Source organism: Phycodurus eques, chromosome 21, assembly GCF_024500275.1.
Source record: "Phycodurus eques isolate BA_2022a chromosome 21, UOR_Pequ_1.1, whole genome shotgun sequence".
Lineage (NCBI taxonomy): Eukaryota > Metazoa > Chordata > Actinopteri > Syngnathiformes > Syngnathidae > Phycodurus > Phycodurus eques.
The window spans coordinates 3,241,553-3,299,173 of record NC_084545.1 but is presented as its reverse complement, the minus strand read 5'-3'; the positions used below and the strand labels follow the sequence as shown (position 1 = coordinate 3,299,173).

At 43.0% G+C, this 57,621-nt stretch overlaps 5 protein-coding genes across 11 annotated transcripts; 3 read left to right on the top strand and 2 right to left on the bottom strand.

The window, feature by feature from the left end:
* The first annotated feature begins 10,688 nt into the window (after positions 1–10,688).
* Positions 10,689–15,569, top strand: LOC133396406 (kappa-type opioid receptor-like). 2 transcript variants are annotated; one of them, XM_061666245.1, is made up of 3 exons: positions 10,689–10,767; positions 13,437–13,789; positions 13,974–15,569. In XM_061666245.1, exons 1-3 carry the CDS (start codon positions 10,751–10,753, stop codon positions 14,504–14,506), a joined length of 903 nt encoding a protein of 300 aa, XP_061522229.1. In that variant the 5' UTR covers positions 10,689–10,750; the 3' UTR covers positions 14,507–15,569. The 2 variants fall into 2 exon arrangements, with proteins under 2 accessions (XP_061522229.1, XP_061522230.1); XM_061666246.1 differs by having other exon boundaries at positions 10,733–10,752.
* A 1,426-nt stretch (positions 15,570–16,995) lies between these two features.
* Positions 16,996–20,636, top strand: chmp5b (charged multivesicular body protein 5b). The gene is made up of 8 exons (XM_061666501.1): positions 16,996–17,154; positions 18,234–18,338; positions 18,423–18,469; positions 18,549–18,642; positions 19,019–19,090; positions 19,171–19,279; positions 20,209–20,321; positions 20,414–20,636. Exons 1-8 carry the CDS (start codon positions 17,086–17,088, stop codon positions 20,462–20,464), a joined length of 660 nt encoding a protein of 219 aa, XP_061522485.1. The 5' UTR covers positions 16,996–17,085; the 3' UTR covers positions 20,465–20,636.
* Positions 18,336–27,399, bottom strand: fastkd3 (FAST kinase domains 3). 6 transcript variants are annotated; one of them, XM_061666496.1, is made up of 11 exons: positions 27,317–27,387; positions 27,120–27,239; positions 25,883–26,223; positions 24,767–25,018; positions 23,300–24,146; positions 22,339–22,424; positions 21,664–21,838; positions 21,482–21,548; positions 21,380–21,415; positions 20,950–21,064; positions 18,336–20,885 (listed from the first exon to the last, which is right to left on the bottom strand). In XM_061666496.1, exons 3-11 carry the CDS (start codon positions 26,192–26,194, stop codon positions 20,787–20,789), a joined length of 1,989 nt encoding a protein of 662 aa, XP_061522480.1. In that variant the 5' UTR covers positions 26,195–26,223; positions 27,120–27,239; positions 27,317–27,387; the 3' UTR covers positions 18,336–20,786. The 6 variants fall into 6 exon arrangements, with proteins under 6 accessions (XP_061522480.1, XP_061522478.1, XP_061522481.1 ...); XM_061666494.1 differs by having other exon boundaries at positions 27,120–27,399; XM_061666497.1 differs by lacking the exon at positions 27,120–27,239 and having other exon boundaries at positions 27,317–27,394.
* A 1,211-nt stretch (positions 27,400–28,610) lies between these two features.
* myl12.1 (myosin, light chain 12, genome duplicate 1) lies at positions 28,611–31,791 on the bottom strand. The gene is made up of 4 exons (XM_061666492.1): positions 31,699–31,791; positions 30,004–30,204; positions 29,095–29,256; positions 28,611–29,012 (listed from the first exon to the last, which is right to left on the bottom strand). The coding sequence occupies exons 2-4, from the start codon at positions 30,185–30,187 to the stop codon at positions 28,840–28,842; spliced, it is 519 nt and encodes a 172-aa protein (XP_061522476.1). The 5' UTR covers positions 30,188–30,204; positions 31,699–31,791; the 3' UTR covers positions 28,611–28,839.
* A 2,304-nt stretch (positions 31,792–34,095) lies between these two features.
* myom1b (myomesin 1b) lies at positions 34,096–55,941 on the top strand. Its single transcript, XM_061666110.1, has 38 exons — positions 34,096–34,191; positions 34,318–34,474; positions 36,763–36,882; positions 36,959–37,127; positions 38,321–38,478; positions 38,580–38,672; positions 39,046–39,134; positions 39,304–39,345; positions 39,697–39,711; positions 40,051–40,212; positions 40,277–40,438; positions 41,475–41,616; positions 41,809–42,008; positions 42,076–42,129; positions 42,222–42,346; positions 42,895–43,078; positions 43,160–43,334; positions 43,662–43,783; positions 48,124–48,320; positions 48,589–48,715; positions 48,982–49,166; positions 49,275–49,389; positions 49,455–49,611; positions 49,685–49,791; positions 50,221–50,265; positions 50,357–50,493; positions 50,571–50,715; positions 51,134–51,193; positions 51,281–51,348; positions 51,452–51,565; positions 52,396–52,483; positions 52,843–52,881; positions 52,969–53,074; positions 53,187–53,356; positions 53,441–53,477; positions 53,561–53,583; positions 54,501–54,556; positions 54,648–55,941. The coding sequence occupies exons 2-38, from the start codon at positions 34,350–34,352 to the stop codon at positions 54,906–54,908; spliced, it is 4,374 nt and encodes a 1,457-aa protein (XP_061522094.1). The 5' UTR covers positions 34,096–34,191; positions 34,318–34,349; the 3' UTR covers positions 54,909–55,941.
* Positions 55,942–57,621: the final 1,680 nt, after the last annotated feature.

Below are 57,621 nucleotides of genomic sequence, written 5' to 3'. Positions count from 1 at the left end.
TGTGCCGTATACATGCAATGCAGCGGGCGTCCACCAGAGGGTAGTAAAGCTTCGCGCCATTTCCTTTTTGACGCAACCAAGTCACGACGGGACAGATAGAAAGTGTTCAGTCATCGTCTACAGGTAGCATAAAGAGATTATTGTTGTAGCTTTGTTTTTATGTAGGAAATGTAATAAATTTCACAAGTGTCAATGTTGCAATAGAAAATACACCACCAAGCTCTCCCACTGGTCACTAATCTATCTATCTATCTATCTATCTATCTATCTATCTATCTATCTATCTATCTATCTATCTATCTATCTATCTATCTATCTATCTATCTATCTATCTATCTATCTATCTATCTATCTATCTATCTATCTATCTATCTATCTATCTATCTATCTATCTATCTATCTAGCTGGTTAGCTAGCCAGGCTAGCTAGTCTATAATAGCTAGTTTATCTATACAGGGAACCCTCATTTGTTAGCAGTTAGGATTCGTAGATTGCATTTTGGAACCTTTACTGCGTTATTCGCCGAAAGACCTATTTTCTATTTTTGTGCCCAGGCCAAAGCAGTTAAAGTGCCATCTTGTGGCATCTAGGTGCAAAGGAACTATGTCGTTGCAAGTAGAGGAGGTTCATTTCGACAAAAGTAGTGCTTTTCCAACTCCTGTGGCATCTTGGTGCCAAGAAACTATGTTGAAATGAGTTGAGGAGCTTCGTTTAGACAAAGGTCGAGCTTTGCCGCCGTCTTGTGACATCTTGGTGCCAGGGAACTATGTCAGAGTGAGTTGATGGGGTTTCATTTAGTCAAAGTTAATGCTTTGCCGTCACCTTGCTGCCAAGGAACTATGTCAAAGTGGTTGAGGAGTTTCATTTAACAAAGGTTAGCTGCCAGCTTGTGGCCTCTTTATGCAATTAGTTGTGGATTTACGCTATTCACAGCAGGGCTCAGTAGCTCGAGAAAACGCAATAAAATGACTAGTAGGAAAGTAGTAATTGGTATTTTTATGGGTTTCCAAGCACCCTCGCACCTCAGGCGCATTTGTTTCATTAAGCCATTTGTTTTTATGGGTATTGTTGCGAGTGTTTTGGGATTATGTTTGGGGTTTCTGTGTTATTCTCATTATTTGCAGTCCTTGCTATTCGCCTCGGGACTTGATCCCGAACCTAAATAACGGCTGTCCGCTGTAATCATTCTGTAATATTTGCTACCTGCGACACAAAGCATCAATCCGGCGCCAGATTTATTTTCAAGCAACACACGGCCTCCGGCTCTTAAATTGCCGCCCCCCCAAAAAAAACTAATAATAAAAAAACAATGTCAAGACAGGTGGATCGGTGCAGCGTCTGCAGTGATGCGGACTTTGTATCGGTTCGTTGTGGTGAAGAAGGACCTAAGCCGAAAGGCGAAGCTCTCGAGATGCCGGATACGAGCGGCCGAAAGGAGTTTCCTCCGCAGGGTGTCCGGGCTCTCCCTTAGAGAGAGGGTGAGAAGCTCGGTCATCCGGGAGGATCTCAGAGTAGAGCCGCTGCTCCTCCGCGTCGAGAGGAGCCAGATGAGGTGGCTGGGGCATCTGATTCGGATGCCTCCCGGACGTCTCCCCGGCGAGACCCCGGGGACGACCCGGGACGCGCTGGAGAGAGTATGTCTCGGCCGGCGACGGGAACGCCTCGGGATCCCCCCCGGAAGAGCTGGATGAAGTGGCTGGGGAGAGGGAAGTCTGGGAATCCCTGCTAAAGCTACTGGCCCCGCGACCCGACCTCGGATAAGCGCTAGAAAACGGATGGATGGAATGTCAAGACTGCGGCTGCCGTCTTCATTACTTTTTTCGTTCGTAAGCCACAACAACTTGTTAGCGTTGAAAATACAAAAATAAATAAATAACGGCCGCCGCCGCCACAGCCTCCCTTACACTGTAAAACATCGTCAATAGGTAGCGGTCATCAAATCCTCCAAATAAATCACAACTCTCTCTCCCCCGCGTGTGTTGGAATAGCCCCTCCGGTGCCGTAACAGCGACGGAAGGCCTCCAAACACGTGCCGCCATCTTGAGTGTGGGCGATAGCGCGGCTTCAAGCCCACATCCCATGGAGGTGTGACTGCACGCGCGCGCTCGCTGAGTACATCAGCCACCCACGCGCGTGCTGACTGCACAACATGCAGCAGCGGGGGAGAGCTTGCCGGTTATCGACTGGCTCATCCCTATTTGAAACCCGCATACTGTTTTAAAACCCTGGTTTGAAACCTGACCCTGGGTTAAAGAATGAATCGTAACGTTTTTCTATGTGCTCCTCCCTTTCGGTAGCGCCGCATTGTGGGTTACAATATCTCCCTCAGTGACCTCCGTCTTGTCTCTAGGTGATTCCACTGCCATAATCCCACCAGGATTCCATGACAGACGGGGGCGGGAACCCTCGCTTGCGCACCACCAATCGGCCCATCAGGTCGGACACGAAATGGTAGACGAACACGGCAGCTAATTAGACATCTCGGTGGGATGACGGGAAGGTTGGGCGACGTGAGATGTGTTCCTCCAAGATAATTGGAGGAGGAGAAGAAGAAGTGGGGTGACATGGAGCTCATTACTGGAGATGAATGCAAAGCAGCTTGCCCGCCACAAATGAAAGTACGGAGAAAAGCGGCTCGCCCGTATCGCCCGGTGTTGCTTTCAGGAACAGTCTGAAATCAAAGTTGTTCTCTCGCTAAAACACCCATGTGGTTCTCCCCTTCCAAACGGCCAGAAATGTTCACAATTTCTAAAAATCCACTCAACTCCAATGTTGCCTTCGGGGACGGTCCGAAATCAAAATGCTTTTCCCCCACCACACAACTTGGTGATTATCACAAATGTACATTAATATTTACAATTTCTAAAAATCCCTCCATCCATCAAGCCATCCAATCTCATCTGGCGTTGCCTTCGATGACTGTCCGAAATCACAGATTTCTTCCCACACAACTACTCGTAGATTGCTCCAAAATGCCTGAAAATGTTTACAGTTTCCAAATATCTATCCAATCTCTCTGGTGTTGCCTTCAGGGACAGTCTGAAAACACACACACACACAACAACAACAACTTGGTGATTGTTCCAAATGTCCATTAATGTTTACAATTTCTAAAAATCTCATGTGGTGTTGTTGCTTTACAGGAGCCGGAAATGACAAAAAAAAATAAAAAAGAATAATCTTTGGTGTCTTGTTGAAGCTTTGAAACATTTTAGTACGTCCACATAATTCCCCGGAAATCTAATCTGACAATTAATTAACTTTCTTAACGCGCTTTGCTTGAGTAGTTTGTCCATTTATTATTATTTTTTTTTTTTTTTTTTGTGAACGCAGCTCCTTTGTTATCTTTTTAAGTCGCTTTTATCAGAATCGCAAGCACGCGCGACGCGCGAAATCCACAGAACAGAACAGCTTTATTGTTCACATGAGTAAAACATAAAAAAATAAAAAGACATTAAAACATTAAAAAAACATTTTTGTATCAATTAAAAATAAAAAATGTACAAGGTTAAAAATATATTATTGTTTATTTATGTTTTTATTACGTATATATAATATTTTTTTAAAATCATGATACATAAGTATAAAACATATTAGAATGTATATACAGACTATTTATGAAATAAATGTGTATCTATTTATCTGTATTATTTTTTAAATATTTAAAAATAAATTTTGTTGCGGGAAAATAGAGGAAACGTAAATAAAGATCTAAAATATTTTTTAAACAGCAACTTATCTGTATAGTATTTATTTATATATTTAATTGAATTTGCTGTTTATTGATATTTATATAAATACAAAATATATGATAACATTAGATTTTGGCAACACTTAGTATTAAAAACAATATAATATGTATTCCCTCGTTTGTTTAGTTATTTACCTTTCACATAAAAATATTTCAAAACAGGATCTTTTGGTGTGGAAAAAATACAAATGCATGTGTTACAAAAAAATAAAATATGTACATATTTTAAAGTGTTTTTCATTAAATGAACTAATTACCTCTTGGATGAATAAAAAGCTTGTATGTAAAAATATGTAAAATGTGTAGCAAACATTTCTGTTCTAAAAATATCTTGCATTTCTTTAGGCATTCAAATATTATTTATTGATTTCGTTATCTGTCATGTAAACAAAATATACTGTGTATATAAATACACTAAACAAGATAATGCATGTGGATTTTTTGCAGTCATTCACTGGAATTGGGAGAAAATGTACATTTTGTGAATTAAAATACTTCCTGTACTACTGTCTGGCATCGCCTTCAGGGTCAGTCTGAAATCACAGATTTCGATCACCCACTTCATTTACAAACATAACAAAACTATCGGATCTCGTCTGGTGTTGCTTTCGGGGACAGTCTGAAATCCCATTTTGCAATTTGTCGCAAGGTTGAGCCGATATTGCCGTGGGCGTGCATACTCTATGTATCACACACGCGCTTGAATGCAAAAATATTTAGCTGCATCATTTTTGTAAAAGTGCTCTGATGAAAAAAAATGTACCGTATGTTTATAGTCATATATATTTAGTAATATATTCAATATATTTTACAATGAAATGTAAATTGAATGGACTATTTGAAGGGAAATGATTTTTGTCGTGTTATTTCGGTTCCCATTTGTTCATATAGTTACTATTTAGTACTATAGTACTATTTCTAACCATTTTTATGCCACTTTAATACTGTACAAACTATTCAAGCAAGATCACCTTTTGGTTTTTATTTTCATATTTAGATATATATATTTTAAAAACGATATTATTCTTATATTGTCGAATATATTGGCATATACTATTTCATTATTTGCCCACTGAAGGTATTGGATGTGATTGTCTGAAAAAAATATATGATTTTTCAGGGTTATAGTATATTTCTTCCACATTTTATACATCATATAGTATTGAAATTATATCACTATTATTTCAGAATTTTGAGGGACAATTCCTGTTCAATACATTTGTATATGTTTGTATTTTTATTATATTGTAATTTTTGTTTGTATATGTATTACAATATATGTATACTGTTTGTGCTACACCACTTTAAATATTTTATACGAATGTATTCCAGTTGGTAGCATGTCTTTAGCATATTTCTATTATTTTGTAATCACATTTATCATTTTATTGATATAGTTAATGTGTATATATTTTTCTTTTATTGTCTTGTTTATACTGTGTTTCCATTTTATATTTTTTCTTCTAGTTCTATCTCTTGTTGTTGAATTATTTCCAATGTGTGCGCACAATCACAGACACGGAGGAAAAATGAGAAAAGCTCAAGCTTTTAATACTTTTAATATCCCCCCCCCGGAAAGGTTCATAGTCAACCTTGGTCGTTATGATCAGTGCATGTTTTGCTGCGGCATAATAATAAGGTGCGAGTAAAAGCGGCGCATAGATGTCAGAAGGGAACAAAAGAGATTCCCGTATGGATTACTCTTTGAAGTTACAACAAAAAGAGACTTGTGGGATTCGCTTTCAACGCTTTCATTCTTTTACGTCAGCCCGATTCATTTTTAAAATGGACTTTTGCGCAGAGGTCCAGCAAATTAGCCGAGTCGGAGCCAAAACTCACCAAGCAGCCACATTTTCCTTTTTTCACACACAACCCAGCCAAGGTTGAATATTGCTAGACATCCCACAAAATAGCCGCATCTGAGCCAAAGCGGCCAGGAAGCCACGTCTGCCTTTCATACAAAACCCAGCAAAGGAGATCCAAAATGTATACCTCTGTGCCTCCCACACAGAACCCAGTGAAGGCAAGATGTCGCTTCCTTTTTTACACGGCGATCCAGTAAAATAAAACTGCCAAAAAGCCCACTTTATCTTTCACATGGAACACAGCGAAAGCAGGATAAGATTGCAACTATAGCCTCTTTTGCACAGAGATGCAGCAAAATAGACAACTTTGCCTTTCACACAGAACCCAGCGAAGGAGATCCAACAGTTATAATTCTGTCTTTCATACAGAACTCAGTAAAGGCAAGACGTTGCCGCATTTAAAAAAAAAAATAATAATAATTTATACAAAGAGATCCAGCAAAATAGCTGCATCTGAGCCAAAACTGCCAAAAAGCAACAGTTGCCTTCCACACGGAACCCAGCAAAGGTAGGATATTGCTATGTCGCCTCAAAAACTTTCCAATCAAACTCCCCCCACGATTGCCGTCCGTGACGGAGTGGAGCACGGTGGGCGCATCGCGGTCCCGCCCTCGGAATCTCGTCGCCGCCCGTCTCAAAGTGCTGCGTCTGCACTTTAGCTCGCGCCGATTTCCCGCTTGGTCGTAGATCATCAACACGCGCACGCACACTGGACTGAGATGTCGTAAGAATTGTAATTGCGTTTTTTCCCCATACAGCTAATGTACTTGATGAAGTAGATGTCTCCCACTGATACTTTGATTGCTTTTCAATTAAAATAAAAGAATAGAGGCGACGTCGGAGCTTCAAGTAATTTCACAGCGTTGACTTCCACATGTCCCCCCACGTCAAGGACTTCCTCGCTCCTTTCTTTGTTTCTTTTTCCGGCACCGCACAGAACATCAGCAATGTTTTTCTCTCGAGCAAACAACAAGGATCGATGCGGGGCCTCGGTGGACGCGTCAAGCACGATTCGTCAATAATTGTGATGTTCAAATGACGGATTTGGGAATGGGAAATGATCGACAATGAGTTTTTGACTTGATTTTAAAAAGACTTTCTTTGCTAGAAGACGCCAAGCAAACTTGAAAACACCCAGGCGCCATCAGCTCACATTGGTTTCCTTGCAGTGGAAGGACAACAGCAGTTGGTGGCGCTAATGCACAATTTTGCTGGTTTACCAAGAGACAATAGACCCCACAGAAGAGAAAATCCTTGTGTTTTTGGCACACTTGGCAAATAAAGAGGATTCTGATTGTCAAATGTTATTTCTGTGTGTAACCTACCAAAACCTTAAACCCAATCCTACCCTCAACACTAACCCTACCCAAAGCCCCAAACGTACCCTAACCCTAACCCTTCTGAACCCCAACACTAATGCTTAGCCTGACTCTATCCTAACCATTGCTCCATTGGTCCTGATGTCCCAATATTTATGGACCTGACTGTCGCTCGTCGCATGGCCTGCTGGTAACCACGGAGACAGGCTGTGGCCATAATCTGTGTAATTTGAATTGTTGATCTCATATTGTTTTAAGGCTACCACAGCGAGGGTAGCATTATTTTGACATTTGTTTGGTGTCTCCGGCGTTTGTTTATCTCGCTCGCTTCGGTCCAGCCGCTTTCCCGAATATCTACATCACAACATTTGCGCCTTAAATCAGAGTTTGTGTCGCTTTGGGCCGTTCACGTTCGACTCTCCAGAAGTTATAACCTCGCATACATTATGTAAACATTAACGATCCCTCGGCGAAAAATCCATTACGGCGCTCAGGGATGAAAAATCACCGCGGGCGACAGACGACTTGGCCAAGTCGTAATGTGCGACAAATTCTCAGCCCAACATCATTTTCATCTGCATTCATTTTCCGCAACTTGTAAACACATATCACTATTCAAATACAGTTGACTTTAAAAACACCCGTCGGACGTCTTAGCCCTCTCGTTTCACTCAGCCCGCCCTAACCCCGAAACCTATCAAGTGTGAAGCCCCGCCCTACGATTTAACATCAACCCGAATCGCAAATCTGACCCTCCCTATCCTAACCCCAACATGACGCTACTCTACCCTAACCTTATCCCAACCCTAACCCAAACTTCAATCAGAATTAACCAATCACATTTCGACTCTGAAACAAATTCTGCTGTTGTCGGTACGATGTTCGTTCGTTGGTGTTTGCGCCTCACCCACCTTTCGGAATTATGGCCAAAAAGTCCAACCTCAGTTTCATCAGATCATAACACATTTTCCCACGTGCGTTTGAGAGATTTCAAGTGTTGCTTTGTTTGGTTTTTTTTTTTTGCTTCCGTCTTGCCACCCTACCCCGCAGCATGAAGAAGACGGGGATTGTTGTCAAATGCACCAGAAATTCCTGCAGCTCCTTCAGTGTGGCTGTCGGCCTCTCGGCTGCCTCCACGACCGGTTTTCCTCTCGTCTTTCCATCTATTTTGGAGGGACATCCGGTTCTCGGTCCTGTCACTGTCGAGCCATAATTTCTCGGCACTTGATGATGACTGTCTTTACTGGGTTCCATTGTTGATTTATTCCCTCTGAAATTCTTTTGTACCCTTCTCCTGACTGATGTACCTTTGAACAATGGGATCCCTCTGATGCTGTTGAAGCTCTCTGAGGACCAAGGCTTGTTCCTGCAAGATGCGAATGCAAAAAATGTCAGAAAAAAGCTCACCAGAACAGCTGAACTTTATTTTCGGAAAGTCAAAGGCGAAGGCGAATTGTGGCAGGTATGTGCTGACTACAATTTATATGGAGTTTGAGTGTGATTGGTTTATTCACAGTTATATGAGGGTGTGCACTCTTGTGCAACCACATTCTCTCAGTTGTTTATTTTTAAATGCGCGTTGTACAACTTAAAGGTTAATGGTGGGAAAAGTTTTGGAATGATTTATCTAGGTCTCATTTCTTACACAAAAACCTGGCATTTAAATAGGGGTGTGTAGACTTCTTACATCCACCACAGATACCGCAATTTAAAAAAAAAACTGCTAAGGGCCTCAAGGAACAACAAATTGCTGTTTTTTAAACTTGTGTCATATGCTGTGATAAATGCCCGAGGTGGCCAAGTCAGAAGTTACCGTAGCAAAAGTCAAGAACGTCAAGTCTCCAATAAATCGAGTCTCACGAATTCAAGCGGAGTTGTTCATAAGTTTTAGCCACGTGAAAGCCCAAGTCCTAAAACTGGCGAGGGTCAAGTCACGTGATTCCAGTCCCCCGCCTCTGATAAATGTGGTCAAATAAGTATCTAAAAAGAAAAGAAAAAATCTGCCATCGTTCTTTGGACAAATTGAGCAATTCAAAAATCCATTTCCCAGTTTTTTTGGTTTTGTTTTTCACGGCAGACAAGATGGAGACATTACAGTGCATTAGCGCGCTGATTTCAAATAGCGAGCCACTTACAGGCGTTTGCCTCCCGACAGCCTGCGGTGACAAGCGCGGCCTCTCTATACTTCTGTGGCTTTTGGGCTTTTAAAGGAGACGCCGGGAAGCTACGCGAACGGTACTTTAATGGCCGCGTGTGAAATGTAGAGTCACTTCGCCATTTAACGCATCCCCTGAGCTGGAAACTACAGTAAATTGCACTTCTTGGGACAAAATTGCTCTTCTCTCTCTGAAATAGAATCTTCTTGTAAGGAAATTAATAATAAAACACATACATCGTGGACTGAGAACCTTTTGATAATAATGTGGAATACGTCGAATTAATATGAAGAGTTCAAACGCAAAAGCAGATCTCTTTATTATTTGTCAATTGAGTATTAGGTTTGTTTTTTCTGGTTCCAGGTTAAAAGTCATAATCTTTATTTAGGTAAGAAATTAAAAGGCTAATTCTGAAAAAAAAAAAAATATATATATATATATATATATATTGAAAAAGGTATTGAAGTCATTTATTCGCAAAAAGGGACAACTCCAAGACAGATATTTAGTTAAAACAGAGAAAGGTCCAAAATGTTCACTTAACAGTAAAATGTCACTGAAATGGAAAGTATTATGCTTTGTGAATAAAAAAAAATAACAAGGAACTATTGTCTTTTGACATAACCCCTCACTTAAATGAACCCTTAATCCTAACTAGGGCTCCAACTAACCATTCCTTGAATCGTCGATTCATCTGTCATATATGTTTCGATTCGTCGATGAATCGGATTTGAAATGTTGTTGTTTTTTGGCAAAATGTCGTATTTTGATTCAACGCAATTATATTCAGTCGGCTTTCATGGAGGACTGCGGAGGTGGTAATTCTGAGGATTTGGACGATTATCTTCATTGCTGTCGACTTGACCGTGCTCAACATCGGCGGAGGCTTCCTCGAATCTGCGGACCGGATCACGAACGCCAATCTCGCCGATGACTTTCATGACTTTGATGGCGTCTCTCTCATCTCTCTTGGACTGAAAGTTAGCGTCATGTTTTTCGCTTACTTTCAAGCGAAATCGGAAGTATATTAACGAGAAATTGTTGGCGCAAGAAAGAAAAAAAGCCAAAGAAAAAGCAAAAACGCATCATTTAAAGCGCCCCCAACTGAAGTCTCGCGAGATCCGCTGCCGTGTGGCACGATATTTTTCTCTTGCACTGGGTGCCGTTAACAGGTGTACCTAATGAAGTGACCAAGCAACGCGCGTCGCTGTCTGTCGCCACTCGGTCACGCGCCATATTGGTCGGTGCGAGGCGTGCGCGCGCATGTGACCGTCGTGTGCGCGAGTCCTCCTCTCCTCTCCTGACTTCAAACTTTGCTGCAAAGAGCAAGCAGCCGCGTGGGCGTTTTTTGTTTTATTTTTTGTTTTTTTTCCCCCTGCATCGCTTACGAAAAGTTGCGTTTTTATTTTGGTTCCCCCACCCCTTCCCCTAGTATTGTCAACCCCCAATATGGAAAGCGCCGGTCCGGCTGAGATGTTCCAAGAGAGGCTGGACGACGCGCGTCCGGCCGCCGGCAACGCTTCGTCGCGGAGCCGCAACGTGACCCTCGGGGACGGGGATGAAGGCTGGGAGCAGGAGGGCTTGTCGCCCGTCATCCCCATCATCACCGCCGTCTACTCGCTCGTCTTCGTGGTGGGATTGCTGGGCAACTGCCTGGTCATGTATGTCATCGTCAGGTAAGGGCGACAAGATGATGATGGGAGTCAGGGCTTGATTTGTGCCCCACTATAATGTAGAATAGAATGAACATAATAACAGACAATGGAATAATACAACTGAATTCCCCGTGGAGGGATTACAGTAAGTAAGAAAAAAAAAAACTATATGTATATATAATAGTACACAAAATAAAGTTATTTCCCCATGGGTGATTGGAATAGTAGAAGTAGAATGGATGTTAAAAAAAAAAAACACAATTGAAATATTTGAAATGATAAACATTTACATATTGTATATTTTTATGAGCTGCCTTTGAGGGACTATCATGTCAAATACAATTGTAAAAAACTAAATATTTGTGGGAAAATGTAATTAAAACTACAATTAGTGTTTATATTGATTTCCACGTGAGGGATTATATTATTTATTATTATTATTATATTATTGTATTATATTATATTTATTTACTACTATAAATTATTATTATTAATAATACTTTTTTTTTTTATCATTTCCCTTGAGGGATTGTGAGTAAACGTCATTTCAAATATAAATGAAAACAAACTACAATATAAATATGTGGACTAAAAATAAAATTATAACTTACACAATTTATTTTATTTCAATTCGAGAACATTTCAATAAGTAGAATACGTGAAGTTAGCCGTAGTGTAGAATTCCAGTGCATCACACCTCGCAGGTGTTCCTAATATTTTGCCCCGCTCGTTTTTTTCCCCATGACTAGGCTTATCTAATAAAGTGACCAGTTTCCTAAGAGCTGAGAGTGTGGAGTTTCACTTTCACATTGTCATTAATTCAGCATTCAACGCGTGACATGCTGCAATCGATTCCTGTAGTTGATATGTGAAGCAGCCCATTTTTATGAATCCCATGAACCCCCACCGCCCTCCAATAAGGCAATAACAAACCTTCGGTAAATCACAACCTCCTAGCAGTCAACGTGATATTAATTATAGCTCCTGGGGGGGGGGGGGGGGGGGGGGGCACATTGGCTCTTTATTTACGATACGTGAAGGCGACAAATCTGCTTTGATGTTCGGGAAAAAAATGGAGCCGATAGCGTGCGGCATCAAATCGAAAGTGATGCGTCGCCACAGCAGCGGCTTAATAAGCGCTTCAAGGGGAGCCTTTCATTCAAACGGCGAGAGGATCGCGAGTGACCTGGCCGCCTTCCAATCAATGCCTTTGTATTAAACATTGATTACCCGACGGTTTGTATTAGAAATGTGTCACGCAGGCCCTGATTGCACCTGCGGTCTTCAGTTCACTACATTCGACTGAACCAATTAAGCCGGACTATTAACGCGCAATCCAGGGTTTAAATCAATACTGACAACAGGAATACAAGTGGGACGAGACAAGAACAATTGTATATCCATTAAAGTGGATCATGTGAGACCTCTGGCTGGCCCCTGCTAAGTACGCAAGGCCAGTTAGCGCAACTCATGGAAAATACCACAGACTCAATTTGCCGACTAACCGGAAACACTGCAGACTCCGATAATTTGGTGGACAGACTCGAGTTTGCATACTCACCGCAAAAACAACAGATGCAGTTGATTTGGTCACCTCTGGGACTCAGACGATTTGGATCACTGGCTCAAGTGAGCGGACTCACTGGAAACACCTGGGATTCAGATGATTTTGTTCACTTATTGAAGTGAAGAGACTCAGGGAAACACAGCCGAGTCAGATGATTTGGTCCACTGACTCAAGTTAGCAGAATCACTTCAACACTGTAGACACAGTAGAGTTGGCTTGATGTGACTCGAGGTACCAGGAACCTGGATGATTTGCGTCATTGATTCGAGTCAGTGGACTCAAATGAGTTGAATTGGCTGACTTGGAAACACTGCAGACTCAGACGATTTGGTAGACCGACTCACTTTAGTAGACTCACCAGAAACACAATGAACTCAGATGATTTGGTTCACTGACTTGAGTCAGTGGGGACTCAAATGAGTTGAATTCACTGACTGCAGATTCAGATGATTTGGTGGACTGACTTCACTCCTATCAGTCCAACAACACTGAGTCAAGTGAATCAGATCACTTTAGTAAATGGCTCAAACGAACCCGAGTCCTTGTGAATTAAAATGAATTTGGCATCACAAAAACAAAGAGAATATGCTTCTAGTTCTAACTGTATGAATACAGAAAAGCGGTAAGATAGAACAAATGCGATTGGGCGAATTGTTTTATTGATGACTTGGCGGCTTTATTTGGTCACACTAATTAAGCACACGCTGCCTGGAGAAGGCATGCCATTGTGGATCAATAATTTAACTGTAGCGCTATACTGTTAAGGTAAATGATATAGCTTGGCCTCAGGTAGTCATGAAAAAGTAAAGGTAATTTTGATGACTTTTGTTCTCTGTGCTTTTTGTATACCCCGAAGGCGTGCCCCTCGCTGGTAATATATAGATATATATACATATAAATATAAACTGGCAAAATGAGGAAAAGTAATTACTTAGTCCGATTACGCTTCCCTCAATTAATTAAGGGGAGAAACTTGTCTAAAAGGCGTACAATGCATAACAATGAACTGCCAGTCCGGACAAATTGCATTAAGTGAGCCGTTGTTTAATTCATGGCGCAGAAGAATCAGCCAGGAGGTCGTGGAGATGTTATCAGCTCTCTGGAACTCTCCATGTCGTCACAGGTACACCAAGATGAAGACGGCCACCAACATCTACATCTTTAATCTGGCCCTGGCCGACGCTCTGGTCACCACCGCCATGCCCTTCCAGAGCACCGACTACCTACTCAACACGTGGCCGTTCGGCCAGGTGGTGTGCAAGGTCTTCATCGCCATCGACTACTACAACATGTTCACCAGTATCTTCACGCTCACTATGATGAGCGTGGACCGCTACGTGGCCGTGTGCCACCCGGTCAAGGCCCTCGACTTCCGGACGCCCGTCAAGGCCAAGGTGATCAACGTGTGCATCTGGATCCTGTCCTCGGCCGCCGGCATTCCCGCTTTTGTCCTGGGCGGAACGCAGACAAACCTCGGTGAGCAGCAACACGGTTCCAAGTTCGAGCTAATACTACTGCAAAAGCGCAGGTGGATGGATGGGGTAGTGGTAGATCCAGGATTGACTGATCCAGTTCATGCCCCGGGGTTATAGTGTATTCTGTCCTAGTTCAGTTGGATGCACGGGTAATTCTGGCTCATGTCTGACATTGTCCCTTGCAGGCATCACGGAGTGCGCCTTACAGTTCCCCGAGCCATACGTGTACTGGGACACCCTGATGAAGATGTGCGTGTTCGTGGTCGCCTTTGTGGTTCCGGTTCTGATCATCACTGTGTGCTACTCCCTGATGCTCCTCCGTCTCAAGAGCGTCCGCATGCTGTCTGGCTCGCGGGTGAAGGACCGAAACTTGCGCCGCATCACCCGCCTGGTGGTGGTGGTGGTGGCCGTCTTCGTGGTGTGCTGGACCCCCATCCACATCTTCATCCTGGTCAAGGCGCTGGCCATCGTGCCCGAGACCACTGCCATCATGGCCGCCTACTTCTTCTGTGTGGCTCTAGGCTACACCAACAGCAGCCTCAACCCCATCCTCTACGCCTTCCTGGACGAAAACTTCAAGCGCTGTTTCAAGGATTTCTGCGTCTCAGCCAGGCTGAGACGGGAGAAGGCGTCCGGGAGCAGGAAGGCAGCCTTGGAGGCCGTGCGGGAGGCTGCCGTGCCGCTGCGGAACCCGGATGAAAACAGTAAGCCCACATGACTAGCGGTGGAACTGTCTTCTGTTTCCCACGGTGGAAAAGAAGACTCGCGGAACTTAGGGCTCACCCACGTCACTACCGCAATGTAGACTGTCATGGTGACCTGGTGGACATTGGTTTAAGGTGTGGAGTTAGCAGGGACTCGGATGATTTGGTTCACTGACACGAGTTGGCGGACTCACCGCCAACTCGTGTCAGTGTGTCCGCTAGCTCCACTCAGTGAACCTAATCATCGGATTCACCGGAAAGAGCGTGGATTCAGATTTGAGTGAGCTGGGACTCATATGATTTGCTTCACTGATTGAAACCAAGAGACTCACAGGGAAAAAAGGTAACTCAGATGTTTTGGTTAGTGATATTGAATTAGCAGAATCACAAGAAATGCGCACACTCTCGGCCGCCGACTTCTTCTACATGGCTCTGGGCTACTACACCAACAGTAGCCTCGACCCTGTCCTGTGCGAGAATTTCAAGAACCGTTTCAAGGACTTCAGCCTCTCGGCGAGGCTGAGGCTGAAAGAGGAGAAGGTGTCCGGGAGCAGGAAGGCGGTGCTGCAGGCCGTGCCTCTGCGGAAAGCTCACGACTAGCGGTGGAGAATTCCTCGTTTCCTACAGCGGAAAAGAAGAATCCAGAGACTTGGGCTGCACTTACATCCAATATCATCATCGCTGGTGAAGAGGCGGACATTGGTTGGCGATGCGCCAACATTTAACGGTTTTCGCGGATTAGGTCTTTTCAAGACTGAAAGCTTCGGCCGATCCCATTTGTCAAGGGCTACAAGAAATTGAAATTCCGGTGGGGTCCGCAGTTTTACGAATTGCACAAATGCCACTTCATTCTTGTCATATTACGCCTTTATTCTCTCCCAAAATATGATGATATTCTTGACAAAATATCCCTTATGCTCTCGAAAACCCCAACTTAATTCGTGAAGGGATGTCAAGTCATTTGTGTGATATGTCACAGTCATTCCAGCTTTTAACTGGTAAACGTTTTTTGGCGCATCGATCTCCATATGTAGGTACAGTATGTACTTTTTATTGCTAATTATTTTGTGGACCCCTTAAGCTACGGCTCACGGACATCCCGGCGGCCGGGGCCCCTAGTGTGAGAGCGACTGGTTTAGTGCATGTATTTTGACCAGATGTGCCTTTAACCTCACAGTCCAGGAGTCGAACACAACGACGTATGAAAAGTTTGCATGATTTGCATGAAAACAGGTAAGAATATTTTTGGGACAAGAGAAATGTTGACATACAAAAACAGGACTCCCGGGAGCGGGTTAGACATTTGACGGAGGGCTTATCGTCATCCACATTGATGACTTCACAGTGAATAATCCTGTCACGTGTGCCGTGCATGGCGATATTATAATCCCATTGAGACGCTCAGACATTACAAGGCGTTCACATTATGAAACATTATGTACTGTGTCACCGTAACATGATTGTATTTTGTGTCGACATACACTGTTGTTGTAGCATGCCAACCAGCGGCCTATATGCTCGGTAGACGGTGCTCTTTTAAATGATATTGAATGTACTGCAAGTTAATGGTATTCCATGAGCAAATGTCCCCGTTTTGCAACTATTTTTATCCTTCCTGGCAACAAAAATAACTTGAAAGTAATATAATTCCAAGAAAGTAAGGTTATTTGGGGATATGGTCTCCTCTGCTATCTTGCCATTGTCCTTCTTGGTTGTTCATCGGCAGCTGTATATTGGCTTTGTCTATAAAACACACATTAAAAACATTTTAAATGGGACATCTTTTTTTTTTTTTTTTATGTTTGTATATAAATAGTGTTGTCTCTGGAATGCTTGCCCACCCATCAAGTGTAAAACTAAATGACCAAATCCCTCTTTAATTGTCTGGCCATTTCTGAAAATTTCGTGTCAAAGAACCACTGGAGGCTGCTGCTGCTGAAACACTATCATGTCAGAGACACAAGGTAAGCAGAGCTGCAGTCACAGAGTTAGCATTAGCAACATTAGCTTCTGGTAATTGCTATAAAAATGTTGAGCTAGGTTTTAGTAAATTCGGGGTGGGTGGTATTTGTGTTTGTCATCGCCACACCTGTACATTAATTGGCAAGTGTATTTTGTGGGCGCTCTTACTTGATTGGCGATATGTTCGTGCCCCCCCCCCCACCCCCTCCCACCCACACACACACACACACACACACACACGCACACAAAAAGTCACTTTGAACAAAGATCGCCAACACTTCCAATGATGTACAAGTATGGTGAGCCAGTAGCGCCCCTCAGAGGCAGAAAGCGTGTATTACAAATGAGTTCCTTTTCATAGCAATACACAATTTACAAATTTAGAAGTAGTATAAGCGTTAAACGACACAATACGTTAGTAGGTCTAAACGTTTAAAAATGTATTTGATTACATTGGTGTTTCATTCTTCCTTTCATAATAATTCCCTCCTCAAAATCTTCCAGGGGCGTGGTTTGGTGACACTGACAGCTGACGTCACCGGCAAGACACTTCCGGGCGTTTTCCAGCTGGCAGACAAGACGGCGGCGAGAAAACTTCAGCTCGGAGTTTTAAGTTTGTTTTTTTAACAAAATGAATCGTATTTTTGGCAAGGGGAAACCCAAGGCTCCGCCGCCGAACCTCACGGACTGCATCAATACCGTAACTATAACATTTCGTCTTTCCTCTCACAACGTAAACAAAGGCGGAGCTCTGTCAAGTTTTCGCAGCAAGGAAACGACGACTTAATTTTGTATTGAACTCGGATTTTTCCACTCTGAACGTACTGCGTCGACTTTGAATGAATATTTAACGACGCTATCAGTATTGCCGAGTGGAGAAAGCCGACGCAGCGTTGATGTCATGGGTTAAAATCAAGTATTTAAGATGTGAATCAGCGTTGACTCTCGTAAAATGAGATAACAGAAACTATGTTGTTCTCCATGAGCTTGAATGGACTGAAATTGAACCGGTTTTTCAGGTTTATAGGTTGGTTGAGAGTAGGAAGCTATTTTTAGCTTGAAGTTGTACATTTAGACGTGAAAGTGTCATATATAGTGACGAAAAGTAGCACGGCTATCAGTATTGTCGCAATATTGCTGCGTTAGTACTATCTGAAGGTGAAAAAAAAGAAAATATCGCCATCACCTGGTCTGGTTTCATTGTTTCGTAGCCTCTTCTTCGCGGTCGTTTTCTTCTTCTATGGTTGTTCGCACCTTCCTCTTCTCCGGGTGATAAGCATCATCTTCGTTTCATACTCACAAATGCCAAATAAGGCATTACCCATATTTACGATTTGAAACAGGATTAAGGGAAAGAACCGTCTAATTAATGTACCTTGTTGGGATGATTTTTTTTTCATATCAATTCCTAATGTGATCCATTTTCTTTTCTTCAAGGTGGTGATAGGGAAAAAAATATTTTTACTATCTTGTATAGAAATAGTCGGGCCAATTAAATGTACACTTAGACAACAAGTATAATATTTTTGGAGCTGCCCATTTCAGAAAAGGTGTCTGTGCCATTCCGTTTTGAATTTCACAGTATTGTGATGTCACAATCTGGGTAATTTACCCCCCCCCCCAATAGTTTCTCCGCCCTTTAACATGGCAGCACAGATTTACTTGGTTGTTTAATTTAACACTCAACGCGTGGGCAGGAACTCCAATGACTCACCTATTTGTATACAACACATTCAAAATATGGATTTGCAAAATGCTTATTACATCCCCTTTTAAAAGGTGGATTCCCGGGGTGAGTCAGTGGACAAGAAAATTGCCAAACTGGACGCCGAGCTGGTCAAGTACAAGGACCAGATGAAGAAGATGAGAGACGGACCGTCAAAGGTGAAACAACAGACACAATATGTCAGTTTTACGCCACTCACTCACATATTTATTGAGCGTCTTCCTCCGTGCACCCACCTCTAGAACATGGTCAAACAGAAGGCCATGAGGATCCTGAAGCAGAAGAGAATGTAAGCGACCTTTTCGCTTGAATTCATTTCCTAACTTTTTATTTTCGGTTTATTGAAACGTCCAACGTTGCCGTTGCAGGTACGAGGGCCAGCGCGACAACCTCATGCAGCAGTCGTTTAACATGGAACAAACCAACTACACCATTCAAACCCTTAAAGACACTCGAACCACAGTAAGACCATACATTCATTGCCGACACGCGCTACAGTTCGTCCAAAAAACGCTTAACGTTTTACACATTTTGTATAGCCTTATTCCAGAATGGATTGTCATTTTTACTAACAAACAAAAATAAATCTTAATACATCTTAAAGCAAGGACATTTAGCATTTTAGCAAAAGACGAGGCTGCAATTACTGCCAAATGTCCACCAACCAAGTTTTGAGCAAAGGATGTGAATACTTATGTTAATGTGATTTAAAAAAATTTTAATGTTGTGTGTACAATTTTGAGGGGAAAAAGATTTATTCAATTTTGGACTAAGGCTGTAACAACAAAATATGGATAAAATGAAGTACTTTGATTGCAATAACATAATTTTCCTATAGGTGGACGCCATGAAGGTCGGCCTAAAAGACATGAAGAAAGTGTACAAGCACATCAAAATCGATCAAATCGAGGTACTTTTACACCCGTTTTTCCCCCTATATTAATAATGAGTACAAGGTAAGACGATTAACCTTTTTACTTCGTCTATAAGAACATTCAAGATCAGCTCGAGGACATGATGGAGGACGCCAACGACATCCAGGACGCGCTGGGCCGGAGCTACGGCACGCCAGAGATAGACGAGGACGACCTGGAAGCGGGTCAGTCGAAAAAAATAAAATGCTGTTAACGATTATTAACATTATCGGTAGTAGCGTAGTTCCTCATTTTGCGGCTGGGGAGATTTATTCACTCAACTGTGGATGCGGGAGGAAGAAGACATAATATGGACTTCAAACGTTTTATTTATTATTCTATATTTATTTAGCGTAATGAATTTAAATTTTAAAGTTTAACAAACTAAAACCTATTTTTTTAAACATATTTCTTTAAAACAAAAAAAAAACTGGTTTTTCATAACTGTTTGTATTTTTTTTAAATAATTTTATTTTGTAGTTTATGAAACTACTACAAAATCATTTAAAATAATTGCCCTAATTAAATGTAATACTTTGAATAATCATATTACATTTTAAACAATTGATTTATTTTTCAAATTTAATTTTACTAGTTCATAAATTTGTAAATACATCCATTTTCTGTACCACTTTATCCTCACTAGGGTTGCGGGCGTGCTGGAGCCTATCCCAGCTATCTTCGGGCGAGAGGCGGGGTACGCCCTGAACTGGTCGCCAGCTAATTGCAGGCCACATATACAGTATAATAGAAATACACTAATTTCTATTACAAAAAAACTTAACCAAACTACGATAACTACAGTACTAACCCATTTAAATTTATTAATCCCATTAAATTAAATTAATTGGATTATAAAATGCACTTAGTTTTTGTAGTAATTAAAAATGACAGTAGACTAAAGTAAAAGTACTCACCATTTTGAGAACACAAAGCAGAGCCAATGATGTCACCTAAAGATGTTTTATAGCTAAGCTGGAATGAATAAGTGTTGCTGTATGTAGTGGGTGTGTAAAAGTATTTATTTTGTGAAATCGTTGAGTCTAATCGATCGTGAGGATGTCTTCAGTGATCTCAACTAATGTTGTAAAGTGTGCGTTTGTCTGGTTGGCAGAACTGAGCGCCCTCGGAGACGAGTTCCTGATGGACGACGACAGCTCCTACTTGGACGAAGCCTCTACGGTGCCGTCCATCCCCGAAGGTCTACCCGGCTCAAAGACTATCAGGGTAACCCGCTTTTCTCCCCCTCGCGATGAATAGTCCAACATTTTTGCTAATATTCACATTCAAATGTTTCTTTTTACATTCTTTCTTTCAAGGATGGCGTCTTGGTGGACGAGTTTGGACTTCCACAGATTCCCGCTACATAAGCAGAGTAGACATTTATCATACTTTCCCGTTGTCTCTATTTATCCAGCTGACACTCCGTGCTGTGCACCTAACCAAAAACTGAAAACTGCTTTATTATTCTTTTTATATTAATCAAAAGTGGAACTCTTCTCTTTTCTTGCACAACACAAATAAATTGTATTTTTCAAACAATCCAATGTGTAGACACATTTGTCACTATTTGCATTTTGATTTAATTAGTGTTTTTTTTTTTTTTTTTCCCCCCATCCTTCCATGTTACAATGCTTTCAGTATACAAGAAAAATATCAATATTTGTCATCGCAGGGAGTGTTTTTACATCGTCACCAGCTCAGTCTGTAACTGTGAGGGAAGATTTTCTGGTGCAGGTAATTCATGACGCTGGTCTTGCTGTGCAGTTTGTCAAATTCGTAGAAGGGGATCTGAAGCACGGGAGCATATCATATCACAAATAAATGATTAAAACAGTCCGAATGATGAGCGTACCTGAACAACTTCGTATCCCAGCAGCCTCAGGTGTCGCTGTTTGATGCTCTCGCTGCCCAGAAGCCGTCTGGTGTTGGTGGTGAACCTTTTCTGGCCGTCGATGCACAGCGCTATCCTGTCAACACAAATACTGGACTGTTTCAAATATGTGCTATAACACACTGACTACCCTTTTTTAACAAATTTAATTTTACAATTACTTTGAAAATCATCATTAGCATTTTAAATCTAACAGTTCACACCATTTATTTCTTTTCATTAAATTAAATTCAACAATTGGTTTCACTCAATAATTCCATAATTTATTTTGGAACAAATAGAAGAAACTATTCATAAAATTCTAAATTAATAATTACATTTTAAGAGAGACTTTTTAACCCTCAATTACATTTTAAATTTAAGTATTTAGCAAATAAAACAGTACACTTACAATTTGTTTTTCCCTGATGTTGAAAAGGGGATGCATCTATTTGAGGGAGGCATTGATTTATTTGTCTCCAGAATGTCGATGAAATGAGGGTATGGCGTTTACCTCTTGAAGACGTCATCCTGGCTGGCGGGCAGCACGTACCCTTCTTCATCCAGCTTGATCTCCACATCTACAAAAGTGCAATGGTACATCAAAGGACGTGGCAGGTTTTTTATTTTTTATTTTTTTTATTTTTTTATTTTATTTTTTTTATTACATAGACGATCTGCAAAACTGTACCTTACCAAGTGTGTAGCAGTACGGTGTCAAGACTTTGGACGCGAAGTAAGAGCGCACGCCGAGCAGGTCCACCAGGCCCGTCTTGACCAAGGTGTAGAGGTGCGGGTCCACCGGCGTCTCCAGTGAGCGTGCCGACACCAGGAAGGACTTGACACGATACTTGGGGAGCAGCTGGGGGCCCTGAGGTCAAGGTAGAAAGTGAGGATTTCAACGGCAGCCCTACTAGTCGGGCCTGGATGAATTAAGAGCCAGCCAAGATGGCATTTATTTATCTTTTTTCCAGGGGGCTTGTGTTTACTTTCCTCGTTTACTTCTGGTTTCAATTTCCAAGGCAGCCCAACCCTCAACGGGCTGTGGGCATGGATTAACGTCGCTTCACCTTTTTTTCCCGCAAAAAGGGAAATCAACACAGTAGCCCTTTTTATGCTGCTTATAAAAACTTGCATTTTTCCAGGGGAGATTTTATTTGCTCTCCTGTTTATTTCCAGTTTCAATTTCCAAGGCACCCTATTTAGGCAGTAAACTAGTTGGGCATGGATTCATGACCCTTTTGTTTTGCTTCCAAAAAAAGACGGTAATCAACACAGTAGCCTCTTCTACGCATCCTGTGACAGCAGGCATTTTTTGTGAAATCCCTAATTAAGAGAAACGATCAATCGTACCCATCTATGCAGACCTACCTCATAGAAGGGACACTCCAACTTGACAGTCATATAGAGCTGAGTCAGCTGAGCCAGGACAAACCGGTCCATCCCGTTCCCGTCCTCTGAAACCCAACAAACGTCGTCAACATATTGTCGCGACATCTTTATTTCGCTCACACATTTTCACACCAGTTGTCACCTTTAATTTACTGGATATTTTCAGTTACTTCCCATGACTTTGGATTTTTTGGGGGGATGACAGTACAGTGGCACCTCAATTTACAAATGATTAGAAATTACAAATTAGTTTTACAAGAAACAAGCTGTTTACTTTACAAGTTTACTGTACAACTAACATTGAAACACGTAAGAAATTACACAAGCATTTAATCGAACAACAATAACTTTATCTTATGAATGTGTGCTAGCTTAATGTTAACACACAATGCAAAATGCCATAGACGGGCTTGCGAAACTAGCATCGCTGTTGTGGTAATAATAAACCTTTAAACGACATTACATATGAAACAAGTGGTAGCAACGCATGCACCGATAGCATTCAACAACACTAGCTGGTATCTATTCTTTATCCTCTGCGAAGAACGACTAACAATAGGTGCGACAGTCTTTTGTGATTCACCATCCAATCTACGTTGTAGTATGTCTGTATGTATGTATTACACCGGCCCCTGGTGGCTAAGGTGCACACATCAGAAGGAGCAGCACAATCCCCATTGAATTATCACGATGGACAAAAAGTTTTAACTCTTGTTTTACTATATGTTATAAATGCCATTTTTCTTTTTTTTTGTTTTGTTTTTTGGATATCTGGCATTTTAATTAGGAAAGATGATTTGAGAGTGTTTTTTTGAGACGCGCATGGTCATGTAACAAATTAAACCTTTAACTGTAGACACCACTGCATTTCAAAAACGTATTCGATTTCCAACATTTGCCAGTTTAACATCCCGTGGAAACGTTTTTCAATTCTAGTCACCTTGCAGCTGCTGGAGGAAGAAGTTGCTGAACACCTTGGAGACGAAGTTGACGGGGAACCTCTCCACCAGGATGCAGGAGTGCAGCAAACCCAGCAACGTGCGGGGCTGAAACTGCGAGAAGCGCGTACGCAGCACACCCTCCACCTTCCGGAAGAGCTCGCCGGCGTTGGGCGGGAGGTAGCACAGCTTTCCAAATGGTGCGATCTGCCGCGCCACCTGTCCCGTGCTGTAGCCGTCCGCTCGGTACACGAAACTCTCGGCGACGGCGTCCAACACGGGCGGCGACAGGATGTTCCTGCGGCCCAAGAACTGCGTGGCCTTGGTGAGCGTCTCCGAGTGGCACGTGAAGGCGGTGGCGTGCACGCGGCGCTCCACCGCCTCCACCAGGTAGTGGTCGCTGTGACCGAAGTGCATGAGGGCGGCGAGGACGGCGGCCAGCTGCTCGTCGGAGAGGCGGGGAACGTGTCGCACGGCCCGTTTACAAAGCTGGATCACTAGCGGCGTGGCCTGAGTTTGATTGAGGTCCATCAGGGCTCCCAGGAGCCCGCTGACCGCCACTTCGTCCATGGAGGAAGTCACCGTCACGGCGTGGGTGTGCATGGCGTTCAGGAGGTCGCGGTATTTTCCATCGTGAGCCGCGCCGCCTCGCAGGAGCTGGTAAACGGCCACTAGTTCGTCTAAGCTCCACTGCGAGGGGCCGAGTTTTCTGACTTGCGCCATCACCTCCTCCAGCATCGCACCCCCTGGACCCTCCACAGCCAGCATGGCCCGGCCCAGGGTGCACAGCTGGCCCACGCTCAGCTCACCGCGGTCCAGCCGCTCCTGGCTCTCAGAGATCAGACGCACCTACAGTTGCAAAGGGGACGAAAACTGAGGTTTTTAGGTCAATTTACATGGGGAATTTTTGGAAATATTCCAAATTGGAAAACTTTCCGTGGGACTTAAGTGAGAATTGAGTCATTTAATAGGAAGGCATCACATTCAGCGTGAATATTAACATTTGTTTTGTCATAAGCAGACATTCATGCAAAATAAATGGCTCTCCGTTTCCACATATGAGGGCATTAAAATAAATGCTTAAGTCAGTGATATTATTGATAGTAGTGTCATCATCAGGTGTGCTGAAATTTTGAAAAAATGTGACTACAAATTCTGAATCTTTTTCCAATCTTTTTTACAACTGCGACGCCATTCATCTGTGAATCGCAGCAAAACTAGTAGCCGAATGGCGGCCACTCGTGGAAAAAAAATAGTAGCTGAACCCCCCAGAAGTCAAGTTGCCATTGTACTTGCATTAAATGTGTTTTTTTTTTTTTAAGTCAGGATTATATGAAAATATGTTTCCCTCAACAATTTACTATTAAGTTCCCCATTAAGAACCTATCTTCAATTTCGTAAATTCCTAGTTTATTCCCATGAATTCCTGTTAATTCCCATGGAAAGTTTCCAACTTTAAAAATTGCCACCATCAGGGTGCTCCAGGGGTCCAGGTAGAGGCGCGTGCAGGCCAGAAGCGCCGACACCAGAGCGGAATCCGACAAAAGGCGCGAGTCCCGCTCCAGCTGCAGGCACAGGGCTCGGATGGCCTGGTCCTCAAGCACCGAGGGGTCCCGCAGGGAGGGGCCCTCCTCCTCCCGCTCCAGGTCGGCCACGCGGTGGAGGGCGGCCGCCGCCGCGCCGTCGGACGGCGCTGCCACCGAACGCAGAAGCTTGAAGACCTCCACCAAAAATGTCATTTTGTTGAAATGTGACTTTAATTCCGTCATTTAGATATTATTGAAATGTGAAATCCATCCATCCATCCATTTTCTGAACCGCTTCTCCTCACTAGGGTCGCGGGCGTGCTGGAGCCTATCCCAGCTATCATCAGGCAGGAGGCGGGGTACGCCCTGAACTGGTTGCCAGCCAATCGCAGGGCACATACAAACAAACAACCATTCACACCTACGGGCAATTTAGAGTTGTCAATTAACCTACCACGCATGTTTTTGGGATGTGGGAGGAAACCGGAGTGCCCGAAGAAAACCCACGCCGGCATGGGGAGAACATGCAAACTCCACACAGGCGGGGCCGGGGATTGAACCCCGGTCCTCAGAACTGTGACACAGACGCTCTAATGTTTCATCTTTTTATTAACTGAAATTCTATTGGCAATTCATTGCAATGTGAATTTAATGTAATTCAAATGAAGATTTAATTTAAATGTGAATTTAAAAGACAACATGATTCATTTTATGTCTTTTTCATGTGAATTAAGCCCAATTTATACATTTAAATAAAATGTAATTTAATTTGGAATTAAATGTGAATTAGATTTAAATGATCATTTAAATGCTAATTTAATACAATTACATTCATATGTGCATTTAACAAATGTAATGCAATTTAATGGAATTCAGTTAAAATGTGAACTTAGTGTAATGAATTTAATTTAATGTAAAATAAAGGTACTTAATATCTGAATTTAATTAAAAGGGTAATGTGGGGTACTTCAATTTTAAGTAATTGGAAATACGAGTTTTATGTCTTTTTTGTTTGTTTGTTTGTTTTAATTCATTTATCACAACTGCCGACATGGATACCTTGGCCGAAGACGAGCAGGAGCTCAAACGCCTCCGGAACTCCCGCTCCTCTTCCTGGGCCACGGGACCGTGCTGCTGGGTCAGACGGAACCGAGGGATGGAATCCCTGTGCGGCCCCACGAAGGACGGCCCCCGTACGACGGCGGTCAGGCTCCTGGCACCCCAGGACAGCTGGAGCCGGCGGCAGCCCCCGGTGAGGATGCAACGCCCTGTGGAGGTGCACAGGCAGGCCGCGCACACGGGCCGAGCAACCGAGAAGACGGTACCCGGGCCAATCCCCGATGGAAGTCTCTGGACCAGCTTCAATGCCATGACTTCAGCCTCGATGTCTTCACGCAAAGCTAAAACACACAAAAAACATTGAAACATATTTTACATGTATTTGAACACGCACACAAAAATGCAAGCATAAACTATATGGAAGATACTGTTCGCGTAATAATGTCTGTGTGTTAGATATGTGCATTTAATAGGCGGAGCCTGGTGGGGTGGCGTGTGATGTCAGAGTCTGCATGTGAGTGTCTGGGTGTGAGCTGTGGTCAGCAGAAGCTCCTACATGAGTGTGCTCATGTTCAGGCTTTTTTACTATTCAACTGGTGTGCAATAAAAAGCTGAAAAGCGCATTGGCTAATAGCGAAAATCCTGGATGAGTCGAACCCCCCCCTAAAAGGATTTGTAATTTCATATACAGCGACAAGATGGAGGCAAAGTACGACTTTTGTCTAAATTCAGCTCTTCAACACATTTCAAATGCTTTCCTTGACATCAACCTACCACCAGATGGCCATAGTGCTTTGGCCTGAGAGGGGGAAAAAAACAAAAAACAAACAAACAGCTAATAGGTGAGTTTTGCCAGCATGTAACGGATTAGAGGTGCCCCAAAAATATATACCTGGCCCGTGAATATGCAAGGTTTCACTATACTACGATGCAAACACAAATTAAATCCGTTTATATATTTATTAAGTTGTACTACTTTTATTGATTAAAAACTTCTTGATTCAAATGGGGGAATGGAACGGATTATGGCATTTGAACTCGTTTCAATGGGGAACATTTTGGACGCATAAAACTCGTCAAGAACCAGGCTACACGCTAAGTAAATTGTCAACATTGGCTGCGCTATACTAAATGAGCTCACCTCTGCTCGCAGCTAAGTCGTAACTTAAGTGGACGTCAGCTAGCAACGATAAATGTTGAATTTTTTTTTTAAAAAAAGAAAAAAGAAAATCCTCACCTGGAGCCAAAAAGTTTGCGAATTTCTGTACCTAAGCAACCTTGAAGCTAGCCATTAGCAATTTAGCTGCTACCTTCGGGGCCAGACGGGAAAAGTAGCACTCTTGAAGCGGATGTTAATCTGTTTCAATCATGACTGACATTTAATTCCAACGTGGCTATGAAACAACAAATGGTTAAAACTAGTCTACTACATACTTTAGCCCTCCAGTCACCGGGAAAAAGGAGAACTACATAATGCCGGGGAACATTCGTCTCGAAACGTGGTTCCGTAACAGAGTGAGGGGCGTTCGGGGGATGCTCGTTTTTCTGAGGAAAAGGGTTGTTAGGAAAATTATTCAGATATTTAAAATATTTATAAAGGCTTAACATCAACCCAAGAGGCGCGCTGACTGAATTCAGAGAAACCTTAAATTATATTTTAAAAAATGCCTAGTTCTTGTTTAATACAGTGAGATAGTAGTATTTGTTTCCCCACAACACCCGAATGCACCTACTTGTATATAAACGTTTCAACCATAGAGGGCGACATTTGTCATTGAACCTTCCATACAGTTTACGACGATCCTGACATACGATATTTTGTGACGAAGAGCAGAATATGTCGTTACGCTATAACCCAACTACCGTAATTAGTTTGCCATTTGTTTTATATCTATGACCCATAAAGGTTTTTCTCTGATATTTACTGCGTTAGCTTAAGTTAGTGATAGACTAAGGCGCGTTCCGACTTACGTACATATCCGTCGCCGTCGTAAATAGAGGACCTCTTGCTTTGTTTTTTTCCAATTGGTATTCAAGTAGGACTTTTTTGGGTGGGGGGGGTTTACAGCCGTGGAAACATTAATTAAACCCCCCTTGTTTCTTCAATACCTTGTTCATTTTACTGCCTGGTAACACTAAAGGTACCAGGCAGGAAAATGAATTACCTTTACAATTCAATGAACATGACAAAAATACAGCTCTATCCTTCCATTGTCTTCCGCTTATCCGAGGTCGGGTCGCGACTTCCCTCTCCCCAGCCAATTCCTCGAGCTCTTCCGAGGGGATTCCAAGGCGTTCCCAGGCAAGCCGAGAGACGTAGTCTTTCCAGCGGATCCTGGGTCCAAAATACAGCCGATTCCATAATACTATGTTACGATCAAGAAAACCATATAAGCTCTTAATCTCTTATAAATTACTTTTTATTATCTTGGCCCCAACAACTGTACCTTTAGTTGTACCAAATCTGAAGAAACAAGGGGTGTCTTTAATTTTTTCCAAGATTTGTAGATACAAAATATGTAACTACATAAAGCATCAAAACATTTAGTTACTAAATGTCTAGTCACCATTACAGCTTGAAACACTTTCACAAAAAGCACTTTTTTTTTTTTTTAACTCTCCACTTTCTGTGGACTTGTCCAGACTTGACAAGTACTAAAAGTGGTAGGTGTACTTACTGAACCGCATCATTTATTGGGAGCTGTCACACAAGGAAAAAACAATCCAACATGATAAAGGGCTTTATTCAAAAACTTTATATTATAAAATGAAAAAAAAAAAGAAAAAAAAAAAAGTCCACTTAAACCCGATCACGCAACCAACACAGCAGAAATGTATTGCTTTGGTGTACTTTACAAAAAGATTTCTTACAGGACAGTCGACATTGGCAGTACAGCGGCCTAAACTGACAAACAAGGTGGAGGAAAAAACAATCTGCTGGCTTTGGTAGTTTCCTTTTAATCATCCTTATCCTTGGCGCCGTGTTTTAGGATGCGCGTGAACTCCACGTAGTTGAAGTTGTTCTTCTTGTCGATGGGCGCCTCGCGGAAGAGCTCGTCCACCTCGTCTTCCGTGAAGCGGTCGCCCATCGTCGTGAGCAGCTCCCTGAGATAATCTTCCGGGATGAAACCTGAAGGATGCATGGCGATAAATGTTTTTTTTTTTTCTCCACACTATCACCCAGAGATGCTTTTGTCATTTTTTGTTTTTACCTGTCCCCTCTTCGTCGAAGCAGGCGAAGGCGTTCCTGATGACGTCCTCGGGGTCTGTGCCGTTGAGCTTCTCTCCAAACATGGTGAGGAACATGGTGAAGTTGATGGGCCCGGGAGCTTCGCTCATCATGGCGTCCAGGTAGTCGTCGTTGGGATTTTTCCCTGTGAAGCACGCAAGTACACACACCCGTAAGAAGATCGCACCTATGCAACATTCACGCCCCGCAGCCGAGCGAGACAAACAGCTGCTCGCTGAACTGGTTTCCAAATAGCTGCAGATGAAGAGAGAGTGCACATAACGCACAGGTTACTTCAACTCCAGAATATTTTCACACTCGTACCAAGTCTATATGTAAAAGAGAGATTAAAAAAATAAATAAAATAAATAAATAAATAAAAAGAACTTTTGTGAAACCTCGGTTTACAAAGGACAAACATTGGAAAAACATGCAGCTCTAGATTTTGAGTCCCCCCTTCCAAGCAAAGGGCATTTTTTGTTTTCATTGGGCAGCGGCAACATTGCATTATGAAAAATATATTTATATATATATACATTTCCAGATTTGTATTCCCCCGCAGTTTGTCCCCCCCCCCCCCCCCAGTGACAATATGCAAAACATGCACCCCCAGATGCTTGCCCCTGAAAACAAAGACATTTAAATTGTTGCCATTTGTCTAGTATATAGTTTGTCTACATCACAAAACTTGGAGATAAGCCCCCCACCTACCCCTGACAACAGAGGCATTTATTGGCTAATGATTTCTAATTATAATATTTGGACATACGTGGACAAGTGATGATAAAGATGCAGACGGAAGGCCAAAAACTAAGAAAAAAAAAAATAAATAAAATAAATCTTTTGAAACCTCCCTCGAGTTCACGTGGCCTCGAAACACGTCAGCACTCACCCAGCGAGGCGAGCATGTCGTGGAGGTCCTCCTTGTCCACAAAGCCATCGCGGTTCTGGTCGATCATGTTGAAGGCCTCCTTGAACTCCTGGATCTGCGACTGGTCGAACATGGCAAAGACATTGGAAGTGGCGCGCTGGGGACGCTTCTTGGTGGTCTTCACCTTTGCCCGTTTGCTCGACATCTTGACTCTTTCGATCTCTGCGCCGGCAAAAATAAATCAATAAATCAATAAACACTAATAGATGTAAACTGTTCCCGATTGGCATTTCTGATCCAACTCCAAGCGCAGTCTTCTTTCCCGAGCCGGCATGTCCCGAGTGGCCCCCCCCTCCCCACCTCGGCGCTATAAATGGAAGTGTTCGCCATCTTTCTAGATCACTGCCCCATCACAGGAGGAAAGTTAAGGACGTGCGCACGGATGCCCTTATGAGGCCAGGTCTCCGATGTGGACGTTAAGCACGCCTAGACGATCGTGGAAAAATGGGGAAATATGTGCTGCAACAGGCTCAGACATGACCGACATCATCCACTGGCTTGTTTTAGTGCACTTGTGTCAGTTTTGGGACCAATAACTTATACAATTACAAGTGAATCACTTAGGGGCCAAGGGTCGCATTTTGTGTACAGCTCTGACAGTGAGACATTGAGGATAGTCACAAAAGGTCACTGAGAGCTAGAGCAAAGTACGTGCGTCAATGCGGCACGTTTTTGGCATATGTGGTGGCCTTACCGCACCTGTACAACTCCACATGTGAAAATAGCTTGAGAGGGTGCGGCGTTAAATCTTTCGACAACAGCCGAGTTGTGCAGTTTGTCTGCTTATTTTATTAAATGTTCACATTTTGTCGAGGATAAAGCACTTATTTTCAGATTACTTGTAAAAAAAGAAAATACTTCTATTATTTCTGTGGCAGTTTATGCTTTCATTTTAAGGTCATATTGTGGAGTCCAAACAGCACCATAATTTATTTGCAATGACAAAAGTCCTAATTTAGGATGGCAAACGTCAGGACCATTTTGAAAAAGAGTGAAAAAATAAAAATAACTTTGACTACAACACAGCTCAGTTTAAACTTAATTACGTCTAACCAATTGTTACAGTGAGATAGTCCGAGATTTTGTGAAAATTAGCCAAAATCAGGTCAACTTTTGGTTTAGACGTAAACAAAGACACACCTACTTACGTCAAAAAAAAGTTTTTTATCCATTACACACCAAAACGTAATAGCTATTTCCCTCTTAACTCCTAATTAGTTTAACTTTGGAAGTCCCAAATATAAAAACAACCCCCCCCCCCCCAAAAAAAAATAAATAAATACGACGCAATTTACAACCTCAAGTGGAATGCGGGCCGGGCCCGAAAGACACAGCAACACGACCGAACTCAAACTTGGGAACAAGCACACCAAAATACATCTCCCTTTATCATATACGCGTTTAAAAAGGCAACACATTCGTCTAAAATGTCGTATAATTCGCTCATTACTTCATGTTGTCGACACAAAAGAAATGACGGCCGCCTCGAGGAGCTAACGACAGCTTGGTGGCTAACTGTCCGATTTCTTCTGCGTCGTCCCCAAAACTGAAGCACACTAATTTTCCCGCTACTTTATACGAATATAACAACAGGAGACGATACAGGAAAAACAAAAAAAGCACGGTGGTAAACAGATGGAGTAAATGTAGTTTTACCTGACGACAACTAGTGGTTCGGTGTCAGTTGAGATTGTTGAAGCAGCTCTTTTTTGCTCAACCACCGCCCTTCACTTCCTGACTTGTCATGTTGGCGTCGTGCACACATTCGGGACGTACCAACTGAAATTAAACTAGGGGGGGTTACGTAGCCTGGAAAATATTACGACTTGTGAAAAATGAACACAACACGGTTTAGGTCAGATTAATACATTCAATATTCATATATTTTCTACAAACACGCAACATAGATAAAGGTATACATTTCTTTTGACCAAAAACATCGATAGTTGGATTGATAACCCCCCTAGACTAGAAAATGTAACATTCCCAATCGCTCCTCTACGTCGGTTGACGTTCGTGGATATGTCCATATATGGGAAGAGCAGCGAGCTCCACCATATTATGCAATGAAGGCCCATTAAAACAATAGATAAAGCAAATCAAATATCTGGGTCAAACAGTGGAATAAGAAAATACACACACGTAGCTCAATTTTAATTGTGCTTTTTGTTGGTTTTTCACTGCTATGTTTTTGCTCTGCCCGCTGTTTTGACCATATATGTTCGCATGAACCGTGGTAATAACATAGGAAAAATGGTGATAGAAAAGATAATAATAGATATTGAATGGGCCAGGCAGACAACAGTTGGCACGACAGTCATTGCTGTGCAGGGAGTCTTACTAATCCAGGAATTCAACATCAGGAACATGAGTCAAGAGGGTGAAGATGTCAGGCATTTTGGAATCCCTAACACAAGAGTTTCCTCTTTGTCAGTGTCCAATTTGAGGTTTGGTTTCAACACAAAAAAGGTTATTTCTCTCCTATTTTAAAATTTATAGATTGTTTTCCTCATGTTGTTGTTGTGGGTTTTTTTTTTGTGGGGGGTGGGGGTCTGGGGGTCTGTCGTTACTCTGTCGGCGTCTAGCGGCCACAAATTAGAACTACATCATAGTGCTCAAGAATGTTGGAATTCCTCAGCATTCCAGGAGCAAATTATACATTTCACTAAGTCTCTACATCAAAGTGGTCTATGCACTTTACATTTTTTTTCATTTCATTTCATGCAAATGTGACTTTTATGTGATTTCGCTTCCTTTTATTTATTTGTTGACCGGCACAAATGAGAGTGTAACCTGACCTTTATGGCCTGAAGAGACTTGAGAGAGTGACAATGAGGAGTAACAATAGCCACGCTGGCTAAAGTTAGAAGTGGCACATCACCTCACAGCTGCGACTATTGTGTGCGTGTGCTCGAAAAGTAAAAGCTAAAGATACAAAGAAAAAAAAAAAAAGGAAAAAAAAGCTCCCTGGGGGAGTTAACCAGCAGGCACATTGGGACTTCACAGCTGCACATAACAACAAGTGTCAATGTAACCAGCTGGCAAACAATAACCTAGGTATGGCACCACTTCCCGACAACAATACACTCAAATGAAGGGGTTATAAATTGGCAAATAACAAGCTTATTAACACTTGATTCACCCACTGCTTGCCAAACAGGGAGCCCACCTTTAGCCCAATTTTTATTTTTTTTACTCTTTGGCCAACTATAATTATTAAATAATGACATACGGTATGACACTTTCCCATAAGTAACAACTCGTGATGGCAAAGAGGGTAAGTGTGATGATAAACATAGACACCAAAATGTAACTTTAACTGACTGTGACACACATGTGCAATGCAATTCATCAAATAAACTGACATTACAATGCGAACGTCATTAAAATGTAAATGTAATGGGATTTAATTAAAGTGAAATGCAAATGTCAAGTAATTTCACATTCATTGTAAATTCCATGTTATTCCAATTCATTTAAATGTGAATTTACATATTTCAATTTACATATTGCTGCATGTTAATTTACATTTCACTGTGGATTTAATGCAATGAAATGTGAATGTAATGTATTTTATTGAAATACGTTGAATACAATTGAGTTTGATTTAGGTTTAGGTAAGAGAAGCTTGCCAACACATCGTGTCCTGTTCCCCTTTTTACTGCGCGTCTGTCAGGGTGAGTAGTTTTACTTTTACTTTAGTTTCATTGTGCACCACTTAACTTGTTTTTACACATGAAAGAGCAAAAAAAAACAAAAAAAACAAAAAAACGCTTCTCAAAACTGTGCCAGTAGAGTTGAATTCAGATTGACTGATGATGAGGTTTGAAACAAATGCTGTTGTTTACCTGCTCATCAGCCATCGATTGCTTATTGGACAGCGATCCCCTGCGACCCCCACGTCCTCCCCGCCTGCTTGGGCTATATTTATCCCCACCCAGGCCTTAAAAGGCTGCGGCTGCCATTTGGACATTCTGTCCGGGGGGCCTCAAATTATTTGGGTTGTGTGCACCGCAGTCTTGTCCACCTACCTACAGTACCTACCTTCCTTGCTGATATCTGATACATTGTGGAATTGTCCTTTTAAAGTTGAGAAAGTGACCTGTCGGGGGGGGGGGTAAGTGGCAACTGTCCCGTGGACGCAAAAAGGTGAGTTTCCCGTTCCGAACGCGCAGCATGTGAGACGTTGCTTGAATAAGACTGGACTGCCAAATTAACAATCCATGTTCGGCGTGGAGGAACATGTTCTGAAAAAGCTCTCGAACGCTAACCCAGCAGGGGAAACAAATCGGCAGGCACCGGCAAGCATGTCTGGCTCGGTACCGTTCTACCGCAAACACCAGCGCGGCTACGACCGGGGATACCGGTACCAGTCGGGCGGCAGGTACGCTGCGGGGCCCGGCGGCGGCGGCGGCAGCACCAGAAGCAGGGGGTAAGACGCAGGAGGTTCCCCGCCATGGTCCACCCCTCTTAACGCCATTTCCCGATTGGAGCTCCATCCTCACTTGGGATCATCTCCGTTCCCTCCCATCCTTCCCACACCTGATCATTGCTGCCTGTTGACGTCACGTATGCGGAGTTAAAGCTCATTTGCATTTGCTCATTTGCATGCAAACAAACTTTGAAACACAACTCACCTTCCATAATTTCGATTCCATATCCTTGACTTCCACGTACTAGTACACTCTTTGTCCGCTCTAGTAAGGCAATTCAGCGCATTAGTTGAGCGGCTGTGTCTTCTTACTCGTTAAATTTTTCCACTACTGTATGACATTTCTGTGCACTAGTAGGACAACTTTTGCATACTAGTACAGTAGTTCTTAAAGGGTGGAACTGCTACCACTAGTGGTACGCAGTGATTCCCTGAATTGACGGTACGTTTGTTAAATAGAGTTCAGTTGTATTTAACTTTTTTAAGTTCAATACACTTTAAAAGTTTGTTTTCAAACATTTATATAGATTTTATATGCAATACATTTGCATGAAATAATTGCAATTTGTTTCTATTGGCTCTATATTTAAGTGCAGTTTTAATGTTGAAACTGCGCATCATGTTACTGTGACTTACAATAATGTATATGATACTCTTTCAGGAATAAAACTTACGCCTCATTTTTTTATGAACACTTGCCTATTATGCTACAGTATTTTTTATGTTGGTCATTGTGTTAATACTCTGTGTAAAAAGTACCACTATTTAAGCACTGCGTTTTAACCGGGATAACTTTATGATGTCTCTAGTGGTACTAGTACCACACAGTTGTCAAGTAGTTCACAGTTTTGCCTCACTAGTAAAACATAGTTGTCCTACGAGTATGCTGACGTTGTCCTACTAGTGAGGACAAAGCGCCAACTGGTACATAGACCTTAAGTTGGACATCAAGAACATGGAATAAATGCTCAAAGGGCTTTCCGTGATGATGGCATGCTTTTCCCCGTTAAACCCTCAGGTCTCGGTCCCTTGAAGGATGGTCCCGACAGCCTACACGGCAATCCAATCTGCGGGAGCGCGTCGGACATCTTTAAATACACTTGCTCGGAGCGTGCGAACAGCTCAGGGGGGTTTAGGTTTTGTTAGCGCCACCCGATCTTTCGCCCGGGCACCCCACCAGGCGACGAAAGGGGAGCTAACGATGTAACAACCAGATGGTACATCATGACATGTAGCTGTGGACACCACAACCACATAGCATCCTGACGGCAATAATAATAATCATCATCATCATCATAATAAATGTTATTTGTATCACACTTTGCATCCATATATCTCAAAGTGAGGAACATTTAGCATTGGTGGTAGACTACAGCACCAGATATCTAGTTTTCGATATTTCCCTTAAGTTTTGAAGTTGCTGTCTCATAAGGAAACGTCAATAAAAATATGGCCTGAAACCAGAAATGCATGTTTGTACATGACCAGTAGATATCCTGTGTTATTTATAGTTATGTGGTACAGTTTGTCTTCCCCCAGACACAATACCAGAGCCATGTGACCATCTCAGGTCTACTAACATACCGCATGATTTTTTTTCCATTTCAATTGTGTAATAACCTCAAAGTTATTGAACCATTGACATTTCCTGTATTGTTTGGCGGTGGAAAAGGTGCAAACAGTTACCACGGAGTGCATTAGTTACATTAGTGTAGAACAGGGATTTTCAATTCAAATCCAGAGGGGTCCGGATGCAAAAGGTTTTCTCCGGGCAAAGGTCCAAATCTCTACATGTTTCGATTTGCGTAGCCGACCTGTCAAACAAAATCTTATCTTATCAATTTAGGTGTGGTTTTCTAAATAGAATGTTTTCTTTACCTTCGAGTAGCGACTTGTGAGCTGCATTGAGACATCCCTTTATGACCGAAACGTCGCCAAATGTTGACTTACGTTGGCCCAAAACTCTATCTGGACTGAACATAAATTTGCTCTTTCTTGGGCTGTCAAAGAATGAGCGATCAATCTTGTGTAGCTCTGCCATACGAGGCTCTCAGTTTGCTTATCTTGCGTGTTCTGGCCTCCGAGTTCACTGGATATGTTTGGTCACAGCTAAGGACAATACACATACTTTATTTAACAGCAATTGGCCGCAGTCCCGCATGAGACCTCTACTTGGTCCAGACACAAACCACAGTTCGCCATTTGAAGATAACCGTTGTAGAATCTACACTCATGTAACCACAGGAATTGACCAATCACATTCCTAAAGTATATCCCTTATGCCTCAGGCTTGATTGGTCCTCACAGTCCGGACTGGACCCGCTGCCCAAGAGAACCAAGCCCTCCTACTTGGCCGTGGACCGTGAGAACCAAATCATCGGCTACGTGGTGCCCATCTTCAGGAGCAGGTATCATCTTCAGTCTTCATTCTTGAGAGGTTGTCATACGTGGTGCTCACCACCAACGCAATTCTCTCCCATCAAGTCAAGAGTTTGCGGCGGGATATTCGGACAAGACGAGACTGCGGGACACTGCCGCCTACATGGAGAGCCGCGATATGTTCACCAGCGGTCTGGAGATGGAACGGTCAGAGCAGAGCTCCAGGAAGGAGGCCATGCGCGAGACGGCCCAGCGTATCTCCTTTAATAAAACGGTCAGTGGTGACTTTGGGCGAGAGGCGGGGTACACCCTAGACTGGTCGCCAGCCAATCACAGGCCACATATAAACCAACAAGCATTCACTCTCACATTCACACCGTTGGACAATTTAGAGTCTTCAATTAAGCTAGAATGTTTGAATGCGGCAGAAATTCGAAGTAGCGCGAGAACATTCAAGTTTCACACAGGAAGACTACATTCGAACCCTCAACCGTAGAACTTCGAGGCAGACGCGCAAACCACTAGGCTACCGTGCTCAGTAGGGGATTGGCGAAGATCTAGCCCACACACAAGGGAGACATTATTATCTCTGCGTGATGCAGCCATTCATTAAGCTTGGTAACGTGACTCCACTGTACTTGTTTGTCCCGGCCAGATGTGCTGGAGAGTGACAAATTCTTCAGGCATTTCAAAGAAGCTTCATGTTTATCCCCCGGGTTGTTTTTGTGCCATGTTAGCCAAGGCTAGTCCAGCCTATTCATAGGTTGTTAAGGGTCTAATGACACCGGTACGCCAAATATCACAGTTCAGTATTAAATATTTTCTTTTTAGGAAAGTGAAACATCTTATTTTTACTAAACAAACCATAATAGTTTGAACAGCCTGGATTTTGATGCTACCACCCTGCCAGAAGTATTTCACGAAGCCATGACGTCCGCAAGCCAGAGGCTGAGCTGCACTGTGTTTGTTGCCAGAGTAGCTGTGTGGCTAGAGTGCGAACTAGAGCATTCACAGTTTGTCCTCTTTTTAGGAAACAAACAATGCTGTAACACTGCGTTTCTGATTACGCAGAAGACACTTCGTGTCCCTAACCTAACATGGTCTGTGTTCCCTAAACAAAAATCCAAATACATGCACTGTCCACCCCTATGTTAACAACACCCACCGGATCTACCAGATCTACCTTTTTCCTTCTACTTCTTCTTGAATACAGAGCATTGATTCCCAGTGATTCCATTTTGAGAGACGGGAAAATGTGTTTTCCGACTTCCAGGTTCCTGTCCTGACCTGTATGGTAGATATAGACCTATAAACAGCGGTGAGAATTTTGTTTTTCTGGTGGTTGGTGACCCATCGATTTGGATAGAACACGACTGATAACAATATTTTCAGGATGTAGTGTCAGGTCATGACAAGTCATTCTTTTTGGTGCGATTCGATGGGCCGTTCCCGCTTGTTTTTTTGTAGATCCACGAACATGAGGAGCATTTCAAGCGCATGAACGAAGACAGCCTGATGCACGTCCCGGAGTTCATCATCAAGCCTCGCTCGCACACCGTGTGGGAGAAGCAGTCCGTGAGGCTGCACTGTACCGTCAGTGGATGGCCAGACCCCCGAGTCGTTTGGTAGGAAGTGCAAAAGGCTCTCAACATCCCGCTGTCATTCATGTACACTCATTTAAAATCCTCAATTTTAAAGTTCTTCTTCTTCTTCTTCTTTTGGCAAGGTACAAAAATAATGTGGCCATTGACCCACTTGCCAATGCTGGCAAGTACAAAATCGAAGGCAAATACAGTGTGCACTCACTGGAGATCAACAGGTAGGTGCTGACTGGCGCAAATGAAGACTTCGGTCATGTAATAAACGTAGAATCACAAAGACACAATTGTTTGCAGCTTTTGGGAACTCCACTATACTAAAAAGGAGTCGCTTCCAGGTGGGAAAATACAATTTTTACAGCTACTTGGAGCATAATGAAGTGACCGGTGCTGTCGTGGTCGGCACTTGGTGTCAGTGACATCACCAGCCGTGTCTCTTTATAGCAACAGTATTCCTGTCTGGGAGTTAGAGAGCCACTTACAGTCATGGTCTTACATAGTTGGTATTATTTACATGCCGGTGGAGGGATACAGGGGGGTTTAAGGAATGAGTGCGTTACCAGCGACGGTTATCTGATGTTCTCTTCTTTCCAGGTGCGATTTTGAGGACACGGCCCAGTATCGCGTCTCAGCCATGAACGTCAAGGGGGAGGTGTCCGCCTTCGCCTCAGTCGTTGTAAAAAGTACGTCAACCTAAAACACACACACATACTGTGTATCAGCATCCCAGTGTTGGGATGCCACTGTGATTAGGGGCATTTAGGGGTCTGACATGCAACATTCGACATATGGCAAAACCCCATATCATGTTTCAAATGCAAAATAAACATAGTAACTGCTGTCATCACACAGGGTTTAAAGGGGAAGTGGATGAGTTCCTGCCTGCACCGAGACGTACGTATGAACTCATTAGATGTCTGCGTGATTGGATTTGATGTATTTCATAGAAGTAAGAACAGAAGAAACTGAGAAGTTGTGCATATTCAGCCACTGGCCATAACATTAGCTACACTTGCACAATCGAACAACGTGGCATTCAAGAGCTGTAGGAACTCCCTTAAATGTGGTATAAACTCCCAGTTGAATACAATCATAATACTGCCTCGAGATGGCAGACAACAATTGTTTAGAGTTACACAAAACAAGCCGTTCCTAGAATAACTTCCAACATTTTATGACTAAAATGATAAAACATCATCATTTTGTTATTTACTAAATTCCGTTGTTTCCTGGCTGCTGCTGCAGGGACCGGTGTGAAAGGTAACTGGGTCACATGGTTCTGGTGTGGCTAACATCACGAAGCCACTACATTTGTGCATGGTCACCACCGGTATTGTTTAACCCATCAGTAGTTCCACTAGACTCTATAGATTTAAACAGCGTTCATTCGTAGTTTAGCTCTAGGGTTATAAAATTAACCAATGTCATTAGTAGTTTGGATTTTGCATTTTCCGTAAAAAAAAAGAGATTTATCATCCGTCTTCACCCTTGGTTTGTGGTGCCTCAAGAGTTAAGTGCATGACCACACCCAGTTTGACCACCTAGTAGTTTTTAGCGTCCCTGTTTAGCTAAAGTTGCTTTTCACTGGGTTTGTCCTAGATGGTCCCGTGTCCGAGTATGGCATTACCTTCCAGACCCACATCGTTGACAAGTTTGGCGTGTCCTTCGGCAGGGAGGGTGAGACGATGAGCTTGGGGTGCACGGTCATCATCTACCCGACCCTGCACCGCTACCAGCCCGAAGTGCAGTGGTACAGAGACGGTAAGCACACTTCGGCGTGACTTTTTTGGTTGACTTTAATTTTTGCAACATCTCCTCAATGCAGGCATTCTCCTGTCCCCGTCCAAGTGGAACCACATGCACTGGAGCGGCGACCGAGCCACACTGACCCTCACACACCTGAACAAAGAGGACGAAGGGCTCTACACTCTTCGCGTCACCACCAAGTCCGGATCCAAAACCTACTCCGCCTACGTCTTTGTGAGGGGTGAGCCGACGTGGAAAAACTGAAACCTTACCATTCTCTTGGAATTTGAGAAAATGTTTAGCTTTTTTTGTGCGGTTAATTGGAGTACACGCGTAGTGATTTTCACTGTAACAGACATGATGATGAGAAAAGTTGCCATTGCCATTTTCATCCTGTTCTTATCGTGTTTGGTGTACTTGAGATGACCAAATAGCACACCACACACATTACAATGTCTGGCGAGGTACCAAGACTGGCCTCCGAGAGGCAGCATGGTGCCACAGGAAATAATATTAGAACGTATTTGCCATCATAAATATTGAACAGGTTTATCATTTATGATTGTCAGTGGTTAGCACATCCATTTTCCGAACAGTTTTGGGAGTGAAATTCAATCTCAACAAACCCAACACCACAGGATAATCACTCAGGATAATATTTCAGAAACATCCGATAATCGGGCCTTTGCTAAGGTTCATCACAATGGAGAGAAAATGCTGAAATCTGTTGGTTGATATGTGTGTACCACCCTTTTGCAGCAGAAAAAAACTTTTGACGTGGCGCAAGTGCCAAGGTAAAACCTTGCCAATACCAACTTTTACAATCGAGGATGACTTGCAGCAGCCAGCTTTGCCAACTGTGCCACAGAGTTCAAGTCACAACAACTTGACCTATGCCACGTTCGCCATTCAAAGTGTTTCAGCATGAGCTAGTGGTTTTAAAATATCTTCAGTAGAGACTCAACAGCATGGAAAAACAGAGAAGCTTATCACGGCGAGCCCCCCCCCTTGGAGACCATCTGACATTTCCATCCTGTCCCAGGTAGTGCACGGTGGGAATGCCGGAAAATTCATAAGCCACTGTCACGGTTTTCTCCAGTCGCACTATTCTAAGTTGGCTTGGAAATGCAATGGCTCCAATGAGATAATCCAATAATTTGAATATCAGGCTCAAAGGGCTGCCCAGTTTGGTGCAGGATTAATTAAAACCTACTTAACCATTGGTTGATGATCCAACGGCAATGAGCGAGGCGACTAACCTTTCTGCTCTATCTAAGATGCTGACACCGAGGTGGAAGGAGCACCAGGGGCCCCCCTGGATGTGTGCTGCCTGGATGCCAACAAGGACTACATCATAGTCTCCTGGAAGCAGCCGGCGGTCGACGGCGGCAACTCAATCCTGGGTTACTTTGTAGACAGGTTAGAATCTATATTTTGTGGAAAACCAAACCCTCCTCCCAGGGAAGATCCTGATCCTAAACCTAACCCTCATCCAAACCCTTACTCTAACCCTGACAAGAGCTCCAAACTCCAGTTCAATACACTACACGTATCACTGAAGATATGTGCATTAAAAATGGTACCGTGCATTTTTCATTGCAACACGTGCAGGTGTGAGGTAGGGACAACCCAGTGGATCCAGTGCAACGACACTCCCATCAAGTTTGCCCGATTCCCAGTCACCGGATTGGTCGAAGGCCGCTCCTATACTTTCCGCGTACGTGCCGTCAACAAGAGCGGCATGAGCCGTCCTTCCCGGGTGTCCGAACCCGTGGCCGCCATGGACCCGGCTGACCGCGCCCGCATGAGAGGTACCATGCTTCCGGCATTCTTTAAAACAACAACTACTGGACAGAGTCCCCATCATCTCATTGCCAGGTACCTCTGCTCCTTGGACTGGCCAGATCATCGTCACAGAGGAGGAACCTGCAGGTTTGTGAGATCAGCAACTTCTGAAAAAAAATAATTTTTATTCAGGTTAGTTTGTACCTTCCTTGACCCATGACTCATGAATCTTTTGGCAGAGGGTATTGTTCCTGGGAGACCTCATGAACTGCAGGTGACAGAAGCAACCAGGAACTACTTGGTGCTCAGCTGGAAGCCACCTGGCGAGAAAGGCCTGGAAGGTGTCATGTACTATGTGGAGAAGGTAACCGAACGAGTTAAGCACTAATCAAAACAGAAGTCATATTAACATCAAGTGGGTCAGTTCAGTTTTGCTTGCCGCAGTATGCTTTGGATTGGTAAACCCTGATCTGCCTTGTCTGACCACCGAGAGGAGCCTGGGTGAGATGGAGAGCTGTATCAGTTATGTAAATGGCGTCAGATCTCAGCGTTGCCAAAGTGTACCCTGCCAAAGAAGACAGGCGACGTGGTACAGTTCTACGTGCTGACACCCCAAGAAATACCAATGACTTTGAATCCTCTCTCTGTTTGCCAGAGGTGGGAGTAAGTCACCTACGTATTTTCAAGTCATAAATTAACTCTCAAGTCTTAACCGTCAAGTGTCAAACAAGTCCCGAGTTATAAAAAGTCAAGTCGAGTCGTGATGATAGGAAGCCAGAACGTGACCGAGGACATGTTAGGTCAGGTAGAGTTGATCTCAAAGGTCATTCCGGTACCCATTGATCCCAAAGAAAACGGCCTGGTGGAGCTGAAAATATGATGCTGTTATTGATTTATTTCCTGTCCCCTCAGTGTGTCTCAGGCACAGACAGCTGGCAAAGGGTGAACACGGAGATTCCGGTTAAGTCGCCTCGTTTTGCACTGTTTGACCTGGCCGAGGGAAACTCCTACTGCTTCCGTGTCCGCTGCTGCAACGCCGCCGGCGTCGGCGAGCCATCTGACCCCACCGAAGCCACCACGGTCCGCGACAAGCTCGGTCAGAGATAGCCCCGGTTGCATGTATAGCCGAATCGCCGCGTTCTTGACTGTGGCAATGGGAAAATGTTTGAATCCGCAGACACTCCATCTGCTCCGAGCAAAGTCGTCCCCACGAGGAACACGGACACTTCGGTGGTGGTATCCTGGGAAGCGTCCCTTGACGCCAAAGAGTTGGTGGGCTACTACATCGAGGCGAGCATCGTGGGCAGCAATGTCTGGGAGCCGTGCAACAATAAACCCGTCAACGTGACCAGGTAAACCTTGACTTTTGTGACTTTGTTTTTATTCAAACCAAGTCCGTTTTCCATGATGGAAAATTTATATCTCACATATGGGACTTGCTTAAAACTGACTAATGATTGATTAGGCTGTTGAGTATGTTTGTGGTTGGGGGGATGGTTCCAGTTTTATTAAATCAGAGGATGACAACTTCAGACAAGACCACTTTCTTAAGAGAGAAAATAATAATAATAAGAGAAAGTAATGCTCGTCAAATGGAGAACAGTCCATGTTTAGAGAATATAGCGGGGCGTGAATTACACAGGTATAAAAATTAACGAACAGCATAATTTTCTTTTTAGGTTTATCTGCCACGGCCTGATGACGGGAGAGAAGTATGTGTTCAGAGTGAGGGCCGTGAACGCCGCAGGACTCAGTCAGTTCTCTCCGGAATCAGAGCCTGTGGAGGTGAAGGCTGCGATCGGTGAGGAAAATAACCACAAAGATATCTTTGACGGGATTGAATCTATGTTTATAGTCTAGTGTATGTGATATACAAGATGTGGCATCTGATCACCTGTGTTCTCTTGAGTCATCTTGCACTCCCGCACTGTTCCAATCCACCGTGGTTGCACTCTGCCACCCTGTCACCTTTTATTGTCTGCTCTGCCCACCAACATCCACCCAAACCAAACCAACCACCAGCTCCCTGCACAGCCTGAAGCGGGTCAGGACTTGTAGACTTCCTCTAATTTGGGTCAGTGCGATCCAACTCAGCGGTGGTTGCAAACCAGCCCAAGAATCACACAACCAGCATCCTTCCTTTCCCTTTCCCCCCCATTTCCCCTCGCTCGTCCCAGGCACGAGATGTGTCGGCAAACCCGCCCCTCAGTGTTCAAGGTACCAGCGCACAGAGCCCCATCAACACCAGGCAACTAAACTCGCTCTGTTGAATGTTTTGCATTTACTTGCATGTTTCAATCGTTCTCATCAGGGATTTTTAGGGAGAGGTGCCGCAACTTGAGAAAAAGAAACAAAGAAATACTTTTCAGCTTACATTTTAGTTCCGAGGGTGAGACAGCAGATTTTATTTTGATGTCAGAATCCACTCTGATGGTCTGTTTATGCTCTCTTTTATTAACAAGCTTTGAAATTCTAGATTAAATGAGTTCAATTTAATAACTGAAAAAGGTAAATCCAACTTTTTTTTAAACGTAAAATCCTGAAGCCCTTTTGGTGTCAGAACCAACTATCATGTTAGTGATTTTTGCAATTAAGTTTTAAATTGTAGTTAAAATGAAATATAAAAGAATATTTTTGTTGGGTTATTTTAAAGTTACATTTTAAATCTATTACAAATAAGGTAATTGCAGTTACTTTTTGTAAACCTATTATAGAAAAACAAATATAGTCTGGTAGTATGAAATGTTCATTATATTATCATATACTCCCTGCATGACCTCTTCTAATGCCCTTCAGCTTCAAACCTAACACATTTTGAGCTTTTAACTGAAACTTGGCATGTTTCTTTTCCCTTTATGAAGCACATTTGTTGCAATAATGCCCATGTAGTTCTTGCTGGCGACACCGTAATTGGTCAAATCCTGTGAAACGATTCAGAATTGTTGCAATGAAACCCGTGTCAATACGAACTATATTGGCATTGACTACAGTAAACCGCCCGCGATTACGCACCGAGCCCTGGGGCAAATTGCGAAAAAACATGAGAAATTGACGCACCCCAGAAATGTTTATAATTATCTACTATACCACAAACTATGATCCAAAACACTTCATAATATGATTTCACTCATTTTACTCTCAAAATACATGTTTTACATATAATTTGAGTTCGAAAAAATGGAGCGCAAAACTTTTTTTTTTTTTTTTTTTTAACTTCTTGTGCTAGCAGCCCAGGCTAAACTTAGCTCCTCTGCGACCTACAAAGCTCGACTCTTATTCGAGATGCCTCGCTTCACCAAACTTCCTTGAAATCGATATACTTTTTTTTTAGGCCGAGATTTGGCGGCATTTTGTGGCATCTTAGGGCATTTCAGAAAAAGCACAAAAACAAACGTGATTTTGTTTTTCATGTGAATAGCTGGATGCGGCACGGTGTGCGACTGGTTAGAGCGTCTGCCTCACAGTTCTGAGGACCGGGGTTCAATCCCCGGCCCCGACTGTGTGGCGTTTGCGTGTTCTCCCCGTGCCTGCGTGGGTTTTCTCCGGGCACTCTGGTTTCCTCCCACATCCCAAAAACATGCATGGTATTTTAATTGTGGACTCTAAATTAGCCATAGGTGTAAATGTGAGTGCGAATGGTTGTTTGTTTGTATGTGCCCTGCGATTGGCTGGCAACCAGTTCAGGGTGTACCCCGCCTCCTGCCTGACGATAGCTGGGATAGGCTCCAGCACGCCCGTGACCCTTGAGAGGATAAGCGGTTCAGATAATGGATGGATCAGATAATGAATAGCTTCTGATAGGATAGGTTCTGCAGAAAAAAACAAATAGGTGATTTTGTGAATAGTGAACCACAAATATGGGGATTACTGTCGTGTGTCTGACTGCATGTTTTCATCTTGTTCTCACACGGATGTCACTTGTTGGCCGTCTTGTCTTCATTGTCCCTCTCAGTCAGATGAAGACATCTTTTAGGCTCTTATTTACTGTTTTTTTTTTTCTTTAATCCTCTTAATTGCAGCTGTATTTATGTGCTTGTGTTTAAAACGGCCTCTCTTGATTCTCTCTGCTAACTCCTTGTAGGGGGCGGCATCCCTCATGGTGTGTTGCCGGAGACGGGGCTGTGGGGTAACCAGGGTCAACTAACCGCGCACAGGCCACACTGGATGGGCGCGCATGACACTGTCCAGCTCCTCGCTGACACAAAAAGCAAAGCTCAGGCCGACCCCGAGCTCCCAGTGAGGGGGCCCGGGGCGGCGGCGGCGGCTCGCTCTGGCCCCTCGGACAACAAAAACAAAGGGTCAGAGAGGTGCTGCAAGGGCCCGATTGCGGTGAATGAGCTGCCCTCGGAGCCTCCGCCAGGCTTACTTTGTGAAGCACTTACTGACATAGCAACACACTTAGGCACGCCTTGCGCCAAGGGGCCAGCTGAAAAGACAGCCCAGGGGCCCCCCGAGGTCAAGCAGGCATGCGAGTTGTCAGTAGATGCTTCTGCTAACCGGGAGGCGGCGGGGCCGGATGCACGGGCTGGAAATGAAGGTGAGCACTGGATAAGGACGGGAAGTGCAAAAGCAAATCTCCCCAACAACTCCCGCGAACAAACAATTTGTTTGTTCATCCAAATGAACAGTGGTGGCAAAAGTACTCAGACCGTGTACTTGAGTAGAAGTACAGCTAGTTGTTTAAAAAAGACCCGAAGTACGGGTTCAACACATGTAGAACTCATATAAAAGTACACTCTTAAATGTACTTAAGTACCGAAGTAAAAATGAATGTTTGCTGTCAATTATATACAATACCTGCTTTGATAACTTGGTACCAAAAAAGCTCTGCGCACAACATTGCTTTACCTTTTTATCTCTTTTTAAACAGATACTGAGATGAAGAAAAAAATATTACGTTACATCGCATGTTGTTTTTTTTTTTTTTTTTTTTTAAACCAAGAGGTAGCTTGCATTGACTTGACTTTTATGCTATCAAAACATCACGTTTGTGTAGCTTTGCCAACCTTGTGAATTGAGTAACCAAAAAAAAATGCGAAATTCTCTATTTATGTATTTTTGTACATCGTGCCTATTTTGACACAGTCAGAAGTAGAAAGTAGCTCGAGATATCTGTTTTCAAATGTAGGGAGTAAAAGTAAAAAGTCATCCAAAAATAAATACTCAACTAGAGTACACGTACTTGAAAAATGTACTCAAATTGCTTCTATTTCACGCCACTGCAAATGAAGAGTAGGTGGTGAACAGCTGTGGCGTTCTCCGGGCAGGTAAGTCACTTTGAAACCCCAGTTAATGGGCTCTTAACTCCTAAGCAGACACGCTTCGACCTTGTGCTGGCTTTCCACAGCCTTCCCGCTCAGGGTGGTGCATTGTCCTGTTGCCCTGAAGACCCTTAAGGCACCCCCCTGCCCCTACCACCGCCACCACCACCACCACCACCACAACAAGGATGTCAGATTATCACACACTACCAGTAACCTACCCGCAACCTATTTAGGCGCAATCTGACATCAACTAACAGCACCGAGCCCCCCACCTTGAACAGAAGTGGGTTCAATAGCACAATGATGTTAGTTTCTGATGGTAAATTTCCTAGAAAAATGTAATAAATCAGCGCAAGGTAACCATTTAGGTTATTTTAATGACAATTATACATTAAAAGGACTAATATAAAGGAAAGTAGATGGCGAGAAATTTAAAGCTGGAGGTTTAAATGGTTAGCTGTTACCCTTAACTTAGCATGTAGCGTGAAGACGGGCAGCCAGGGGAATTTCATGCCTCCTTCTAGAGCTAATTAGTTCAAAAGACATTTACTAGTAATGATGTGCGAAAACATAGTTATTAGATATGACAACTATTATCATTAGCTACTTCTATTAGTCATACAGTTCATTCACAGTTCACAAAAGAACAGGAATGAAGTGATTTTGTACATTTTAGCTGCCTTAGCTTAGCCTAGTTAAGCCTGCCTCAGTTTGAAGATAATTTTATTTTTAAAGCTAATTAAAGGGTTATTTACCAAGATGGAATTAAGTGTCTTTACACAAGGACAGAGAACATTAGTTTATCTTAGCAATAAAAACTGAAAAACAATTGAAGATTTGTAGCTTTGCTGATTTGATTGCCCGTGTGTTACCTCAGCGTCGCCTGCGCCGCCATTCGGCATCAGCGTGCTGGAGTGCGTACGTGACTCCATGGTGCTGGCGTGGAAGCAGCCCACCTTCATCGGAGGCGCCGATATCAGCGGATACTTTGTGGACTACCGCGAGGTCGTCGATGGCGTGGCGGGAAAGTGGCACGAGGCCAACATCAGAGCGGTCAGCGAGCGCGCCTACAGGGTGAGTTCAAAATCAGACTTGGTGACGCTTCTGTTTTGTCAGAAAGCTTAAAAATCCATGTCTGCCTCGCAGTGTTGAGGTTCTGGGTTTGAATCTCGGCTCCTGCCTTCCTGTGTGGCGGTTGCATGTTTTCCCCGTGTTTGCGTGGGTTTTATCTGGGTACTCTAGCTTACTCCTACATTCCAAAAACTTGCATGTTAGTTTCATTGAAGACTAAAATAGGTTAATTAAGACCAAAACTTGATTGGATTTGATTTTGTATGGGCAGGTGACCGACCTGAAGGAGAACAAGAAGTACCAGTTCCAGGTTCGGGCGGCCAACATCGCGGGCGTCGGCATCCCGTCGCTTCCAAGTGACACGTTCCTGTGCGAAGAGTGGACCATCGCGGTTCCAGGTGCGAGGATCTGCGCAAAAACAGATAGGCCACTAGTGTCACCACAACAGAAAAACATTACTGTCTGCGACCATAGCACTGAACGAATTACAGTACAACGCATCGAAAGGAGAAAATACAGTATGTGACTCTCTCAGCAAGGGCGTGGTATTATTTTCCTCGGTCTCGACATGTAGCAGACAGAAAAAAAGAGAATATTAAAAGCCAGAAGATATACAACATTACAAAGAACAATTCCTATTATATATATATTTTTTGTACCCTAGGACCTCCTCACGATCTGCAGCTGCGGGAGGTGCGAGCCGACTCCATGGTGTTGCTTTGGAGACCTCCGGTGTACCAAGGGCGCAATCCCGTCAACGGCTTCTATGTAGACATGAAGGAGGCCGAAGCCCCAGAGGAAGCATGGAGAGGACTCAACACCAAGGCCACCCAGAACACCTTCTTCAAGGTCACCGTTAGAGAGCTGATACTGACGAACGTTCAAACAGTTGTCACCGCTCCATGAACGCCGCAGAGATAATAGCGATTAAATCGTTGGATCTTCTTGGTTCTGCAGGTGAAGAACCTGAAGGAGGAAGAGACGTACGTATTCCGCGTGCGAGCTCAGAACCAAGCCGGAGTGGGGAAGACCTCGGATATCTCCGATCCAGTCCAAGCTGCGACCAAGCCAGGCACGAAAACAACGTGACTATTAGTCGTTCCGTGATCCTTACAATCATCTCGCATCCCCTCACAGGCACCAAGGAGATCGTGGTGGACGTGGACGACGACGGCGTCATCTCTCTCAACTTCGAATGCGCCGACATGACCCCCGACTCCAAATTCGTGTGGTCCAAGAACTACGAGGACATGGACGACTCTTCACGCTTGACCGTGGAAACCAAAGGGAACAAGTGAGATGTTCACTAATGGACTCGCCAAAGAATAGTCGCTCACTCTGATGATGATTATGATTTTTCTGTTCAGATCCAAAGTCATGTTCAAGTCACCTGGAGAGGAAGACATCGGTATTTATTCATGTATGGTCACCCACACTGATGGTGCTTCGTCCAGCTACACCATCTCACCCGACGGTATGAAGGTTTCCACGTTGCCTGCATGAAGACGCAAGTGCGCAAATCTGGGGACTGTATTCTCATAATATTGTAATTTTTCCCCCTTAATTCATAATCTCTAATCTACATTTTTTGTCTTTTTAAGTTATGTAACATTGTCATTTTTTGACTCTTCATTTCTCATAAAATACTGACTTTGTTGTGGCTTTTTTCTCAGAATTGTCAAAAACCCAATTTTTGTAACTGCTGTATCCAGGGATGAAATTGTTTCTTTAAACATTTTACAAAGCATACCTTAAAATTAGAGTAGCCAATAACATTTTCATCCCATTTTGGAATGTCAAGTACTCTTTTAAAACTCCCCAAAGTGAACACGCTCCAAGTACAACTTTGTGCTGTGTTCTCCCACGAGCTAAAATGACTTTTTTAACACGTTGCTTGTGACAGAGTTGAAGAGACTGCTGGAGATCAGCCGTGATCACAAGTTCCCCAGTAAGTACCTCCACAGCACTGCTCGCAGGTAGACGTCGTTAAAGTGAATGCTCTTTCTCACTCTCCCGCATTTCTCTGCCGTCGTCGTTAGCTATTCCCCTAAAGTCCAATTTGGCCGTGGAGATGTTGGAGAAGGGCAAAGTTCGCTTCTGGCTGCAGGCCGAGCAGATTTCAGCTAACGGCAAAGTGGACTACGTGTTCAACGACAACGTGGTGGCTCAGGGCGAGGTCGGCCGACCACACTGTTGGCAAATCCCTCAAATTTAATCAGTCTCTTATCACGTTTTTGATTTTGTTGTTGTCAGAAATACAAGATGAGCTTTGACAAGAACACGGGCGTGGTTGAGATGATCATGGAGTCTCTGATGCCGGAGGATGAAGGCACCTTCACCTTCCAGATGCAGGACGGAAAAGCCACCAACCAGTCCAGCTTGGTACTCATAGGAGACGGTAGGGGATCCATTCGCAAATCCAAAACCTTGTCAGATCTTGTCAGAAATACGTCGAGTGGTGTCACTATCGAATATTTTTAGAATCCATTCTCCTATTGATTATTAATCAAATAATTGAATAATAATCCCCCCCCCCCCCACTATTATTATTATTAATATTCTTATTGTTATTTTACTACTAACATACATTTTATTCTCATTTATGAGGATGGACAATGTGTGTCCTAACCCTGATGTACAGAATTTGACAGCAAATTGCTAAATGCTAAACGGTTAGCAATCCTGATTAGCATTAGCATTAGCGCTAGCGATTACTGTTTAGGTGGGGGGAAAAAACAAAAAACACTAACTACCATTGAACTCACTCATGGATGGCAGAGAAAGCATGAAATCACAACCAACTTTTTCTTTTTCAGTATTCAAGGATCTGCAGAAGGAATCTGAGTTCCAGAGGAAAGAATGGTTCAGAAAACAAGGTTTACGTTACATTTATATACATAAATCGCTATCTTATGTTCCTATTGACACTTTTTCTTTCTTCACGACCATTTTGTATGTTCCAGGTCCTCACTTTATTGAGTATTTAGCTTACGAGGTCACTCCAGAATGTTGTGTGGTGCTCAAGTGCAAGGTAACACCTAGTACATTGCTTGGCTTTTTCATTTTTATTATTATTTTTAATATTAACATTGTATTTTTATATGACAATATTCTACTACTGTGGCGTATTCAAGGTGGGAAACATAAAGAAAGAGACGTCAGCGCTGTGGTACAAGGACGGACGGGAGATCAAGGCGGACGAAAATCTGGGCTTCACCGAGGGCGTCCTCAAACTGGAAATTGCGCAGGTAAGAAGATTAACTCAATTTGAAATTATATTGATAAATATTATTGAGAGTTTTGGGTATATTAGAACTCCTTTAGGCGTATGGTTCAAACATACATAATATAATAGTACACAGAAATAATAAATGTTTGGTCCACACACTTTGTTTTTGTTGGTGTAATTAAAGGTTTCTTTATAGTTAATAATGTTTTTAAAAGAATCTAGTTTCTTTAGAATACATTGAAATAGATGTATTTGCTCACCTAGGCACCTCCATATATGGACATGTGATTGCTCCCTATCAGTCAACAAAGAAAGTAATGGCTCTTTAGTTGATTTGAAATCAGTTGCTAATACAAGTAATATATCATTTAATATCTTTAATATTGCCATATAATAAAATGATTTAAATGATTTATAATACAAATAATTAAAAAAATATTTTAAAATATATCATAGTTATTATCTGTACTCTCTCACCTTTCCACTTGATGTCTCATGCTCACCTACCCCATTCCACGCCGCTAATATGGCTAATGCTAATAAAGCTGCTGTCACATTGTTTTCCCATTGCAGCCCGACCCGCCCGCCGGCTCTGCAGACGACCATCCCGTGAGGATGCTTAAAGTTGGCATCACTTGCTATTTTTTTGCTTGCTTGCTTGCTTACTATTACGTTTGTTCATATATAGTCTCAGTTAATCCATGTGTGCTTGCTTGTTCATTGCTGCTTTTTGCGCCCATACGAGTTTCATGCAAAACCCATCAAAGGTTTTTCAATTGTTTTCGTTTTTCTAACATCGTTGACGTTCTGCTGCGTTATACCCACAATGCATTGCCCTTTTCCTAACAGATTTCCAAGAAGGACGCCGGCGTGTACGAGATGGTCTTGAAGGACGACCGGGGAAAAGACACGTCCAAGTTAAATCTGACTGACCAATGTATGTTCTTGTTGCAATTTAGTAGCATTTCTTACAAACAAATCAATCGTGAATTCGATTCTAGCGTGGGAATAGGAGTTCAGAACATTAAGAGAGAGATGTACAGTATATTTTAAAAAGAACACTTAATTTTCCCAGTAGCTCATTCCCAGTCTTGCTTCAGCACTGTTACCACACAATATGGTTAATGCTAGACGTAAGTTAGTAAGATAATAGATGTTACCTGGCTGTAGCTAGTTACCAGCTAAAATGCTAATACTGCTCAACATTACTTAATTGCTTTCTATGTGACATTATCATATTTTAATCATGTAAATAATACTACCCTGATACTGATGACCAAACGTGTTTTCGTCCAGGTTTCAAAAACCTGATGAACGAAGTCTTCAACTACATCGGTGAGATGGAAACCTGTGTGGTCCAGTTACGGTGACTTTCTCAAGCCCCCCAACTAACCACTTTAATTGTTACTCTACCTTTTACAGCTAACTCGTCCACACCATTGAAGATCACTAGCACGGATCAGGGCATTCGCCTCTACACCTTCGTCAGCTACTACAACGACCTGCTGCCGGTCACGTGGCATTACAAGTGCGTTGGCCTTGTAGCACTCGACTCAACTCATGAATAGTGGACGCACCAGCTAGAAATAGTCAAAACCCTAAATTTACTCCAAAATGTGATCCCCAAACCCTTCCAACAGAGATTCAGCCATCGCCTTCTCGGACCGTCTGAAGAGCGGCGTGGTGGGCGAACAGTTGTGGCTGCAGATTAGCGAGCCCACTGAGAAGGACATGGGCAAGTACGCCATCGAGTTCAACATCAACGACGGCAGGGGCGGCCTGAGGAGGACCGTGGAGCTGTCGGGTCAAGGTTGCTTTTGCTTCCTGTTTTTTTTTTTTTACTTCTAAGTCATGTTCGTCCTCCTCTCACTGGCGTCTGCTTCCTCTTTTGCAGCCTATGAGGACGCTTTGGCGGAATTCAAGAGACTCAAGTGAGTAGAGTAGTTTCTGTAGTGTTCTAGTTCAACACTTGTGAGAGTATTTCTCAATTGACGTGATTTGTTCTCTTCTTCAGAGCGGCTGCGATTGCAGAAAAAAGTAAGCAGCCTTTCATCATTTTATCAATTCACTGAATCTTTCATCCATTCATTCACTCATCATGCATCCATCCATTCATCATCACTGTTCATTCATCCCTCACTTATCCCTTCATTTATCCACTTAACATTCATCATTATTGTTGTTCACTTGTTCATTCTTTCCTTCATCCTTCCATCCATCCACTCATTCACACTTATCTGTTCATCCATCAGTCATTCATCAAGCATCCATTAATTCATCACTTTTACATTCATTCATCCACTCATCGATCATGTTTCCCCATTCATTCATTCATTTATCACTTATGTGTTCATTCATCCACTGTCAGGGTTAGGGTTAGGTTAGGGTTAGGTCAGTATTTCCCCTAATTCATTCATTCATTCATTCACTGATATATCACGATTACCCTCTCGATTTATCACTTATTCATTCATCTACCTATCCACTTATCTATTCATCCATGCATCTAATCATCCATCACTTATCCATTCATTCATCCATTCACCCATGGATTTTCATTCATCGTTTATTGCTTGTTCACAAGTCATTCACTCATCCATACCCATTTTTGTTCATCCATCCAGTCAGCCATCATTCATTCATCTTCTCATTCATCACTTCTCTGTCCATTCATCTATTATTTATCAATTCATCCATCGATTCATTCATCCGTCATTCATCAGATCACCAGATTATTCACCCGTCATCATCCTTCCATTAAGTCACTCATTCATTCGGCCATCATATACAGTAGATTGCAATGCAGCCGTCATTCTAAATTCTCCTATCCACGACTCATCCATTTGCGCATCCGTCATCCATCCATTCACTTATGCATTCATCCATTTCTCCATCACTTCTCACAGTGTAAAGTTATATTTGTCCGTTGACTTGAGTTCCTCGTTAATGTTTAGATCGCGCTCGAGTGGCAGGTGGCCTTCCCGACGTGGTCACTATCCAGGAGGGCAAGGTGAACATCACTACCCCTCAAAACCGCGTTCCCTCACTTCACACCCATCTGAAACTAGCGACAAGCTAACTGTGTCACTACCTCCCGCCAGGCGCTCAACCTCACCTGCAACATCTCGGGCGATCCGCTGCCCCAGGTGACGTGGCTGAAGAACGACAGGGAGCTGACGTCGAACGAGCACTGCATCCTCCGCTTCGAGTCGGGCAAGTTCGCCAGCTTCACCATCACGGCGGTGAGCACGGCCGACACGGGCAAGTACAGCATCCTGGTGAAGAACAAGCACGGCACGGAGAGCGCGGAATTCACCGTAAGTGTCTTCATCCCCGAGGAGGTGGCCGGCCGCAAACAATGAGCAAATCTCCTCCTGAATGTGTGTACTCGGAAAAAACTACAGCAACAAAGGGGTTGTGTTGAGATTTTTGTGTTGAAATTGGTGCTGAATGTGTTGTCAGAACTTGGGTGCGTTAGTAGGGCGATGGCTTTATACTGGTTTCAAATGTTTGGATTGAGAGGAGAATGTCTCACTATTTGTTTGTAAAACCTACGTGGACTAATTGTTGTATTTGTTTTATTTATTTCTGTTAGCGCAACACAACATCCCTCACGATAGCGACTGTTAATACATGTTTTACCCTTTTTCTCCAAAGGGGTCAGAACTTCTTTGCTCACAGCCCGCTAAATATGACCTGAATTTCAAAATATTCAAATAAGAAATGTCACCATAGCAGTCTTTGGTGAAAACGATGACACGATATGTTGCGACGTTTGCTTTTCGCTGTCTCGCTCGCAATTTATAACTTGAGAAATTCATACGGGTCAAAGATTTAAGGTTGAGTTGGAAAGTTACAGTCGCAGCAAAGTCAAACAAGTCAAACACACACAAAAAAAAAAACAACAACAATCTTCTCTCAATATTTATCCGATGGTCTCCAAACTTGGTGGACGTATAGAATGCAGATCAACGCTTGACTGAATAGTTTTTGGTGGCGGTTGACTTTGACCTCGGGGAGCTGGCCTTAACTGAATGTTTGCTAGTAACAACATATAAAATAAGTTTGGAACAAACAACATCGAGTCATATGTCATATTAAAGCCCATAAAGAGGGCTTTACATATATGTGATTATTTTGTCAATATGCTATTATATACGGCTGCAATGACCACAACACCTTAAATCAAACACAAAATCAGTTGATATTCACCACAGATCTAAATCTGCATTTTGTCTGAGCAAAAATGAGAAGTCTGACAATATTTGTAGTAAAATGGTGTAAAACATGATCATGTTCACCAGATTATGTTGTGTGTCAATTTAAATGTTGTGATCATCAACTTCCACTTTGTGCCCGTTCAATGTGAAGATCACCACGGCGATGGAAGCCACCTTCACCCTCACAGTTTTGTGCACTTCCTGTTTGTTGTTTCACAACTGAACTAATGATAATAAAAAAAACAAGCATGTACTTCCCCTCAACCTCATCTGTGAGTTGTCTCACTTTTTCGTGAACCCTCCACCTTTTCACCATCCACACCCTTCACTCTGATTCTCGTAGACACGGACCACCTGGAGAGCCCACCACCAGCATGCACACAACTGTTATCCAACCCTAATCCAAATATTTGCTCAGGGGTTTACTTATTTATTCATAATGTCACAAACAAACCAAAATAACCTAGCATCTTGTAATTTTAAGTTGTTCGGCAAGAGGTGATAGTGAGTCAGAGAATGAATGGGAGCAGGACGCAATTTGAAGCTTGCAGACATCCTTTTCGATTTCCGTTAGGGGTCCTTGAGACTTTTTTGTCCGTCCAGTTATAATAGACATGTCCACCAAATTTCGTGTTGATGAGTGAAACTGGTGTGGGGGGCTGACTTTCTTTTTTCAACTTTCTAGTCCTCTTTTTTTTATGAAATTCACCCAAAACGTCTGCTTCCAGCCACTATGACTGACTTCCTGTTCAATTTCAAGCATGGGTCCTTGACACTTTTTCGTGCGTTCGGTTGAGATAGACACGTCCACCAAATTTTTTGTCAATGAGTGAAACTGGTTTTGGGGCAACATTTTTCTCAAACGTTCCACTGAGTGAGTTTTGACCACTTGGTGATCGGGCCGCAATAAAAACACACTGGACTTGCAGACCATGTTCACCACGTCCAGTCAGGGAACAACGTCGGATTAGTCTCCATTGATATCCAGTGACTGGAAAATACGGATGGCAGTTTTCGGAGCCAGTCACAGAGCGATTAAGAGGCACTGCGACCAGTTGAATGACGTCAAAGTCCATTTAGGAGTTTCGCTGAAGCTGACACTTCAAAGGGAACATCTACCACGCAAACTGTGAGGCGTATTTTAACGATTTAATCACATAAAATCTTATTTTGAGAATTTGCTTCGGCAGGGTAAGTAGAGGAACTCCTTCTTTGTCTTACTTATTTTTTATGCTTATTTGAGCTTTTTTTTTTTTTACATTATATTGGTTTCCGTCATTTAGCTGGAAGTGACCGAGGGAATGCCCGACCTGGGCGTGACTTCGTACTGGACTGACGCCGAGGGTAATGTGGTGTTTGGTGCTAATACTCCGAAGGACAAGATGAAAACGGCCGTCACCGGGATGAGAAAAGGTGCCCCCACTGGCTTAATGCTAACACAAGTTCCAAATGAATCTATGCAACGTCTTCAATTAAAATGTCTTCCTCCCATTACAGAATCTGTAGCTGCAGTGGACAAGATGGACGACTTGACGAAGAAGCCAGAAGAAAAAGAAGTCACAGTTCAAAAAGATGTTGGTGACCAAACAGATATAGATGGAACTTAAGGACAAAACAAAGCTCAAAAATAAAAAACAGTGGTGCCTTGAGATACAAGTGACCCGACTTGCGAGATTTTCAAGATACAAGCCATCGTTCGCCCGACTTTTTTTCTTTGACTGAAGCAAAAATGTAAGATACAAATGCTATGCTGACATTTAGCTCAACTCACAACAAGCAACAGTTTGAAAGCTCGTGAGCAATTCTTCAAAAAGAGGCTTCAAGCTATTTAATTAAACTCCCAGTTGAAATGTAA

What these genes read in the sequence shown, in the direction of transcription:
- LOC133396406 (XM_061666245.1), top strand. An exon ending in CGGAACGCAGACAAACCTCG is followed by an intron (nt 13,790 to 13,973) that starts GTGAGCAGCAAC and finishes TGTCCCTTGCAG; the next exon opens with GCATCACGGAGTGCGCCTTA.
- chmp5b (XM_061666501.1), top strand. Translation starts at nt 17,086, where the DNA reads ATGAATCGTATTTTTGGCAAGGGGAAACCCAAGGCTCCGCCGCCGAAC. An exon ending in TCACGGACTGCATCAATACC is followed by an intron (nt 17,155 to 18,233) that starts GTAACTATAACA and finishes CCCTTTTAAAAG; the next exon opens with GTGGATTCCCGGGGTGAGTC. An exon ending in TCAAAATCGATCAAATCGAG is followed by an intron (nt 19,091 to 19,170) that starts GTACTTTTACAC and finishes TTCGTCTATAAG; the next exon opens with AACATTCAAGATCAGCTCGA.
- fastkd3 (XM_061666494.1), bottom strand. Translation starts at nt 26,194, where the DNA reads ATGGCATTGAAGCTGGTCCAGAGACTTCCATCGGGGATTGGCCCGGGT. An exon ending in TGGAGTGTCCCTTCTATGAG is followed by an intron (nt 21,839 to 22,338) that starts GTAGGTCTGCAT and finishes CCTTGACCTCAG; the next exon opens with GGCCCCCAGCTGCTCCCCAA. An exon ending in CAGGATGACGTCTTCAAGAG is followed by an intron (nt 21,416 to 21,481) that starts GTAAACGCCATA and finishes TCCCTCAAATAG; the next exon opens with ATGCATCCCCTTTTCAACAT.
- myl12.1 (XM_061666492.1), bottom strand. Translation starts at nt 30,187, where the DNA reads ATGTCGAGCAAACGGGCAAAGGTGAAGACCACCAAGAAGCGTCCCCAG. An exon ending in CGACATGCTCGCCTCGCTGG is followed by an intron (nt 29,257 to 30,003) that starts GTGAGTGCTGAC and finishes CGTGCTTCACAG; the next exon opens with GGAAAAATCCCAACGACGAC. An exon ending in CTTCGACGAAGAGGGGACAG is followed by an intron (nt 29,013 to 29,094) that starts GTAAAAACAAAA and finishes TGCATCCTTCAG; the next exon opens with GTTTCATCCCGGAAGATTAT.
- myom1b (XM_061666110.1), top strand. Translation starts at nt 34,350, where the DNA reads ATGTCTGGCTCGGTACCGTTCTACCGCAAACACCAGCGCGGCTACGAC. An exon ending in CGCCTCAGTCGTTGTAAAAA is followed by an intron (nt 39,135 to 39,303) that starts GTACGTCAACCT and finishes GTCATCACACAG; the next exon opens with GGTTTAAAGGGGAAGTGGAT. An exon ending in TGACCGCGCCCGCATGAGAG is followed by an intron (nt 42,009 to 42,075) that starts GTACCATGCTTC and finishes TCTCATTGCCAG; the next exon opens with GTACCTCTGCTCCTTGGACT.